The sequence below is a fragment of the Chenopodium album genome, chromosome 5 (assembly GCF_948465745.1).
Source record: "Chenopodium album chromosome 5, dcCheAlbu1.1, whole genome shotgun sequence".
NCBI lineage: Eukaryota > Viridiplantae > Streptophyta > Magnoliopsida > Caryophyllales > Amaranthaceae > Chenopodium > Chenopodium album.
The window spans coordinates 25487562-25559650 of NC_137838.1; the positions used below are offsets into that span (position 1 = coordinate 25487562).

A 72089-nucleotide genomic window follows, 5' to 3' on the forward strand; every position below is an offset into this window, starting at 1 on the left:
AGAGGTTTGGCAAGCTTATTCATCACCCCGCTACTGATCTGAAGGTAATCCACAGCCTAGTCCCGTTTGCTAAATGGGGCATGAACATTCTAGGTCCTTATACGCCTGCACCAGGCGGTAAACACTATATTCTGGTGGCTGTAGATTACTTCACCAAGTTGGTGGAGGCAGAGGCGGTCAAGAACATCAAGACAAAGGATGTCATCTCTTTTATATGGAAGAACATCATCACCCGGTTTGGGGTACCTATGTCTATGGTGTTTGATAATGGCCCTCGGTTTGAAACGCCTCACCTTAAGAACTGGTTTGGAGATCAAGGGAACTCACACTGTTTTGCATCAGTCGGTCGACCCCAAGCAAACGGCCAAGTTGAGGCCTTCAACAAACTCATCTCAGACGGCATCAAAAAGAAAATTGAAAGAGTCGGTGGTTTATGGGTAGAAGAATTAATTCATGTCCTATGGGCCATCCGGACAACTGCTAAAGGGGCAACCGGTGAAACCCTATTTCTCATGGTATACGGTGCTAAAGCCGTCTTGCCCATCGAACATTACGAGCCGACTCTCAGAGGCATGCTTTTACGATGAAGAGGCCATGCGGTTGGCATTGGACTCCCTTCCAAAATGAAGGGGCAATGCTGCCTTGCATCATGAGATATGCCGTCTGAGAATGACGAGAGCCTACAACAAAAAAGTGCACAAGCGCCCTTTGAAAGTTGGCGACTTCGTGTTATGAAAAATGGAGGCAACCAGTAAGGCCAATGAGCTTGGAAAGCTGACTCCTAATTAGGAAGGCCCCTACCGGATCTATGAGGAAGTTAGGGATGGAACCTACCGCCTGGAATCCCCAGACGGCAAACGCCTGCCCAGGACTTGGAATGTAGATAACTTAAAAAGTACTACTTCTAATAATTGTGATTTTTTTGTAAACAAGAAGTCTATTAATGAAAAATTGCTTTTTATTTTCAGTTATGTTATTCTTTTTATAATTTCTATTCCATCTGGGTAATACTCAGATGGATCATTTGCTAAACCGGCTAAGTTTGAAACTTAGTAGCAAAATTCAACGTCCAAGCGACATGCGGCCCACGCTAGATAAAAAACTAGGCACAAAAAGGCTTAGTAGCTATACCGGTCTCAACCAAGACGAGAGGCCAATGGCCGGATGGTTGTTTATTTTACAAAATTGCCAGTCCCAATATGGACAATGGCGTCTGGCGACACCCCTCCAGGTGCAATCATCGCAGAGAGCAGCCTATCTGTTTGCTCTACATACCCATGCAGACGGCAAAGATTGAACGACCAAATTGGTCAACTCATAGCCGTCTGACCAGAACAGTCTAAAGAACGACCAAGTTTTCGAAACACTGGATGTCCCAAGACATCAGCCGGTGATCGACCGAATTTCTTACTTAGGCTTTTTATTCCAAAGTTACATAGAATCTCCCATTAGGCCAAAAGTTGCGTGATGGCTATGCAATTTTCTCACCCAGTTATTTACCGTCTAGGTAAATGGTTGGAACGCCTGTTATTTGGACGGCTGTGCACTTGGTTTGGGGCAATCACTACTGTGATTGATTGGCTTACAAATATATCATCCTCTTTAAAGCATCAGACATTTCAAGCCAATCAATCAATTTAAGTTAAAACCAACCACACAACCGCCTAGGGGCAAGAACAGCCGGATTTATCATTTGTCGCATGCTTTCAATAAGTTAGGCGAAAATATCAAGTATACATGCAAAACCAAAAATTTAAAAATTAAACGCAAATATAAAAACCGACTAAGTCGGAATACTTCATCAAATTAAAATTGGCATGAAGGGCAAACAAGATTGTTAACCGAAAACACATCCGGTGCAGAGAGAGAAGAAAAGTAATGTTACCCGACTCCATAATCGGTAAAGTACAAAAATACTCGGCCTACAAGCCGGAAAAGAAAGTAAATGGCATACTGCCGCAGAAGTTGGAATGGCTAACTCAAGGTTGCTGAAGTAGCTGCTGCTCCGGCTGGTCCCGACCGGCAGGGAGGGCTCATGATTGATCTTCAGCTGCCTGAGGCTGGCTGTCTTGGTTTTCCTGGCCCTCAGCCGACTCCTCCTTATCATCTGAGACCTCATATCCCAGCTCAGTAGCCCAAGCTTTAAAGCGAGGTGGAGCTGCCTCTCCTAGAACTTGGGCATCATACACCGCAGTGGCGTAATCATACTGAAGTTTGTAGACTTTAAAGTCTATGTCTGGATAGAGCAGCCCCCAGGCTATCTTTAGGCGGGCCGCATTGTCCCGCTCATTCTCCTCCACCAGCCGGCCTTGCTCCTTAGTAATCTCATCCTGCTGCTGGTTCCTTAGGTTGACCAGCTCCACGCCCAACTGGGAAACATCCGCCCGGAGCTTTGAGTTCTCCTTATTAGCATCCTCCAATGCCTTGAGATCAGATTGAGCATTCTTCAGTTGTTGCTCAAGGTCATTGGCCCGGTTGTTGGCACCGTCGTTAGCAGCCGTCAGATTCCGAATCTCCTTCTGTTGCAACTATACTGCTTCAATATTTAATTCAGACATATAATTAGCATATTCAGCAGAGTTGAGGTTTTGAGTGGCCCTCCATTTGGCGTCATTTACCTCTTCTTGTTTCCGCCTGAAGGAGCCCCGGATCCCATCCACTCTCAGCATAACCTAGAAAGAGACAGCCGGAAAATGAAATACTTAATAAAAGCAGAAGAAAAAATATCAGTGATGAGTTGAGAACAACATACCTCCGCCAACTGGCCCATTATCCGGTCGAAATCCACCACCTGCAGATCAGACACTGAATTCTTCTTGGACCGGGTGAGAGTCCTCACTATCCTCTTGGCAAATGTCGCGAGGTCCGGTGGCCCGGAGGTAGCATTTGCACCAAAAGAAGTACTTGGTGAGAGAGATGCAGCATAGTTGGCATTCATCCGTTGCCGGCTGCTTACTGCACCTCCAGAAGGGTCTACCATAGTCTTGACTCGCATGAAGTCAAGTGGCCAAGGAATTTCAATTCGGGCCTTACCTTGAGTTTGGGTCAGTAGGGTTTCCCCCTCCCCAGTTGCTGCAGCACCGCCTGTAGCATTGAGTGGCTCGCCACTCTTCGATGCCTCAGAAGCATCCGGCGCTTTCTTCCCCGAGTGCTTTGAGCTTTCACTCAAAGCCTTCATAATAGAGGGTGACTTGCCGCCGGTCGTGGGGCGATCGGGATTGGCAGAGGAAGTTAACTGAGAAGGGTTCTTCTTTGCGGCCTTGGCAGCCAGAGTTTTATTCAGCTCATCTCCCAGTCTTTTGATAAGTTTGGAGATGGAACGAGGAATTCTTTTGCTCGCGCCCTGCAAAGGAAAGATCAAAAATTTACCAGCCGACAAAAACCCTTAGAAGAAATTGAAAGAAAATAAGACAGGTCAGGCAGTCTTACCCCGCCTTTTTTTGCCTCTTTAGCCTCAACGGCTGCTTTTTTGGCAAGCAGCTGCTTCTTGCGCAGTTGCGCAGCGAATTTGGCCGGGGTCTTCTCCGGGTCTACCATTCTCAAGGCGTTGGCTGCGAGGGGAAAACGGGAAGTTAGTCAAAACAATAAAAAGTTGAAGTACAAAAACAAAGACGACAAAATTGCCGGATGCAAAGTGGATCTACCCTTGGGAAACATGGTTCTTAATCCGTAGGCGGACAGGAATCTTTCATCCTTGAAAAAGTCCGGATGGGGGATCCAGTTCTTTGGCACAATAATCTGAGTCCCATCCCCTAAGGGCTCAGTTGTGGTCTCGAAAAAACCCAGGTCCATTATTTGCTCCCGGGCTCTAGAAGAGAGTTCAGGAAGGGCGCATTTTCTGCCTAGGAGAGCCAGTTCTTTATTATACCCGCGCAGAGTCTTGTTGTGTTTCAGTGTGGGGAAGGAAATCAAATAAAACTTCTCCTTCCACCCAGTCCATTTGAACACCTTGTCCAAGGTCATCTGGTATTGGGGCAGGGTGGTAAGAGTATACCATGCCCCATGACCGCCTGGGGCTTTGCTCAAGTAATGCATATGAGCGAAGGAAGAAAAGCTGGGGTCTATATTCTGGAACTCGCAGGCGGCAATATAACTCAATATATTCACCCACGAGTTTGGAGTGAGCTGCCAGACGCCCAGATCGTACCCATTGAGGATTCTCCTTATTCTTGTATGGAGGGGGAACCGGAGACCAGCTTCTATTACTTCCTCGAAGCAAAAAAAGTAGTTGTCTGCACTTTCAATGTCATCCCCCCAGGCCATAACAGCATCCCCAGGCAGAACAATAATATCCTACCCCTTCCCAAAGGGGTGTTTTTCCTTGAAGGCTTTGAAGCCGCTCTTCAACAAAGCTATATCACTCGGAAGCATCCTTATCTTCTTCGGGTCAGGGTAAGCAGAGGTCTTAGCCGGCTGCTGGTAGTCAGCCGCGAAATTATCTTGTTCAGAGACAGAAGCCTCTGACCCTGATCTCTCGGCGACCTCCTCGTCGCCTGAATCCTCTTCCGCCTCTTGAGAGGAGACGGCTTCCTCACCGTCTGTCTCCCTCACGTTACTTTGGGAAGAAGGGGCACCATCTGAAGAACCATCCTGCTCATTCGGACCATCGTAGTCCTCGTCACGAATAACCTCATCAACGGGCACTTCCCTAGCGCGCTGTTGTCTGGGCTTAATAGCCATTTGTTTCACTCTGGCCATTGTGTCCTGCACAGACACAGAGAGGGAGGAATTCGGGGATGAGCAAAGAAGTTCCGACTAGTCAGAAAAGACACCCCCGATTCTAGATTAAGCCGTACCAGGAGACCGGCTGAATGCCCTAGGCAGTGCCGAGTGTGTGGATGGAGAGTCCATTTTTATTTTCGAAGAAGGTATACAAACGGAAAAGAGAATGTATACAAACGGAAATGAAGAAAAAGCAGAAAGAGGGTACAGGCGATTACCTTACTTTAAGCTCTGAAAATCTGAATACTTTTACAAGCGAGTGACCGGGTGCTGTCAAGTACGCACACGGGAGTCTTGAAAAATCTGACGCAGACGGAATTAGAGTATCTCTCTCTAAGAATCTCTCTTTCTCTCTCTAGAAAGTCAAAATGATTGAAATAGTGAGAGGAGGAAGGGGCGTAAAACCTTATTTATAGAGGGGTGAAACGGGGGCATCCCCGTCACACCCCGGATTTATTACTGGCCGTATTTACTGTTCACCTCTCACGGGGGAACACATGTCACAAGCGCCACGTGGCCTGCCACGTGACCCCTGTGAGGGGCAAATGTTTAGGGTAAAAATACCCTAGACACATGGAACAATGAGAGAGCTCCACGTGTCAAGGGCTAGTAGGTCATCAAGGATCACTCACTAGCTGACACGTGGATATCTCATATATTCATCAGAATTGCGGCCTTCAAGAGCCCAATTCCCAAGACTCTGCACTTTGCGGCGCAACCCATCAGACCTAGGTTAGAGTGACCTAGGGAGGGTTACATTTCCCAACGACCCTATAAATTGGGAAACATTCCCTCATTTTGGGGACATCTACAATCATTTATTACACCCATATTCTCTCTCATCAGAGAACACTTGATCTCGAAATCCGAGAAGATACTCACCTAATTTTTCGCCCTTTTATTCCTTTTCAAGTTACTAACTTGACCGTCGGAGGGCGGAGCTCCAACAACCGGAGTCTCCGTTGCTTTTGCAGGTGCAGCTCAAGTCGGACCAATCTTTGTGACGTAACTCTCCTGAGGGACAAAAACACCCAAAACAGGTGTCATAAATGATTGGATGTCCCCAAAAATGGGGGATATCTCTCTATTTATAGGGTCATTGGGAGAAGTGTCCTCTCTTAGGTCATTTGACCTAGGTTTGGTGGACTGCGCCGTTTTTGCGGCGTTTCTTGGGAATTGGGCCCTGAAGGCCGCAATTCTAGGAGGAATCTAAGGCTGACACGTGTTAGTTGGCTATTGGCCCAAATGGACCTGCCTCGGCTGGACATGTGGCCCTCTCTGATTGGTCCACATGAATAGGGTATTTTAACCCAAAACAAGAATTATACCAATACCCTACACATTTAACAAAACAAAGCATACAACAAATTAAATCGAAATAAATACATACCTGACTTAGGATTGCACCTCAAATGGTATAATTCTCCCAAAGATCGAACCTTGCTGACAATTGCATCCTCTTCGAATCAAATTCGTCTGCAAATTTACCCAACTTACTCGTCAACAGTATAACCCATATTTCCCTCAATATGTCGCAAACCTCCCAATAAACCCTAGATTAGTTGCGACTAAAAAATCCTTGATAATTACCTAAATTTTCAAGATTTTGGACCCAATAATTTTAGGGATATTGGATTTTGCAATGAGAGTGAAGAGTTCGAATGAAGATGATTAAGTTCAAAGGGTTTAATCAGCCACTTTGACAAGACATAGTTAGTTGGCTAAAATAAATGTGGGTATTTCAGTCAATTCATCTTTTCCCTCCCTTTTAAACATAAACCATGGTTAGTCTTCCCTAAAATGCTTAACTCAAGTTACCATTGAATTGGTTAGTGTTTAACATTGAGAAAAGAAGGAAGCTCAAGTGTACCATTGAGAATTTTAAATAATGAAAAAAAAAAGTCTAACATCTCCGTTATTCTGGAACGGAGAGAGTAATATGTGTAACATTTTATTTAAGTGTTGTTTGTATAAAACATATATACCATTGTACTTGTTTTTAACTAGTCCTAGTAAGCTTGAAGTGATTTTTATTTTATTTTTGTAAGCGCATGCCACTGTCCTCTGTTTTGAAGACAGTGCAAGCCACTATTCTAAATTCCTTAGAGCAAGTTTAGCCCCAAGTCTTAAGACTTGAATGTGACATCATTTTTTGTGATCCCCATTGAAAATAATGTCATCAAACTCTTGTTATGACTCACTATGACTTACACAAATTTATCACTTTAGCCCTAAGATTTAAATATTTGACATATTATATGTAGAAAAGTGTAAAAAAATATAAAAAAAAAAATATATAGATAATAAAAATAAAAGTGAAGTGGGTGAAGTGAGTCCCAATCTCAAGTCTTAATTTAAATCTTGAAATTTCAAGACTTAACTTGAAACTTGCTTGAGATTTTTGAAGAAAAATGGGAAAAATCTTAAGTATAAATCTTAAGACTTAAAATGATAATGTCACCCCAAGTCTTAAGACTTGGGGCTAAACTTGCTCTTAGTAGCAGTTATACTTAATAAAACTGCTTTTTACAGTAGTGGTTGGCTATCTCAAGTAGCACATTCGCCTTGCAAAATTTACAAAAAAACAATTTGAATATCTTTTCTTTCCTTGTACCACGTAAGAATTTGTCGTCCAATTGTAAAGGTACGTAACACTGGAATGCTCTTTTTTTTTCTCCCTTGTAATCTAGTACGGAGTATAAATCATAACTTTGTGCAGGAATCCAATAGAAACAGATCCTTTAGTTATCATTTCCAATTTGAAATTAAGTGCTGAATTGCAAATGAATATATATATTGAATCAAATATGAATTCATGATTCATATACAACCTTTAATTACGATAAATTGACAACATTCAAAGGGGCTTTGGCTTAGACATCAGCAACCACCCCAAAGATTTATAAATTTACATCTACAGATTATAAATTTACACCAGATACACAGCTTGAAGTAGATTTATTCTATGTAGGAACAAGTGCCAGTATCTGGCTCCGAATGATTCCCATACATTTCTGTATCTCTGCATATATTGGGATGTTCTGTGAACAGCATGGCTGTAAGGTTGTGACGGCCAGGTCTAAGATTTGGGCAACCTCAGCTGGCGGGAATTGACGCTCAGTACATTTCTGCAATTCACAATTGAAATCTTTAAATAATGTTTCACAACTAAATTGTGCAATCATAAATATACAAAAGCAGAGAAGTATCACTGCAAAAATGCTACTGACATAGTGACATGAACTAATTTAAGAAAGGCAGATGAAGATCATACTATTTTTGTTATGAAAAAGAATTTAACATATTTTGCTGGAATAGGTGTAAAGGCAAGACAAAATCCTTAATCATTGGAACAACTCCTTATTGTTATCCTTTTTTTTTGGTGTTTAGAGAGCCACAAGGGCGGGGGTGAGATTCGATCTTGGGTTCTCCTGGGACCGGGTGGAAAGCTCTAACCACTTGAGTTATCCGTGACTCTCTTATTGTTATCAGATATTGTAACGAATGCTCTGTATAATTACACAAGGAGGGGAAAATAAAGAGATTTCCAATGACGAACTGTTCTGGATTGGCAAATTGTTTCCCGATTTAATATCTTTTTTTGAAAGAACCCGATTTAATATCTGATTTAGTTTATATTACGCAAATCAGGAGAAAAAAAATATATATATATACATGTACTTGGATTGCTTATTCTCTATGTGCAGTGAAAATTTGCTTGATAACTAGCAGCTATATATCCCCTAACCAAGTCCCCATACAACCAGCAACAGCTGTTTCTTAGGATCAACCAAACTCAAATTTGACAGCTCAGTTAAAAGCAAAGCAACAGCTGCAATGCTGCATGATCTTGCGTGACTTCAAAGGGACAACATCTTAGCATTTACCAACTAAGCATTTAAGCATCCACAAACATTTTAAAAAATAAATGGTACATAAACATAGTACACCTATTAGTAAATTTGTCCTTAAATGATCAAAAGTTACCCTAAAATAAATAAAAACTACCTCAATATAAAGAAAAGTTACCATGATATATAGTACTATAGTAGTATAAAAGTTATCATCCTTTATTGAGAAAGTTACTCTTTTTAATGAGAAAATCAATTCTCATTGAATGAAAGAAATTATATTAGCCTTCTAAAATTTATCTCGTATGCCTATTTAAAATTCAGGTCGAGTTTAAAGTTACACAAAAAAATGAAAAACGTTAGAAGTTATCTCAAATTGGTAAAAGTTATACAAAAACTATTCTATGTTACACTATAATCATTGTAAACTGAGTGTACACAAAAGCTTTTGTTATACATCACTCGTGGCATAAGCAATGGCTTTCCACTTAGTTAATATTGTTTTAGGCAAGGACATCAAACAACTTCACTTTAGGAGGCAACTAACTAGCCAATGACGCTCCTACTTGAAAATAGCAACCCCAACTTTGAAGATTGGAATCTTTGTCACAATATTCAAAACATTACCAAGCAGCAAATGCGCATCAAATATTCCTCTCGCAAGTACTTTCCAGTGAAGTTTCTCATTTAATTGAAAAAATGGGCAAGTGATTTTTGTGAAGGCTGGTCCATTGAGTGTTGGATTCAAATGAATCTTGAAGTAAGACCAAAATAAGGTTGTATTCGCTTCACTTAGATAGGCTAATAGGGTGATCTGATTTAAATTTAGTTTCACTTCAACTAATATAAGGGGAAATTCTATAACGCTGCCATAAGACTCTTGTTGCTTTATGGTATAGAAAAGTTGGGCTTCTAAGAAGAAGCACATTAGAAAAAATGGAGGTTATGAAATGTACATGTTAGGAGGGATTTGCGGGAACACTCTAAGAGATAGAATTAAATAAATTTATTAGCAAGAAAGTGGGTGTTACATGCATTAAACTAAGGGAAAATCGCTTGCGTTGATTCGAGCATATAAGACAGAAACCTGAATTTTGATCAATAGGCTCGACCTTAGAATTTCTAAATTTTAATCTACCCTTTGAGGTTGAATGTGATGCTAGTGGAGTTGGAGTTCAGGCTACACTTGTTTAAGGAGGGAGGTCAGTTGCTTATTTTAGTGAGAAACTTAGTGGAACAAAAATGAAATACAGTACCTATGACAAGTAGTTTTATGCAATTGTGAGGGCTCTTGATCATTGGTCACATTACTTGAAGCTTAAACATTTTTTGTTACATTCTGATCATATATCTCTCAAGTACATCATAGTTCTCATAAGATCAATGTAAGGCATGCCAAATGGGTTAAGTTTCTCCAATCCTTTGCTTTCTCTTCTAAATACAACAAAGGAAAGAACAATGTTGTAGCCGATGCTCTTTCTAGGAGGCATTGTTTGATCACAATTCTTGAAGCGAAGTTTTGGGGTTTGACTTGCTCAAAGAATTGTAAGATGATGATGAGGATTTTGGTGAGTTGGTGAAGAAGTGTGAGGATGGGATCAATGGTTCCTTTATGAAGCAAGAATATTTCGTTTTCAAGGGAAACAATCTTTGTGAAACAATCTTTGTGTTTCCAAATGTTCTCATTGAAAGTTACTTGCGAAAGAAGCTCATTAAGGGACACTTCGGAGTTGCCAAATCGTATGATAACCTTCATGAACATTTTTATTGACCTAAAATGTTTGGTGATGTGCAAGATGTAACAGTTCGTTGTGGGGCTTGTCATCCGGCATAAAGTTAATTCCGCGAGGGACTCAACTCTCCTCTTTCGGTTACTACCCACCCATAGGACAATCTTAGTATGGATTTTGTGGTTGCTCTCCCTTGTACTCCAAGGCAAAATGATTCCGTGTTTGTTGTGGTGAATCGTTTTAGCAAGATGGCTATATCATTCACTGTCACAAAACCAATGATGTTTCTCATGTAAAGCTCCATTGGTATTCCAAAGAGCATTATGTTAGATCGTGATCCTAAGTTTTTCAGCTAGTTTTGGAAGACTTTGTGGAAGTTGGTGGGGACCAAGCTCTTATTAGCACTTCTAATAACCCTCCAATTGACTAATCATACCATGTCCACCATTCTCCAGGCTATCATTATCAAGCACATGTCAACCGTTCTCCGGAATTTGATGAGCAAAAAATAACCCTTGGGCCACCTAGCTCTATGTGCACCCAAGTACATATAAAAAGTTCTCATTTACCTAAGAGATTGTTGGTTTGTTTTGGTCAACTAGATAGCTTCATATTAGCTGGACTACTCTCATACTTTCAGCAGGGATGTATATGCATTTAATGAAAATACATGACATTATAGGGCCAAATGAAACCAATGGAAAAACAACTCTTAAGGCTTACTTGAATCATCAGCAGTGTGGCAACACAGTTTGCAATGAGCTCTGACGGAATATGTGCCTCACGTGGAGCAACTGCTCCATTTGACCTGGAATCATGTGCTTGCTCAGAAGCCGCCACGTTTAAATTGCATGAACTTAGCTGATTCTGACGGGATAACCTTCCAGTGAGCTGAGAGGCCTGTACCGACATGCCAGAATCGTCAACCATAAGCTGATTATTGACAAAGTCTACTACCTCTTCAATCTTTTGAATGGTATCCACTGCTACATTAAGTGATGAAACGGCCTGAAACAGATGTGGTAAAGGGCTACAATCAAAAATCAGCAAAAACGTGCACAGTTCAAGTGGGGGGAGCTGCCAAAGAGTCGGAGGCATTTAGGAACCCTGCAATAGGGCCGTTTGACACCAATAATTGATCACATGCACATTGCAATGCAGCTAATCAGTCTAGTTATTTAATTTGCATCAATCTCCACTACAACTATGGGGCTTCTAAGGTAAACAAATAACTTACAGTTCTGTTTATACTTGTAGTAACTTCTCTGATTAACATCAACAGTGAACAAAATTTAGACGAATGTGTTCTACATGATTAAAGTAAGTGGACCTATCTCACAAAAAAATTTGTACAAAAGGAGGAAATTAAAAGAAGAATAATGCTGTAGAAACACTGGATGTCTAACAAAAACGAGTCCATGGAAAATCAGACAAGGTAAGGGCAACTACGGAGCAGGGAAACTATTCACAAAACCTAGCCAGGAAGCCATTCCAAACAACCCTGTCACTACTTTCCTCTCAGTTCATGTTGTCAAACACACCAACAACCAAAGATACCAGTAATCTCGCTTCTAAAGCTAATAGCAAACCTGTAAGATGTTGAAATGGAAGGAGGACACAAACCTACTTCATATCTACCAACTCAAATAAATCAAACTACAGGAAGGTAGCTATACTGAGTTACCTACACTACAATGTACCCAAGAACCTGCCATTTTTACCTTGAGTGCTGCATCTACCATTTTTCGGGCTTTGATTCTTGAAGTATCAACTATTTCACATACATGTGAGCCTGTCCTTTGAGAATCACATGGCAAGCAATTTAACGAACTTACAACGCTACCATGATCATCCAAATTTGACTTTGTCTTCTGCCAAGGAACCAGAGAGTTCCCTTGGTAAGTATTTCTTTGTCTCAAGCATGTCAAAGCTGAGGAAACCTACACATAAACAGACCAATGAGAAATGCTCATATAATAAATAATGAGATATTATTTTAATCATTATAAAATTCCTATATTTTATTATTAAAGGTGCACAATATTAAATATAAGCTCACTCAAATATATTATAAAATTGAAGCACAAGACTCAGTCACAACTCACAAATAGCGCTCTACCTAATAAAAAGAAAGAAATACCTGATCTAACACTTCATTTAACTGCACCAGCACAGCTGCATATTGCTTCTTGAAAGGCTCCAAATCTTTGAGGGAATGATCTTCATAAACATCATCATTCATTCGTTTTAGTTCAGTTACCAAGGCATTCTGCAAGAAAATTATTGCATTGCAAATCAAATTCATTGTACTTGGTGAATTATACAGGATTTTTAACATTATACAATCATAAGATAAACATCCAAAAATTCATCAACAAATGAAATTAAGAAAAAGAAAACAATATAATCAACTAGAGGATTAAAACCTAAATTTAAATATGTCTTACTTAGACTCTACATTTGAATTAAAATATCCAAGTACCAATATTGCCAAGGGAATTGGATTATGGCAATTAGACACTTCTGATTAGAAAGCTTGTTATCTATATTTATCTCGCACTGTTAACTATGTCGATCAAAACACAGAGAATTGACAAACTGAAGTCAAATTAATTGCGGGAAAAAGCTGTCCATTTACCATAGTAAGATATTTTTGTATAGATAGTCACAATCAATAACACATAGTTTAGACTAATGGCTACCAAATGAAGACGGCACAATATCCACAAATTGATTAACACATCTTTATAATGGTGTATAGAGAATAAGAATACAATTGACAGTGCAACCAAAAGAGGGCAAAGTTAGACCGACACCAATTGTCAGAGGAAGTTCTTTTAAAAAATCAAAGAATAAGAACCTCTTCATATATTTACTGTCATCGTAACTTATCGGTTTTCGGGGTATACAAGAGTATTGCAAAGCAATCTAAAAGATTCAATTGGCATAGGGGTGTCAATCGGGTTTTCGGGTCAGTTTTGGGTTCTGTTTATCGGTTTCCGGTTTGAACGGGTCGTTTTTAACAGGTTGGAATTATTAACAGGTCAGTTCGGGTCGGTTTTAAATAATTTCGGGTTGGTTCGGTTTGATTTATTTTTATTACAGTTTCTTTTCGGGTCGGATTCTACTCGGGTCGGGTTATAATTGGTTCGGGTCATAATCAGTTCCGGTTAAATTCGGTCGGTTTAAAAACGGGGTTTGTCAGTTTAAAGCGGGTTTTGGGTCAACACATATCGTGTCCTAATCGGGTCAGGTTGTAGTCGGTTCGGGTTATAATCGGTTCGAGTTGAACTCAGTCGATTTGACAACTAGTTTTGCTATTTTTAAACGGGTTTCGTTAACGTATATCGTCTAGTATATCCTCAATATTCTTTAATTAGTTATTCCAGTAGATCATACGGAGTATTAATTGGTTGTCTAACTTCATGTCCTTTTTTGTATAATGATTTTAAGGATCAAATAATAATAACAAATCTAGAGTTAGCTTTTGATTTATATTTTTAATTTTTTTAATACAATAGTGTTCCATAAGCCATTACTCGTTAGAGGACGATAATAGTGTAGGCTTGTAGCATAAGAGCTTCAATGACATCAAAATTCCAAACCTTTTCAATATAAATACTTTATAATTCAAATTAAACCCTTTTGTTTTACTATTGATAAAATATACCCAAAAAAAAGAAAAAAAAAGATTCTACGGTCATAATGGGTTACGGACTTACGGATTATAAACAGTTCGATTATAACCGATTACGGGTTGTAAACGATTCGATCATAACTTATTACAAGTTATAAACAGTTCAATCCTAACCAGTTACAGGTTGTTAACAATTTGGGTTTATCGGGTTTTTGTCGGGTTTAAACGGTTTCGGTTTACAATGGGTCGGGTTGATATCGGGTTCAAAAGTACTCGATTCGGGTTGTTCTCGGTTTCGGGTTGTATCAGTTCGGCTTGATATCGGGTACGGTTCATTAACGGTTCACAAACATTCGGATCGGTTCAGTTTCAGGTTTTAAAAAATCGGGTTGGGTCGGTTTACGGTTTTAAAATAACAGGTTTTTAACGGTTCGGTTCCTTTTCGGAACAGTTCAAAACGGTTCAGATTCACCGGTTCGGGTCGGTTTTTGACAGCTCTAAATTGGCACAATCCGTAATGCGCCAAACATGTTCTTCACTGAATAAGATCCTCAAGATAACATATATAACTTGACATCAAAACACATCATCTACTCAGCAATGTTATGCATTAAATAGTCCAGCACTATACCAATATGGAAATTAATTTAATGTGAAATAAAATTGTTGTACATCCACCAAAAACAAGTCCCTAAATACCCGGATAGATACCAAATGAAATAGTAAAAATAAAAAAGTAAAATATCAACTTTTAGAGCATTTTTTATTATTTTTTTTTCTTTATTCAGGAGAGGATACTTTAAAGTACTTATGGAGAGATTAAATGGGTAAACAAATGATTAGGTGTATAACCTTTTTATCGAGAGCTCGGGATAGCTCTGCCAAAGCACGGATATCAGCCTCCTTTGCTTGCACATGGGATAGAACAGACTGTTGAGTCATCACTTGTTGAGGGCTCACAACATCAATTTGACCAGTCTTTTCATGCGAACTTGGAGTTCCAAAAACATCCTAACAGGGATAACTGGATAAGAGAAGCTTACAAAAAATAAAACATATGCTATAAAAGAAAAAACTAAACAAACAACTCAATTCAAGACAAGGCACTCAAGGATTCTTCATTATGAATCGAATGTCAAAACTGAACAATGACAAATAGATCTCATTTCTAGAATGAAAGGACCAACCTTTGCCTGTTTTGATGAATTACTTATTAGATAAAAAGGAGCAATATTTGAGGTGCCATCAGCATTTTCCATTTTTTGACTTGGTGTCAATTTTATTATTTCTTCCTTCATCCTATCTTCAGATCTCTCGTTTGCTTTGAACTGCTTCAATGCCTCATAGAACTTATCAATAGCACCATCGTGTCGCTTAAGAGATGAAGGCATATTTTCCACCGGATTTAACGGCATGCAGTCGATATCCTGTGGAAAGACTTGTAAGATGATAGGAAATTTCATATATATGATAAAAAAAAACTCGAACAAAATATTTATGCCCATTTAATAATGACACAAACTAGAAATTGATGTTAGACAATATTTGTGAACAACTCAATAAAGTTTGTAATCTTGTTCATGTCCAAATACAGCTAGTTTTAGGCTTAGTTAAACTGGAAAAATTTTATCAGCAGTTTAGCTTAAGATTATTGTATAGCTTACAAAAGGAATTCGAAATTTTCACAATAAAACTTATTTCATCCAATGTACGGTTAAAAAATTGGCCACCACTTTTTAATGGGAATTTTGACAAATACTTGAAGTAATTCAAAGAACACATAAGGTCTATAAATAGATGTTGATTCAAAAGAGACAATGAAAACATAGTTTATTATTAAATCTAATGATTTACGCGTTTGGTCTTGAAATGATAATGAGCACGCAAGCTAAGCTCAAGCAAGATACTCAACAACCCAAGCTCATCAAAAACTTTAATATTCATGGGTAGCCAATTAAAAAGTTTGAATATTTATAATCCTTGTCAAGTTTCCTTAGTTGAAATCACCTAAAACTCAATTCAAGTTGGCTTTTTTGCATCCACGTAAACAATTAATAAAGTTGCAAAACAGAGACACTACCTCCGATTCTTTGTAGTTGACACGTATTCCTTTTTATTAAGTTTTTTTTTTAGTTGACACGTTTCCTGTTGGGGTAAATTTTTTACCTTGCATTTACAAGCTACCCCACTTGCTTTTTCATTCTCTCTCACTCTCTCTCCCCTCCTTAATATATGTGCCTAAATCAAACGCGTCAACTAAATAGAAACGGAGGAAGTATTGTATAACTAAAATGTGTATGTATATCTCTAGATCTCTCATTGTGTGCATGCATGCTAGGATAAATCATCTATCAGTTGGATTCAGCATCCTTTTAGCTGCTTTCTATCCAGAGTTCTTAGAACTTCTCTTTCCAAGAGCAGATTTAAGTGCCTGGCTGCAATGTCTCACGATTTTGAAGATCTGAATAATCTGATTATAAGAGATGGTTTGAATCCTTTTGAGTATTTGGAAGAGTTTGATGGGCTAAAGAAAAGCAACCCATCCAGAATGTTGTAACACAGTAATTATGTCCATAGTGTATTACTATTGATGTGTAAGAAAAGTAACCCAGAAAAAACAAGAGCTAACCGCCAGGGCAACAATAGGACAATTTAATTTTTTTTTTCTACCACCTAATTATATTATATATATTAAGTCATGGCCTTGAAAGAAGGTTCCTAGGGTTGGTTGCTTCCTTATCTAAAACATAAAAACAAGAAAATTCAGGCATCAATTCATAAGCATGTTGAAAGAAAAATACAGATCAAACATACCTTAACAAATTCAACTCCTAGTTCAGGCCTGTCAAACTGAATCCGGCATACATTATGATCAACTGTAAGCACATTTCCATTATGAACTTCTCTTGACCGCGGGTGAATGGCAATAACACGCTGACCTACTGTTAAGGGGCGAGCTAAATCAGTTGGAAGTCCTTCTCTTTTTCCCATGCGCAATTCAGAATAGTGGCTCCTAACTGATTCACGATAGTAATTCAGTTTCTCCTTTTCTTCCTTCAGAAATTGTTGTGAAAATCTTCGTGGTTTTCCCAGTGAACTGCATCAAACAATACACAGAATGAACTTAAAACTTCCTGCACTCAATGCAAAATAAGCATCAAAAGGCTTAACAATCTAAAGCAAACTTGAGGAAGCTTCTCAAGTTCCAATTGAAATACACTTTGTTGGATAGTAAGACAGGACAAAAGGTATGGAAAGAGAAGAAGGGGGTGGTGAAAGATGAAAGGTGGAGTTTCATTTTCCCTCCAAATTTCTTCAATTTAGAAGAAATGGTGTTTTATACAAATAAGGAAGGGAAAATGGATCACTTCCTTTTCCCTAATCTCTTATTTAAACAAAGGGAACTCGTCTTTCACCCCCCCCCCCGGCCCTTCTTTTCCTTCCCTCCATTTATCCCCATATCATCGTAGCCAACCAAAGTGTTACTTCAATTATACACCTAGCTGTGTAAAATATATTCTGAAACCCCAATGTAAGATATGTTTAAAAAGTGCAATAACAAAGAAATCAGATGTGAAAGAAGAATCATGAAATTGTCAATAAGAAATGTTTCATTTCACCTAATATTATACATTTATACTAGGAAATTGTCTCAAAATAATTAATAAATACACCCTCAGCCCCTAAAAAGAAGTAAAGAACACGACTTAATTTTCCCTCAATCCCAAAATTTTACAAAAAAAAAATGAATAAATAAATAAATAATTAAAAACAAAAAAAAATAATAATAAAAATAAAAAATAAAAAATAAAAAATAAAAAAAATAAAAAAAAAAAATAATAATAATAATAATGATGATGATTATAATGACGACGACTTAATTTTCCTTCAATCCCAAAATTTTACAAAAAAAACAATAACAATAACAATAATAATAAATAGTCACTTTTTACATTTATTATTTGCACATATAAATTCCCATATAACCCTTTATAATATCCTTATAAGCATTTGTTAGAAACATTCTTCAAAAAGACTGAATTTGTAAGATGGGGATAATTTAATTTAACAAAGTGTAATAACTACCTTGTAAAACTTTTAATTCAAAAAAAGTTACCATGAAATGAGTTTATTTACATCCTCATTTTCTCACGGTAATCAAAGCCCTGGAATGATTTTTGCTATACAAAATAAGAAATGGATAAATATAAAAACACAAAAAAGCTAACAAACACATGCATGCTTTTATATCCCCGAATGGTTTACTTACAAAGAATAAAACATAATGATGTAAAAAGGAAAAAGGTTTTCATCACCAAAGAAAGATTAAATGTCTGCAACTCATGCTAAAAGAATAGGTACTCTTAAAAGCTCTTGAACAAGTTATCATCCTAAACACTGTTATTAAAATATGTATACCAAGTAGAAATGATAAGCTCTTTTATGACTTAGTCCCATACTCCATTTCAATCATATGTCCTTCATTCTCTACTATATTTTAAACTTAAAAAGTTATGGGAAAACATTGATGCTTCTCTACCAGCCACTACCACTAGCAATCCAATGATTCCAATCATCTATAAAAGAACTTCCATTGGGTTTGCCTTTCTTTCATGGTCAATGAAACCAGCTTTTCAACCTTTTTTTCCATTAACTTATGTGTCAAATTGTAGATCTATGTTTTTAATGGATGTAGAAATACATTCAATGAATGTGAACAAGGAAATGGAACATAGAGAACTTCCCAATTCAAAACTGCTGCCCCCTTTGATTTCTATTTCAACACACTTCGTAACTGCTTATAAAGTCTAAGGCATTTCAAATTGTATTTCAATTTCCAAGACTTTTGGGAAATGAAACACTAAGTTTCCATGATGGTATACATAAGGCAGAAATAATGAAAAGCAAAAAACAAACTAAAAAACCGCTATACATAATATAATAGTTGACATTTTTTTTTCTATTTCTTATTTGTCATATGCAATAGTAAAAACTTTTAACTTATGTGAAAATAAAGTTTAATTTGTGGCAAAATTGTTCCGATATAAATGCTACACATTGTTGAACCCTGGATTAACAAAGATTACCAAGAAGACATACAAATAATTAGAGATGGAAGTTGAAGGAAGTAATTAGTACCTTCTAATGACACCCCATTCAACACGAGTCAGTCTAGGTACATGGCCCAAACCCACATGATACAAATACTCCACAAACTCACTTTTAGCAAACCAAGGGTAGTCAATTGCACTGTAAAACCACTCATTCACACACCATCTCCTGACACGGTGGCTAGACAAGCAATTACAAAGCCTTTCCTGTAATCATACAACGGAAGTCAGCAACTATGAAAGTCCAAATTATAGGCTATCTGCTAGTAGTTTTAAGGTCGATTCCTACACCTTGAGGTAAACTGTCTTATCATGGTATGACTGCCCAGATGTGTTAGATTGCTCATTAACAAAGATATCCGACCTTTGGATTTGTGCTTTGTCCACTTTACGCCTGCTTCTAGATTTGGTATGCACATTGACCTTGCTAGTTTCAGGAGCCTGTACAGATGACACTGCTGAGTCATCTCCGTCTCTTCTTATATCAGTACTTGAAGATGAATGTTCTGAAATTTTGACCAAATGAACAAGCTGCTGTTGGGAAGCATTGTTTGAAAATTGTCGAATTTTATTAACAGACTTCAAACCTTGATCTGGAACCTATCAGCAAGAGCACAAGTACAGCAGCATAATAAGTAATTATTCACAAAGAAAACAAGAATTAACAACTAGGGAGAGTGGTAATAGAAGTAATAAAGAACAAGCACAATAATTAAAAGTAAATTGAAATGCCTGAAAATATAATACGGGGTACATCATAGCAATAATAACAGTAGTGGTAATACTCCGTACCATTAAATAAGAATGCTGCCTCTATAGGCTTTATTTCAAAAGATTGCTTTTTCACAAATTTCAATGCACATCTTTGACCATCAATGTCTATTAAAAACTATGCAAACTTAGTATTTGAAACTTGAGATCAAGACAATTCTAAAAAGACCCTATAAGAGTACTTTATTCTAATATATCGGTAAATTTTCATGATCAAAGCTGAAGCTCTTTGACTACAACAACTTTAGCTTCAAATTTTCTTTCAACCTACTCCGCTTGCCATTTTGAGAATGAGGCCATACATCTATACTGGCACCTGGTTATTAACTTCTTTTGATGTTTCTATAGAGATGTAGAACTAATATGATATTATTGCCAAGGAAGAAGATATCATCAGGATTTCTACAACCTTGGGCGGATACACCATGCATTGAGGATATGCATGTGCATAGCCTAGATAGAGAAATAATTTAAATCTCATAGTTCATTATTTCAACTTGGCGGTTAAATCACAACTTACATTAAGCAAAGTGACATGTTCGACTTGCGCAATTGCTATATTTACTTACATTATCAATTTTGTTTCATTGATGCAGTTGGCACCTAGTGGGTTGTTGGAGCATCTCATATTAATGGATTATAAATTATCATAGTGCTTTTTTAAATAAAAATTATAATAGTGCTCATTGCTGTTTTCTTTCTTTTTATAAAATATACTTGTAAATTCTTAAAACCTTAATTTAAATTGAAATTTTTGAATTTTTGATATTAATTAAGTAAAAAAAAATAATTAGAGTGATTTAATCTTATATCTTTTTTTGCAAGATCATGTCAAAAACTCAAAAATATACTTCATACAAAAAAATCTTATATCTATGTCGTAAATTAATTTATAAATAATTGTTTTTCAAAAAAAAATAATAAATAATAGAGAAAGAAAATATAGCTCATCTACCAGATACGTATATCAGTTTTTTAGGTCTGTTATTGACTTATAGTGCATACCGTGTATAGGAATCATGGACACGCCAGTACAACTAGCTTCCTAGACAACAAACAATTGAATAGCACTAAACTAAGAATACAAAAATAATCCCAAGTAGAATTATTTACGAGAAACCAGCAAGTGGACCAACTGAACAAATCCGTTCACACTATATGTAACAGAAAAACCTCAATTAACAGGAACTGTCAACCAAACAAGTTAAATCAAGGATGCAGAAGCTGTTCAGGATAAAAAAGAAGAGCCATATGAAGTAGTCTACATGGATGTACAATCTAAAGAAATATAAATAACACCTCTGTCTGATAAAAACGTGTTAGCAAACAAGAGATAGAATCAGATAAGTATTGCTTTATCTCTTTAGGAAGGTTACAAAACAAGGACTAATAATAGGAAATTAGTACGTTGAACTCTTATAAAATCATGTTGCACCTCTAGCATTTCCCAATCATCAATAATATGCTCCAAAAGTTTGTAAGACTTAAAATTAGGTATCAAATTGTTCAGTCACATTACAAGAAGAATACTAGAAACGAGAGAAGTTCACACCTTTTCCTGAACAGCATTCACACCCGCATTCATTTGAACCTCTGAGGCAGCATTCTGCTAATAATAAGACATCAAAGATAATCATTGTCATGCATCTATTTATGAAACAAATTAGAGCTACAACCAAATTAATTAAGAAAAAAAAAATACTGTAACATTTAGTGGAGCTATCAACTGATCTTACATTAAAAGCAGAAGACTTAGGTTTTCTTTTTCGCATGCCTAAATCTTTAATTTCAGCTACAGGACTTGAATCAAGGGCAGACACTTTCGCTAGTTTAGATTTTTTGGACTCAGAAACTAGAGAGTTCAGCATTGAATGATCTCCCTTCTTCTTAGATGGTGAAAATTTTGGCTTTACCCGCTGACTTGTAGGCATTGTGTCCTGTGGCCTGAATGTGTTAATATCACTTTCTTTATCTTCCTTATGTGGCACAGTTGATTCTGAGAATACATGGAAACCAAAATTTAATTACTGCTCAATAATTTGCTGAGCATTGCCTGGCATCTAAATTCTCAAGTAAAAACCAAAATAGAATGTGAGGAATCTATAAAGATCAATTTAATATTCAGTCAATCATTCTCTAATAATATGATAGATAAAGCTGTTGAAACAATAATTATGAGTTTATGCATGTGTCTGTGAAAAAGCATGAAACAAATTCAACTTCTCTTTTATAAAAAGGAAAAGAAATATCTCATATCATGATCACCATACCTGCCTCTGCTGTGGAAGATGGCATCATGAATGACAAATCAGCTAAAGCTTGCAGGGCATCTAAGGCTACACCTTCATCTACACAGAAGAATATAATAATAAGGTTTATCTTCTTCTATCCTTTCTCCCTTTTTGTTTCATTTGCAATGCAATAGAATACAAATTACGAGACTCAGAAAAGCAAAAGGTGGCAAGAAAACAGACATGCAATCAAAAGAACATGGAGCTAGAAACCCATAGAACTATAGAAGAGGGGGGAGGGGAGGTGGGGGGGAGATAAATTTATTGAAAAGGTACTAATTGAAATTCAACAGACTTCAAGCCACCATACAGAAGATTAAGAACACATGATGTGTACATCCTATGTAATAAAAAAAACGGGTCTGAAAATAACACGCTCTCAGCCTCACCCTCATAACAAAAAGAAAGCTTCCTTCTCAACAACCCTCATTAATAAAGGCAAGAAAATATTAAAGCCATGACACTAATACAATAATACTAGAAGACAACTTCAGAGTATTAAGATAAAAGTTGTTATCCACATTGTGGAAACAATGATTAAATAAAAAAAAATTACAAAAAAAAAAAAAAAAAAAAAAAAAAAAAAAAAAAAAAAAAAAAAACCGTAATAGAACAGGAAGATGAAGTTGTCAGTAATCTTCTTCAAGAATATTATAATCCAGACATACCTCCCCCAAATAGGACCTTTTTACTCCTCTTTTTAGAGGCCTGGCCTGACGGTCGAATAAAAGTTGCATCTCTTGCTTCGGGTCCAAGTTTTAATTCAAAACTGCTAAACCTTTGTCCTCCTTCAGTACCACTGCAGGCTTCCTTTATATCATCCCCAAGATGTTCAGTATCTTCAGCTTCTACTTTTTTTCCATAAGACTTCTTTGCTTTTTGTTGAGCAGGTCTACCAGCACCTTTCCTGCCACCAGATTGAGGTTTCTCCCTGGAAAAATTATTATCGCCTTCTGTGCTTCCCAAACTTCCTTCACACCCAAAATCATCCATTTCATTTCCAACATTTTTGGCGCTGGTCATTTCTGACTCTGAACACTGTAAAAAAAACAAAATTTATTAAATCCTCAGATAATATTTTGATAGACTATAGCATAGTGGTGTAAGCAGGATTATGTTACCACTCCTTCACCCAAACCCCTTGGTGATTTTGAAACAGTTTCCCTTCTTTTATTTGGTGTCTGCGAAACCTGAGGGGACCCACCCCTGTGGGATGCCTCAGCCAATGTCAACGCCACTTCATGAGCAACATCATCGTCATCAGCATCTAACTTTGACTTCGGCCCCTGCCGAGCTGGAGATATATACCTTCCTATGCTATCTTTATCATATGTATATCTCACAGGTATGCGAGGCGTCCTTTTTCCAACTGCTCTAGGTTGGTTTCCTGAAATGTCTCAAGAAATCAATCAAGCAAATCATAGAAATATTACTCATTAACAATATGGAAATTAAAAGCATATTTCTCACAAATAATGTATATCACAGCCTACGTTGGATCACTAAGCAACTATTAAATATTGGATGCATCACGGCATTGTGCCCACATTGTATAAGCTAAGTTTCAATGCAACTGCATTTTAGCTGCAAACCCTTCGCATTGCCCGCAAAAGCAGTTCAGCAACAATTATTGAGATTGTGAGTACATCTGTGTTTAAAACAATATTACAAGTGCTGGAAAAGTGAGAGAGAGAGAGAACAATCTGAGTTTAAACCAATATTACAAGTGCAGAGAGAGAGAGAGAGAGAGAGAAGGATCCTTGAAGAATATTTTTTTAAAATATAACTTACCACCAGAGCGTTTTTTCTTTAACAATGACAAACAACCATAACTTGAAGCATCTGCTTGAGAATGTGGTACATCTGAAAAATTCCTAGTTGTGTTGGGATGTCCTTTGCCACGGGTACGCTTATGAGATTTTCGGGGCATTCCAACACCATCATTGCTTTCTTGTTCACTATCACTTCCCTCCTGAGACCATAACAAAATTCAGAGCCTCAAGCATCAAACAAGGTAATTTTTATCAATATGGGCGCAAACAGCCTAATATCTAGATTCATTAAAACAAAGATTTGACAAACTAACAATGACAGCATAGCATACCACCCCAGATCATCAGTCTAAATTGCCAGGGATAGAACCTTTTGCAGCCGACAAATTTTGCATGCCTTTCATCTTCAGTAGATGCCAATTTTAGTACAACCTTTGTTCAAGCAACTTCTAGTTGAACAGATTCTTCGTCTTAACTCCTTATTTCTACTTTTTTATCATTTTTTTCAAGCAATGTTTCAAATTGACATGTCTTGGATTTTACAAAATGAATCGTACATCACTAAGATATATTTGCTTTCCACCAACATGGCAACAGATAAAACAATCTTGTTTATAAAACCTCCAAATGAACATCAATATAAACAACAATTCAACTATTCTTTAACTGTATGAATTTGTTTTCAAAATTGATCATTTCATTCAAAACTTAGTTACAAAAACATAACATGTATATAACAACAAATTTTACATGTGACTGACACTAATGCAAACTAAAACCTCATGAAGAGAGAGGGAGAGAGAGAGAGAGAGAGAGAGAGAGAGAGAGAGAGAGAGATTTACCTCCTCCACAAAGCATCAAGAATACAAAGATAAGTAACAGAAAATCAGTAATAATAAAAGATATATAAATACATTAGTATTGGTCAGCTAGCATTTGTCGCTTACCAAGACAGAATAATGATCAGTCATCATTGCTATTAATCCAACAACAGAAGCTGTTCCCTCTGGAAGAGACAAGTAAGCCTAGAAAGAGAGATAAATTGAATTTAGTCAGTCGCAAAATGTAAATAGAATTAATGCAAATTACTTTCAATTCAGCACATACAAGAAAAGAATTGCAATAAATACAAAGGATTACAAACTGCTTATTTAAGTTCACAAGTTACAGCTCACTTACAGAAATAAAACTACTTTTAAGTACAGATACACATGTAAATATGGAGGACAAGGGCAAATTAAAATTTTCAACATATTTGTTGTAGCAAAGTCTACCTCTGTGCGGATATGGATCATCAAAACAGATAAACTACAATATGAAAGCCTACTCATAAATGAACATGTTGATTGAGATAATTCACTTGCAGAAGAAGACAAATTTGCATCTTCACTATCTTAGTGAATTCAATACACAACTAAGACAACATCGAGTATCATGGAAAAGAAAAGCTTCAAAAAAAAAATAAAAAATAAAAAAAGAGAGAGAGAGAGAGAGAGAGAGAGAGCTAATCATGGCAACATATCTAAGCACTTCGTTAACGAAACCTTGAGGGTCAAATTCATCAAAGGCGTGGATCATTAATATGAATGCAGGCATGTATAATTTATATCATATTCTATATTTGTAAATCTTTAATATACTACTGTAGTAACTATACGTAAAAGTGTTCCTAAGAATGTTTACGTGTTGCGTCAAGTTATTTGATTTCATGTCATCTGATGACATTTTAAAAATTCAATGATATATGTCATATACTTCCTCCGTTTTTTATTATTGCACTATAGAGGTTGGGCACAAGTTTATTCGTAATGGTAAAAAGTATGAGAGAGAAAAGTAAAAATACAAAATTGACCATATGATTGTACACATAAACTAAACAATCAAGTTATGAAAAATAAGGATGTATTAAGTATTGGCAGTGTGAATATAGATATTTTGTTCCTAAAATGAATATGGTGCAACATTTACGAAACTTCCTTAAGAGCCAAGTGGTGCAAGTGCAATATTAAAAAAAAAAAAACGAAGGAAGTATATAGGTTTAGTTATAAGAATTCGATCATAATATCATACATTAAAATATATTAACTAATTGTTATCCATGTTAACCCGTGGCATCGCCATTGCCCAAACTCAAATTTTATTTTAATGTATAAAATGTTAGATAAAATTTTAAGGTGAACAAAAGCACCACGTGATATGGTGCAAGCAACTTTTCATGAGCACTTTCAAAAAAGTATATATTAAATGCATGCATATCAAGATATACATACACACACACACTCTAGATTACGAAATTACAATAAATGTTCTGTACAAGTGATATACAACAGTACACAGAAACTTAAATCCAAACTTAGAATGTGGATGATAACAAATTAAGCTATGCAACCAAACCAATTCTCAATTTCTCACCCTGTTCATAGTATATAGAGCCTCAACCATTTCCACAGACCGGTTACGTACAGCTGCAGCCACCTACACCAATGTCAACAGACCGTAAATAAAACTTATAAATCTTGAAACACACATTCATGGAGAAGCAATAATAATGTCGGGTTGTAACTGCACTTTCTATTAAGCACATAATAACAAAATGAAAAAATAAACCATACATGTTGTGCTAACCTTCTTCCAGTCTTTCCCATACTTGCGATATGCCTCATAAAAACGTTGAAGCTCTTCTTTGCTCCACTGAGCCCCTAGCATATCAGACACCTTCCGCTTCTAAACAATACAACAGCGACATTTAAAACCAAGTGGCTCCAAATAAACACAGACAAAAAACAGCAAGTAGCACAAATAGTGAGACTCACAAGAAGTGAGTAGTGAACTATGCATCTAATATAACCATCCTTTTAAAGACAACCCTGTCCTTAAACAAAATTGTAATTTGTAAAATCTCTACGATATCAAACACCCAGCATAATGCATGGTTGCATTTATAATTGCTATGATATAGTTTGGTTTTCAAAGGCATAGGAGAAGGAATATTAGCTTACCCGTTTGTTACTTTTATTAGCAGTATCTCCATCTTTAGCAGGAGAGATCTCATTAGGATAAGAAAATCGCTTATTTACACTCCTCGACTTCCTCGTGGGAGCCATTGATTGTATAGCTGCGAATTACCGGATCTAACAGATAATAGAGCTAATAATTATTTCCAAACTAAGACAAAAACACATCCAGACATATTTAAAGAACAGAAAAAGGATAAATTATGCAAAGGACATATATCCAACCCCAAAAAACGGTTGATTACAATACGGGGCCTGATCAAAGCTACTCAAATTCAAACTCAGTAAAGCGCAATTTGACATATATTCCTTTGCTCAAACCCAAATCTACAATTCCCACTTGCCAAAACAGGAGATAATGCCAATCACTCAAACTGAAACACTCAACATAGACCTTGTCGATCTTCAAAGAAAAGGGTATATCCTATAGAAATTTATTTTGAGATTTTTCAACAGACCCTAATTCAAATTAGTAGAGAAAATTCGAAACAAAGCTAAATCCATGCAATATAACAATCAAAGCAAGAGGAGAATTGAGGATTCAAAGAAAAAGCAGAAAATTAAACTGAAACAATTAGTGGCTTAATACATTGGTAAAAAAAAACCAAGAATAAAACAGAAATGCAAACTAACAAAGCAGAATACTTAAAGCATATTCGGTACTGTAATCAATATAAACCAGAAATTTGAACAATTTCAAAAAACCTAATCGAAGCAGAACAAAAATTGAATAGAAAAATGAACTTACCTAACCGATCAAACGCAGCAACAAGTAGAAAAAATTAAACGATCAAACAACAAAAGGAAGATTAACAGGAGAAGCTGCTGATGAAATTGGAAGATGAACAAAGAATTTGAGAGAGATTGAAGAAATTGGCAAATGATTGAAAGAATTTGAGAGTGTGAAAATGAAGATGAAGAAGAAGAAAGGATGTGAAAAATGAGGGTATGACCGCGAAAACTTAAAAACAATGGCCAGCCAATTTGTGCTTTATCTCTCTCTCGTTTCCTCTCTAGTCTTTTCTTCCCCCTTCTTCCTGTTACCTGTGACTTTCGTATGTTTTTAAATTAACAAGTGTATTTAAATTTTAAAATTAGGGGTGAAAGTAATTCGGATTAAAATCGAACCGAATCGAAAACCAAACTGTATTAGTAATTCGGTTTGGATTTTTTTTTAATTCGGATTGGAAAAATTAAAAAATATGGATTACGGATTGGATTCGGTTTGGGGTTTAAAAAAAACCGAAAACCCCGAATTACAAACCGAATTTTGACCTAATACTTTAAACCCATTTTCTTTTTCAAAGTATCCAACCACTTTCTCCTTTCATATATAAACTTAAAAAAAAAAAAAAAAAAAAAAAGCCTAATTCTCATTTCTCCATTCTCAATATCTTACTCTCTCACAAAGAATGTAGTTAATAAGAAATGATTGTAGGAATTTTCAGGGTGAAGTTCGAGTTTCGGGTTTGAATGTTGCAAAAGAAGGGAACAAATTTCGGTTTGGGTTGGATTCTAATTTGAAAAACCGAATTAATTCAGTTTGGATTGGATTGAATCAAATCTTAATTTGGTTTGGATTCGGATTGAGAATTCTGAAACCGAATTAATTTGGATTGAATTTGGTTTAGGCTATAATCCAAACCGCAAACCAAACTTTCACCCCTATTTAAAATTTTGGTGAAGGGACTAATTGGATTTTGGGATGTGTTTTTTTTTTTTTTTTTTGGCCTAATAGATTTGCTACGCTTTACTCACAAGAGTAGCAAAAAAAAAAAAAAAACACACACACACACACAGTCACTCATAAATCATTATCAAAAGAGGAGGAAGTATAAATGCATAATTGTGATACATGGGAAAATGTGCTTAAGATGTAATTGACGGGGAAAGGGAAAAATTGGGAAAACGAGAGGGAAAAACAAAGCGGTATAATAAATTTTGTAACAATTAATTGCTCACCTGGAATCCATGTCAATGGTGACTAGGCAACTTCACTTTACCAAATTATTTACAATCTTAGAGAGAGAAAGAAGCAAATTAGACTAGCGACACCATTGTTACATGTTCCACAGAAAGTTTCACCATTTTCTCAAATTCATTACAAGTTACATGATAGTTGCTTTTCTCTTTTTCTTTCTTAGCAACTTTAGGAGGTAAAAGCAATAATCTAACTTTTCTACCATCTCTAGTAGTTACAATATAATATACACATTAGATCTACCTTTATGCTTTGAATTATGATCAAATTGCCATGAAATTCCAAGCAACAAATGACATGCATCCATTGGTAGTATATCGCACCACCTCTCGTCTTCAAAGCCGCCAATGGAATAGGTCACCAAAGCTTGCTTCTTCACTCTAATTCACGTGTCATCATTCAACCAATTCAACTTGTAAGGCTCATCATGATCTCTAGTAGTAAGTTTCAACTTACTTACGGTTTCGGAAGAAATAACATCGATTTGTGAACAAGTTGTTTCGTTGCCTTTCATCGATTTCATGTTCACTAAAAAAAAATCTTTTGAGCCACCATCATATTCATTTCACTCTCCGAAGGTATATTCTCATTATACTTATGATCAAACTCTTCATTTTCCTATTGTGTAACAAAATTATAGAATTTTCCTTCTTCGTCAAATATTGCACATTGTAAGGCAGTCAACACATTATTGCTTGGACACTCGGAAGCTATATGTCCTCTACCATGACATTTGAAACACTTTCTCCTAGTAGCAATTTCACTAAGTGAGATCACGGCCTTTTCTTTCCCCTTATTAAACTTAGAATTAGCAGAGGAAGACTTATTTTGAAAGGAACCACCTATTTTATTTTGTAATGTACTCCCCTTTGAGTAAGTAGGAGTAAAATTCATAGGAGTTTTGAAAGAATGAGGATTTGGACTTCTCTTCTTTTAGTTAAGTTTCGTAACACGAAACGCCTTCTGCAAACATCACTAAAGGTGGTGTTTTTTTGGGGTTTTTTGTGTCCCTAGGGAGAGTTACAGCCCACAGACCGGATCCAATCCGCCTGTACTTGCAAAACAACGAAACTTCGGATGTTCGGAGGTCCTCCTCCAAAGGTTAAGTTAGTACGGATTCGAAGTAAAAAACGTGCGGAAAGTATATATCTTCTCGGATTTCGAGATCTGGTATTTTCACTGTCTTCAAGAATAGTAAAATGATGTAATAATTGTAAGGTCCCCCAATAAATGGGGGGAATATCCTATTTATAGGGTCCTAGAAATGGGCACCATATCCTAGGGTTTGATGACCTAGGATTTAGGGCTGCGCCGCTTTGTGGATACCTTGAGAATTGGGCCTTGAAGGCCGCCAATTCCTGAGGGCATATTTGCTTGACATGTGTCGGCCCCTGGAAGATCCATTTGGGGACCTTCTCATGTGACACGTGTCGCACTCTCAATGGGCCATGTGGCGGGGTAGAAATACCCTAATGATTTGCCCCTCACAGGGATGAGGTGGCATGCCACGTGACGCCAGCTAGGCACTAGTCCGGCTTATTACTGTTTACCATGGGTAAAACTTAGGGTTTTTACCCTAAAATTTTCACCCTTTCTATAAATAGAGGTTGACCCCTCTTTTGTGTTCACACGTTTACATGAATCTTAGAAAGAGCATCTTTGAATATTTGACTTTGAGAACTTTTGCCCCCATCTATGAAAGCATCCCACGCTCGGCACCTAGTCCGTCTATAAGCAGACATCCCAAATCTTCCAAGTAGCTCTCATACCTTCACTCGTAAGGTAGCTGTCTATTTTTCCTTTTATTTTATTTTTGTCTTCTTTTTGGAAAAATGGTTTCCTAAACACTTGCGGCATGGCCTAGGTTAGCGATCAGCCGGTCACCGGGGACGGTTGAATCTAGAACTTGGAGTGCCAAATTCTCATTCTTGGACTCCCTTTTGCAAACTTCTCCGAATTCGGACACCATTGCTAGAACAAAGCAAACAAGTGGGATGTATAGAACGGATGGTTCCTAGTACCATTCGAAGAGTTCTACCGTCTATTTAGAGGTCTCCATTAGAGCGCATGTGGATGAGATTTCTAACCACCTGGCCCAGTCCTCCTAATACCCCAGGCTCTTCGATTTTGGAGGAGTCTGGGGATGAAAATGCAAAGAATAGTCTCCTAGCTGATTGATCTGACTTCGGATGAGGAGAAGGAGGAGGACACTGTTGACCCTAGCCACCAGGCCCCCGGCTCGGACTCGGAGTCCGAGAGCTCTGACGACGACTTTAAGTTGTCCAATTCTAATAGCGTCTCCATAGATTTGGAGGAGGCGCACTCTATGCTAAATGCCGCAAGGGAGTCCCTGTCAATTGAAAGAGGCGAAGGCTGCGCTGAGCCGTCTACTTTGTGCCGACTGGAGTTTGCTGCCTACTATCAGCATGTTCCCCAACTAAGGTAGATGGACGGAAATGAAAGATATATAAACTTGGGCAGTTTATCTCTAACCATGTCATGGGACATGGCTTTCTTCTCATTGTCCCGGACACTATTGATACGGTAGTGTGGCTAGAAGGGTCCAACTACCATGACGAACGTTTTAGCTGCTATGTGGCAACCATCCAAGCAGGTCTCAGATTCCCTCTCCATTCGGCCGTGGAGAGGATTTTAGATGGATACTAGTTGGGTGTCTAGCAAATTGTCTCAAACTCTTGGGTAAATAACTTAGGGTATGTTGCCGCCTGCGAGATGCTTGAGGTAGAGCCAAGCTTTGAGGCGTTCACCCATATGCACTACCTCAGTCGGACACCAAAATCAAGCGGGTCTAGATGGTTCACCTTAACCAGTTACAAGAGCTTTATGATGACCGTCGGGAAAGAGTCCAAATGGAAGGACTGGAGGAGGAAGTTTTACATAATATCTTCCCCCGACCGTTTGAAAAATAAAAGATATAAAAGGTGGAACAAGAACCCTCCCCTCCTAGCTGGTAAGGAGGCTTTGCCGCTTGTCCCCAAGAAGGCAAAGGAATAAATATTGGATCGAGGCCTTTTTACTATGGCCGTTCAAACCAATAAGAGAACGGGGGAGAAGGAGGTCACCCCCCAAAGTTATATTCCCCATCATGAGTTGCTATCAGACGGGTTATATTTGGCCACTTACGGTCTTAGCACTCATAGGTCGAGAGGTAGCTGGGCGATTGTTTATTTATTTCTTGTTGAGTCTTGATTTTTTTGTTGGTTTCTAACACTTGTTTCCTTGTGTAGACAAAGCTATGGAAAAGCTCTCAGCCACAAAGAAGTTGGCTGCTATCTTAGTAGTGCACTACCGTTCGTCTTTTTTGGGAAAATAGAGGAATGAGGAGTCTGAAGAGGACATAACTCCTAAGGTAAAAGATTTTACAACTTAGAATTGAATTGAAGTGCTTAACGCGCCCGCTTTTTAGCATGCTTGTTTGGAGCAGGGCGGCTCGTCCAAAGCTTCCCCTTCTACTCAGCCGGACCCCAGGCTTTAAAAGAAGTCTAGGGGTGATGTGTCTAGCAAGGCTAGAAAATACATTGCTCACAAGCATGGGAAGAAGGCTGGAGATGACTCCTACCCTACAAATGGTAGGACCCACACAAGGCCGGATGCACAAGGGGTATCGAAGAGTGGCAAGCCACTCCACACTGCTGTCGCCCCAGCAAGAGGTGGGAGCAAAGCTCCCCTTGAGTAGGAGACGGAAGGTATAACTGCTTTTGAACCTTTACCCTATCCTTATAGGATAAAGTTCAATGAACAGTCATCAAGCACCTCCGAAGACACTCGATCATTCAGCCAAATATACAACATCTACTTACAAAATGTTGAATGTGCAGATGTCCCTCCTCCGAGGCCGAATGTCCAACAGTGGCCAAGAACATGCTGAGAGCGCTTGATCTTGAAGAAAAAGCATTCGTTAGGGGGGTCGGCTCCCTCAACCTCAGTGCCATTGAGGCGCTTCTTAGCGAGGTATAATACTTGTAAAAAATTTATAATTTTTATGTCTTGCATAATGTGTGTGGACGTTTGGTACAAACTGTTCCTATTTTGGCCAAATGCAGGCTATGCTACGCATAAACAATCTCAAAAGGTCGTTTTACCAGAAGTCCAAAGAGATAAAGGTTGCAAAAGCTTAGGCCAACTCCTCATTAGATACTGCAAATTTTGAGAATGCTCAAAATGAGCTTCTGACAATTGATTCTGCAGGTCAAACAGGATTTGGATGGGGCAAGGAGGTGGATAACCAAGCTTGAGGCGGAGGTCAAGGGCCTTAAGGCCAAGCTCGAGCCCCTCGAGGAGGCAGACAAGGAGGCTGAAAAGAAGGCAGGCAAACTGCAGGGGCAGGTGGATAAACTCAAGGGTCGGCTGCAAACCTAGGAGACCCAGCTCAGGGAAAAATAAAAGTCCTGGGTTGAGGAGGAGAAGGAGGCCCTAGTCAAACAAATGATGGAGGATTACAACGCTAACATGCGGATGACCTAGGAGGCAGTCCATCTAAGTTCTGACTTCAAAACTTGGAAGACCAAGTTTGATGAAGCCAATGACGAGTTCAACGCCCAGCTTCTGAAGCAGGCTGAGGAAAAAGCGGCAACCAATGCTGAGGTGTCCGTCTTCACTAAGGTGTCCTCCTCCACAGAGGAATCGACCTCTGGGGATGACGATGATTAGGAGGATAAGGAAACTGATTAACAACCACCTAAGGGTAACAAGGAGGATGCAACTGCCAATACTGAAAACCCCACTCCCAATACTTAAGATTTTCATGTTTTTTTGTGGCCGAATGGCCATTTGCAATTACTTTCGGCCTACGTGCCGTGTAACACTAGTAGAAAATATCAAAAAGGCACCCCCTAATTGGCACCGGTTCAGTCCAAACCGGTGCCAAAAATGGCCTACAAAATTGGTGGGAAACTGAACCAAAGTAAAAGGCACCGGTTCACTTCAAACCGGTGCCAAAAACAAATAGGCCACCGGTTTGAACCGGTGCCTTTTGAATCGGATCCATTAAAAAAAAAAAACAAAAACAAAAATAAAACACGGTCCTTTTAAACCCACCCCAACCCTAAAATCTTTCTCTCTCCTATCATCCTCTTTCTCTTTCTCTCTCCTCTCATCTCCTCCTCCTCAAACTGATCTCCTTCTCCTCAAACTGATTTTTCTCTTTAATTTTTCGATCTTCTTCTTCTCCTTCTAATTCTCTTTAATTTTTCGATCTTCTTCTCCCTCACAATCACGAAGAACACATGCAACATCTCGATTTTCTGGGTTTTTGAAGACCACATGCAACATCTCGATTTTCTGGGTTTTTGAAGACCACATGCAACACCGATTTGTGAGGGAATTTATGGGTTTTGTTTTAATTTTCTGGGTTTTTGTTTTAATTTATTTTTTAATCGATTTTTTTAAAATTTTAATCGATTTAAATTCTTTTTTTTTTCTGGGTTGTTGTTAGATCGATTTCAATCAAATTTCTGGGTTATTGTTTTGATTTTAATCGAATTTTTGGGTTTTTTTTTTTAAATTTTAATCGATTTTAATTTGAATCGAATTTTTAATCTTTTTTTTTAATCAATTTCGATTTTGATTTTTTTTTTCAGATTTAAATCGGATTTATTTTCGATTTCAATTATTTTTTGTTTCTGGGTTTTTCGAATACCGATTTTAATTTTTTTCGAATTCTAATTTTTTTGCATTGGTTTTTTTTATTTTAATTTTTTCCAATTTCTGGGTTTATTCGATTTTAATTTTTTTGCATTGGTTGTTTTTTATTTTAATTTTTTCCAATTTCTGGGTTTATTCTAATTTTAATTTTTGCATTGGTTTTTTTTATTTTAATTTTTTTTTCTGGGTAACACCGATTTCAATTTTTTTTCGTTTTCTGGGTTTCTGGGTTTGAATTCTTTTTCAATTTTTGGGATTAAATTTCTGGGCTTTTTCTTTCGAAGTTTAATTATATTAATCGATTTTTTTTTGTTTTAATTGGTGCAGGTATGTTGTTTAGATCTGAAATCGAAGAAGCAAGATACAAGCAAGAATGAATGAGTTTTTTTTTTTTTTTTTTGAATTTATATTGTAATTTTTTTTTAAATTTATATTGTAATTTTTTTTAATATGCTGTAATCAAAGTTTTTTTTTGTTGTAATTTTTTTTTATCATATATTGTAAATTTTCGATTCTTGTTGATATGTTGCAATTTTCGATTCTTGTTGATATATTCCAAATTTTCGATTCTTGTTGATATTTCGCAAATTGGCTGGAAAAAACAAAAAATAAAAAAAAAATATTTTTGGGCATTTTTGGCACCGGTTAACCGGTGCCAAAAACAACAAAATAATTTTTGTTGGCCATTTTTGGCACTGGTTAACCGGTGCCATTTCCAATTTTTGGCACCGGTTTGAACCGGTGCCTTATTAAACCACTTTTGGCACCCCTCACATAGGCAGCGGTTCAAACCGGTGCCTTAGACCGGGTTTGAACCGCTGCCAAATGCCTTTTTTCACCTAGTGTAAACTTGTATTTTTACTGACCAAGGGTCAGGTAAATCAATAATTTCTGTCGGTTGTACCGATTAACTTTTACAATTTATTAATGAATCATCCGGTCATATAAAAAGTTTTTATCATATTGTTTTCGTTTTTGCCTTAAAATTTTTTAAAGCTTTCAGTTTTGTTTGATATGCATAAATTTAAGCGCAAGTATTAACTTGCCTGTATACTATGCAATTGTATGCAATACCAGTGAAGAGGGAGATAACTAGGTCGTTGACTAATCCTCCCTAAGTCAAACTAAATTTATAAACACTTAACAAACCTAAATACAAGTATAAAGGTAAGTAAAGGGTTGAATCCAAAGGAACAGTAATGTTCAAGCGCTCTCAATTATGCGCCTAAGCTAGGTCGAAGCTAAAGATAAAGAGGGAACACTAACAACTAACAAACAAACAACCAAACAAATAAACACTAGGAATGGGGATCAACAAGTAATCAAGACAATTGCAACAACTTGGGAAGTACATGCCAATCAATGGTTGTGAAGACTAATGATAAGAGCAATCAATTGGAATCAAAGAGTTATCTCCTAATCGTTAAGCTAGATGCCTCTACAACAAGAAACTAAGAGAATCGCAATCCAAACCAATCGATAATTGCAATTCCTAAAAATTGGTCGTGTCATTAGCAATTACAATGCAATCTAACATAATTTTCAAGGCCTAATCAAATTACACACATGCAAACTTCCATTAATCACTTTAATCTCTACAATCAATCAACACAATTCCCAAATTAATCATAATCAATCAATCATACAAGTTTCACCTAATTCCTAGCCAAACAACTACTCAAGAATCATCATCTATCAACAATCAACTAAAGAAATCAAGAATCAATATAATATATCAAGAACAATTACACTAATCAAGAATCAAACATCAAAATCAAACCAAACAAACATGAAATCAAAGAAAGCAATAAAATGAGATAGAGTTAGAAATCCTCATTGATTGATTATGGAGATCTTCAGTATAATTGTCACCTTGAATCTTCAATCTCTCAAATCCCCAATGAAATTCCTCACTTTCTCTCTCTAAAATCTACTCCTAAAACCAACCCTAAATTTAGAGAGAGAAGCTCTCAACTAAGTTAAAAATATCATCAAAACAATGTCTATATAAACTTCTCTAAAAAATCGGGTTAAGAAAGGTATTTATAAGAGGCGTGGAAAAGGAATTGAGCGAAGGCGAAAAACATGGAGGAGCGCCTGCACACGAGGCATGCGCGCCCGTGTGGCTGGGCTGCGCGCCCGCTCTTTTCTGGGTTTCTTCCGTCTTCTTGCCGCTTCGTGCGTTTGCAATTAGGGTCTTCGAGTGCACGAGGTATGATGATGATCAACACTAAAAATGGCAGATTCAAATAGACTCTTTGGTGGGTTCAAACACCACCTTTCATGTGGGCACGACTAGAGAGCGCAAGAGCTAAACTTGGATCACCCACTTCCTTGCATCTGGAGCTTTCCCAATGTTAAAAGCTTACTCCAAAAGCATCTTCCAACGTAGAAAACCATCAATATCAAGACCCGAACCTCGTACAATACCTAAAACCATGAAAAGAAGAGAAATACAGGAGAAAACACAAGAAAAACCAAAAAGACACAAAACAAGAGAGAAAAGGGAAATAAAGAGAAAATGCATGAAATTAAGCATTTATTAAGAAGGAAGGCTATGAAAAGAAGGTAAAAACAATCTAAATACTCATCAAATGAGTGCCAAAAATTGCACTCATCAACTGGATGTCTTGCCTCTGGTCGGATGTTCGCTTGGTTTACAAGGTGGATTGATTGACTTAGAAATTATCGATACTTAAAAGAGTATGATTGGTTTTTAAGTTAATCAATCACTATGGTGATTACCCCAAACCAAGTGGACATTTGGCCATCTTGAGAAGACGGGTAAGTGCTTGAAATATCCGGCCATAGGCCTTCAATGAATTGCTTATAGCGACTCTAAGTTGTTAAGTCATTGTACTTAATTTATAGTCGATAAATAGAATCTGTCCGCCTGCATTGCCCCAGGGTAATAATAGGCGGTAACACATGAGTATTAAAGCCTCTAAAATGAAATAGTAGCCGCTTCCCGCCTATATTATAACAGTTAAGAAACTCAAGCTTTTTATGTTTCAAATTAGATTAAATCAAACAAATGCGAGCGTTATCTTAATCCAAATAGTCGGTAGGTCGTTTGTTTTCTGGTTTATAAAGTAATGTACCACCTGTTTAGGGTAATTTTACCCCGCCACGTGGTCCAATCAGAGGATGACACGTGTCAGCCTTAGGATGGCCCAAAGTGGACCAATCCCTGCTTGACACGTGTCACTCCAGAAATTAAGGGAAAAAGGCGGCCTTCAGGCCCAAATCCCGAGAAAGCCGCAAAACGGCACGGCCCACCAATGATTAGGGTTCAGTGACCTAATCGGGGGCACAATTCCCAAAGACCCTATAAATAGGGAGATGTCCCTCTTTTTGAGGGCACGTTTTACCATTTGTTACACTTGCATTCTCTCACATCAGAGAAACACCTGAGCTTGGAATCCGAGTAGATACCCACCTAAATTTCCGTTCTCTTTATTCCTTCTCAAGTTACTAACTTGACCGTCGGAGGCGGAGCTCGAACCACCCGGAGTCTCCGTTATTTTGCAGGTACAGCTCAACCGGATCAGACTTCATGTTGTAACTCTCCCGAGGGACAAAAACACCCAAAACATTTGGCGCCGTCTGTGGGGAGAGTACCTCGAAGATGGTTCAAGAGTCTGTACCACCCCTTAACCGTTCTGGCGATGACCCAGAAGTCTTTACAGACCATGAAGATGAGGATCTTCAGGTCGAAACCTTTACAACCAATGATGGCTCTCTCATAACCAAGCGCATCCGGCCCAGAGACACTCTGGAGCGGGGTGCCTCCCAGGCGGGTACAAACCGACCCTTTGGGCAGCCGGAAGGGGAAACCCAAACGGCCGCAGGATCAGCCCCTGTCACCCGGGACGAACTCATGAGGTTCATGACAAGTTTCAAGGGTGAAATTAAAGAGCTGATCACCCAAAGCCGGGCTGGCCCGAGTAAAGGTCAGTCGGCGAAGAAGACTCCTCTAGAGAAGGGGAAGTCAGTCAGAGACCGGCAGCCAACTCCTCATCCAAAGGAGAAGGCAGCCGGGACCATTGATTGGTCAAAGATTCTCCTTCCTAAGAGGAACAACAACAACACCCGCCGGACTCAACAGCCGGCGGGAAACAAAAAATCAACTCTTGATGCCCGGGAGATCATCAACCGGAAGAGAAACCAATCGCTGTCTGAGTCGGCTTCAACGTCGAACTTTCCAGACAGTTTCAATAACATTTCTGCAGGGAGTGCACCCTCCTTGCATGAGAGCCAGACAGGCAAAAATACCGTCCATTCTGGCCCTCACATGATTGGAGCTGTACCGTATGTGCCTACTCAGGCTTACGGACAGTATCCCCCTCACTTCATGCAGCCGACCTTCTTTGGAGGTCAGGCGGCATATCCAAATGTCCAGCCATTGGACTGGCAACTTCGTCTGCTGCGCCTGGGTGAACAGCCTTCTGCGTTCACCCGGGAGATAATCGAGGCGGCCCAGCCGACCAAGGTTAAGAATGTATTGGTTGGTACCTATGATGGTACCACCAATCCGGAAGACCACCTCATGGCATACACCAACCTCATGTATCTGCAGGGGTTGGATGATGCCACTTGGTGTCGGTGCTTCCCGGCTACATTGAAGGGCATTGCCCAACAATGGTTTGGTAATCTGCCAGCCGGGTCCATCGATAGTTTCAGGAAGCTCGCCTTCCTGTTTGCTTCCAACTTCTCAATGAACATCCCTGCTAAGAAAACAAGCCTTGATTTGAGCACTGTTAAGCAGGGAGAGAGAGAAGGGCTGCGCTCATATGTCAGGCGGTTCAATCTGATCAGAATTCAGATTCAGGGACTGTCTGATGAGGTAGCTTTTACAGACTTTTTCAAGGGTCTGAGAGACGGGTCGACCTTTAAGTTCGACCTAGTCAGAAAAGGAGCTTTCACCCTACAGGCGGCCCTGAGGGAGGCGGAAAGCTACATTCAAGCTACCGACCTCTGCTCGTCTGGTAACCAGTCGGACTCCAAAAAGTCCGACAAACAGAAAGACAGCCGGTCTGCTCAGCCGACCAAAAATAAAGAAGAGAGCAAGAAAAGAAAAGAAATATGGGCGGTTAATGACTCTGATCAGCCGCCCCAGAAGAAAAAGAAAGAGTTTAAACCGTACGTCCCCAAGTACGAGTTTAATAAAGACTGCAACTCCATCCTCATGGAGGTAAAGGACCGGCTGTCCATTGAGAAGCCGAATCCTATGAAGAGTTCTGTCCAATCACGGAACAAAAATAAATTCTGTCAGTTCCATGAGGAGGTCGGCCATGATACCAACGACTGCTTTAGTCTTCAGTGGGCGTTGGACCGTCTGACTGACAAAGGGCTGTTGAAGTCCTACATTTCTAAGTCCCCAGCCGGGGCAAAAAAGAAAAACAAGGGTCAGTCCTCCAAGACTACCCCCCAGCCTGCTAGTAGCTCGGATACCGACAAGGAGCCGGTCTACACAATAGCAGGTGGGTTCTCATGTGGTGGCCCTACCATCCGGGGCACCAAGAGCCATCTTCGAAAGATGGACAAGGATGAGGATGAGCAGGCGTCTGCAAGCACCTCCTTCCCAGACGTCTTGATTACTGAGAAGGACAGGGGCAGTGTCCGCCGTCCGCATGATGACCCGGTCGTCATTGAATGTAAGGTTGCCAACCAGCTGGTTGGAAGAATCCTTATTGACACCGGCAGCTCATCAGACATCATCAGCCTCCGGTGCCTGCAAAAGCTGAAATACAATGTCAGCAGCATGCATCCGGTCACCCACCCCTTGGTTGGTTTTGGGGGTGGGATGGTCTACCCAGCCGGAAGAATTGACTTACCCATCCGGCTGGGGGAGAAAGGCCAGGGACGACATATTGTCGTTAGATTCTTGGTCGTTGAGGAGTTGACCGCCTACAACATTATCCTTGGCCGGCCAACCCTCAACGTAGCCAAGGCAGTAATCATCCCGTCTCTAATGCTCATCAAATATGAGAGGGATGACGGCTCTGTTGGTTCCCTGAACGGGGATCAGAAGACGACCCGAGAGTGCTATCTCTCAGCCGTCCGAGATACCGCGGCCCCAGGCGGTCAGGAACCAATTGACCTTGACAATGTCAAGGATGCCGATCCAGCACCTGCCCCTCCAGCAGCCGGAAAGAAAAGAAAGGCACCTCTGCTGGCGGAGGTGAAGAAAGAGAAAAAATAGCAATCACTGACCGGTGAACGGTCAGATGAGCTCCGTCCCCAACCGGCTGGTGAAAGCATTGATCTCGTTCTGGATGATAGCCGTCCGGAACGTACTGTAAATGTTGGGACGGTTGCTCATGCTACTTTGGGTGCAGACTTGCACCTTCTGCTGAAGGAATTCAAAGACATTTTTGCCTTTGAAGTGGAAGAGATGACAGGCGTCAGCCCGGATCTCGCTGTCAACAAACTTGCCGTGGACCCCAAAAAGAAGCCCATCCGGCAAAAGAAAAGAAACCACGGCGAGGAAAGAATTCAGGCGGCAGCTGCCAAAGTCAAAAAGCTGCTAGACGCCAGGTTCATCCGGCCTTGTAATTTTCCCGACTGGGTGGCCAATGTGGTCCTTGTTAAGAAACCGAATGGGACCTGGCGCATGTGTGTTGATTACACAGACCTCAACAAGGCGTGTCCAAAGGACAGTTACCCGCTTCCAAAGATCGACAGTCTGGTCGATTCTACAGCCGGTCACGCCTTGATGAGCTTTATGGATGCCTACTCCAGCTTTCATCAGATACCTCTGTGGAAAAAGGATCAAGAGAAGACGGCCTTCGTCACTGATCAGGGGTTATTCTGTTATAAAGTGATGCCGTTTGGCTTGAAAAATGCGCCTGCCACTTTCCAACGGATGATTAATACGGTCTTCATTAATCAGATTGGGAGGAATGTGGAGGCGTACATTGATGATATGATAGTCAAATCCAAGCTCCAGACGGATCACCTTGCTGATCTCCGAGAAACATTCACCACCCTCAGGCGGCATAAGGTCATGTTAAATCCAAAGAAATGCGTCTTTGTTGTTGAGTCTGGGAAGTTTCTCGGATTCCTGATTGATCAAAGGGGGATAGAGGCTAACCCTGAAAAGATACAGGCGGTGATAGACATGAAGTCACCCCGTTCTGTCAAGGAAGTGCAGAGACTCACCGGCTGTCTGGCCGCCTTGGGGAGGTTCCTCAGCCGGTCAGGCGACAAGTGCCTCTACTTTTTCCAAGCAATCAGGAAGAAGACCAGGTTTGAATGGGGGGATGATGTTGAGGCGGCATTCCAGAAGTTGAAAAAGCATTTACATTCTTTACCTTGGTTGGTCAGTCCTTTACCTAGGGAGACGTTGTACATGTACTTAGTCGTCTCAGATCATGCCCTCAGTGCCGTTCTCCTTGCTGAGCGAGACGGCGTGCAGCTCTCGGTTTACTTCATTAGCCATGTTCTTAAAAATGCTGAACTCCGGTATCCTATGGTTGAAAAATTTGGCTTTGCTTTGTATATGGCTTTCCAAAAATTGAAGCCCTACTTTCTGGCACATCCGGTGGTGATTTACACCGACCAGCCACTCAAGCGGCCAATGTCTACCTTGGACTCATCCGGGAGAATGTTGAAATGGGCTATTGAAATGCAAAGTCTTGAAATCACTTACGAACCAAGAAAAGCAGTGAAAGGTCAGGCGTTTGCCGACTTCATTGTTGAAATGATCTGTCCGGTGGCTCCGGATAATCTTGATCAGGTTTGGAAAGTGTACGTAGACGGGAGCTCTACAAAAAACGGCTGTGGTGCAGGCGTAATTTACGAGTCTCCTGAAGGGGACAGATTTGAGTATGCACTACGCTTCAAATTTCAAGCCTCTAACAATGAGGCGGAATATGAAGCCCTGCTAGCCGGCATTCGCATGTGTAAGGCGGCAGGGGCCATGAAAATTGACGCCTACTCTGATTCTCAATTGGTTGTTAGCCAGTATGAGGGAAGCTACGAGGCTACCCATCCGGCTATGATCAAATATCTTCAGGCAGTCAAAGAAGAGACCAAGGCACTTGAGGAATTCCGGCTGAATCAGGTGCCTAGGTCGGAAAACAATCAGGCGGATGCATTGTCAAAACTGGCGTCTTCCGCCTGCCATGATACGCCTCGGTCAGTCTTTTGGGAAGTTCTTGAAAAGAGAAGCATCTATGAGGATCCCATTGGAATTCTGGACTGAAGCTCTACCTGGATGGATGGCATCCGGGCCTATCTCTCAGACGGTACACTTCCTGATTCGCCACAGGAAGCAGCCGTCCTAAAAAAGCGAGCTGCAAGCTTCGAGTTGAAAAATGGAGAACTCTTCAAGGTGGGGTTTCTGAAGCCTTTGTTGAAGTGTGTCACCCCAGAAAAGGGGAAAGAAGTCCTCGAAGACTTGCACTCGGGATTTTGCGCCTCCCATATAGGCAGCAGATCCCTAGCCGTCAGAGCCAGACGACATTATTTTTGGCCCACTCTTAAGGCAGACGCCAAGGACTTGGTAAAGAAATGTGACAAGTGCCAAAAATTTGGCAAACTCATTCACCGTCCGGCTACTGATCTGACGGCCATCCACAACCCAATCCCGTTTGCAAAATGGGGAATGGACATTCTAGGTCCTTACACGCCTGCTCCAGGCGGAAAGCGCTACATCTTGGCGGCTGTGGATTATTTTACCAAGTGGGTAGAAGCTGAGGCAGTTAAAAACATCAAAACCTCAGACGTGATTTCCTTCATATGGAAAAACATTATCACCCGGTATGGGGTACCTATGTCTATGGTGTTTGATAATGGTCCTTAGTTTGAGACGCCTCAGCTAAAAACTTGGTTGGGAGATCAGGGGATTTCAAGCTATTTTGCATCTATTGGCCGGCCCCAAGCAAACGGCCAAGTTGAAGCCTTCAATAAACTCATCTCAGACGACATTAAGAAGAAAATAGAAAGATCCGGTGGCTTATGGGCAGAAGAGTTAATCCATGTCCTATGGCCCATCCGGACAACAACAAAGGGGGCAACCGGTGAAACCCCATTTCTCATGGTTTACGGTGCTGAAGCCGTCTTGCCCATCGAACATTACGAGCCGACTCTCAGAGTCATGCTATATGATGAAGAGGCAAACTGGGAAGCAATGCGCCTGGCATTAGACTCACTCCCGGAGCGTAGGGGCAATGCCGCCTTACGTCATGAGATTTACCGTCTGAGAATGACGAGAGCCTACAACAAAAAAGTACACAAGCGTCCTTTGAAAGTTGACGACTTAGTGTTACGAAAAATGGAGGCAACCGGTAGGGCCAATGAGATGGGGAAGCTAACCCCAAATTGGGAAGGTCCCTACCGGATCTATGAAGAAGTAAGGGATGGCACTTACCGCCTGGAAACTCTAGACGGCAGGCGTCTGCCTAGAACTTGGAATGTAGACAATCTAAAAAAGTACTACTTCTAAGAATGTAAATTTTTTGTAAACAGTGAGTCAATTAATGAAGATTCAGACTTTGTTTGCAAAATTGATTTACTGTTTGATTATCCATCCAGGTAATATCCAGACGGATTCTTCTAAGAATGTAAATTTTTTGTAAACAGTGAGTCAATTAATGAAGATTCAGACTTTGTTTGCAAAATTGATTTACTGTTTGATTATCCATCCGGGTAATATCCAGACGGATTCTTCATTTACCTAACTAAGTTCGATACTTAGTAAAGGTTACATTTGTTTGACCGCCTAGGTAATACTCGGATCTCTTGTTTATTCAAGTTTGATACTTTGTTATTTAACTAAGTTTGATTATCCGCCTGGGTAATACTCAGACGGATTTTTCATTTACCTAACTAAGTTTGATACTTGGTAAGATTAAATAATTGCCTGTCCGTCTGGGTAATACCCAGACAGACTCGTTTTTTTAAACAACTAAGTTCGATACTTAGTGTAAATTCAATACTCCGACTAAAAACTAAGCACAAAAACGTTTAGTGGCTATACAACCGGTCTCAAACAAGACCAGAGGCTAAAATGGCCGGATGGTTGCTCATTTTATAAAATCGCCTGTCCCAACATGGACAAAGGCGTCCGGCGACACCCCTCCGGGTGCAATCGTCGCAGAGAACAGACTATTTGTCGGTTCTACGTACCTATGCAGACAACAAAGATTGAACGACCTAATTGGTCAACTCATAGCCGTCTGACCAAAATGACCTGTGAAGAATGATCAAGTTGCCGAATACCGGATGCCCTGGGGCATCAGTCGGTCACCGGCTGAAGGTCTCACTTAGGTTATTTATTCCAAAATTGCAATTCCTACCTCAATTGGGGCAAAGGAGTCGTTCAATGGCTATGAAATCTCTACCAAGACGGATAAACACCGTCTGGGTAGTGACTGGAACGCCTGTTGGTGTACGGCTGTGCACTTGGTTTGGGTCAATAACTATTGTGATTGATTGACTTGCAAACATATCATGCTCTTTACAGCATTAGACGTTTTCAAGTCAATCAACCAACTCCTTTTGAAACCAATCACACAGCCGTCCAGGGGCAAGGACAGCCAGACTATTGATTAGTTAGGCAAAAATCGCCGCATGCTTTTGATAAGTTAGGCAAAAATTAAAATTAAAATTTGCGAAATTAAAATTCAAACGCAAAATGATCAAAACCGACTCAGTTGGTGCATTTCATAAAGTCCACCCAACCAAACGGTTGAAGTGGATTAAAATGTTAACCGGACTCTGTCCGGGAGAAAGAGATTGTTAATTAACCCGGCTCCTTAGCCGGTAAATACAAATATACTCGGCACGCAGGCTGGAAAAACAAGTTTTGGCATACTGCCGCAGAACTAAAGAAAAAATAAAAAAAAGAGGGATTGGCATACTGCCGCTGAAAAATCACTTCTGGCCTGTAGGCGGCTCCTCCTGGTCCTCATCCTCATCATCTGAGGGTATCTCCTGCGCTTCACCCGGACCAGGTAGCTGAGGTACAAGGGGCTCATTTTTGGCATTAACCCAGGCGTCGAAGGACTCAGGCTCTGGATCACCCTTCTCTCTCAGGTACACCACGTCCTCGGTGTACCTGTGAGCTAGTGCCCAGACGCCATAGTCCGCGTCCGGGTACAAGGCAGCCCAGGCAATCTTCATTCGGGCGTCATTATCAGCGTCACTCTCAGCAACAAGGCGGTTTTGCTCCGCCTCCAGGGTTGCTGCAAAGTTCTTCTGAGCCTGAGCAGCCTCCTTCTCCAGTTTTTGAACCTTGGCCTTCAGGTTGGTGTTCTCTTCAGAGACACCCTGAAGGTTGCCAAGGTCCGTCTGGGCCTTCTTGAGCGCCTCATCATCCTTTTTGGCGCTCTCATCCGCCTTCTTCCTGGCCTCCTCTGCCTTCTTCTGGGCCGTCTCAGCATCACCCGCCCGCTGTTTGGCCGTCTCCAGATCCGCCTCCAGCTGCTGGATTCTAGACGCCTGTGTCATAATGATTGCTTTAGTTTCAAGTTCATTTACGATAGTCGAGTGTAAAGCAATATTGTCAGCGTCTATGGCGGACTTCTTGGCCCTTTTTACCTCTTCCCATTTGCGGGAATAAGGACGTTTGAGCCCGTCCACCCGCAGTATAACCTGCAAAAAGCAAGCGGTGTGAGTATTACAGGCGGGATAAAACACTTGGAAAAAATAAATATAATTGACAAGTTTCTTACCTCAGCCAGAAGGGATAGAATGCGTTCCAGATTGAACGTCTCTATCCCAGGGATACTGTCTTTATCCCTCTTCCGGACGGCTTCCAGCATGGCCTTGGCATGCTTCTGGACGTCTGACCAGCGGGGAGATTGATCTGCACCACAATCAATACGTGATGAGTGCGAAACTAAGGCAGCACCTATTTGTTGCCGACCGTCTGAAGATGACGTCTGTTGAGAGTGGGATTTCACCCGCAAAGGCCACCCCAGCTCAAGCGGGGATTCAAAAGGGTTCTTACCTTCAGAGCCAGCCAAGCGGGAACCGCTTGCAGGCGTGGAGAACCCCCCGGTCGCGGTTACTGGGTTAACGAGGTTGAGGCCCAGGCTGCCGCCTACCTTCTCGTTTCGCCCCGCTATCCGCATCTGCTGATGCCCGGCTGAGGCGCCAGGAGTTGACGCGGAGGTGGATTTTTTGATTTTGTTGAGAACGGAGGGGGTCTCCTCCCTAGCCCGTTTGAGTTGTTTCTCAAACGTCTTTCCAACCTCTCCCCCCCTGCGAAAATAACCAAGTCAAAGTTAGCATCCGGGAAAAATAGTTTTAAGGATCAATTTAAGAAAGGGTCAGGCGCTTATTACCTTGGCCTTGACCTCAGCCGCAGCTTTTTCCGCAAGCTGCTTGCGGATGAGTGCAGAGGACCGCTTGGGAGTTTTCTTTGTCTGCAACATGTTTAATGCTTCCTCTGCAAAAAGAAAGAAATTGGTCAATGTCATAAATCAATTTCGATAGGAAAATACTACAGACGGATTTAAACTCAGGCGCATACGTTTGGTGAACATGTGCCCTAGTCCGCAGGCGGCTAGGAAGCACTCGTCCCTGAACCAGTTGCTCTTGGGGATCCAGTTCTTGGGAACTTTTATTGTTTCCCCGGTTGACAAGGTCGCGTCTATGAGGCCGAAAAAGTTTGCCTCAATGATCTTGTCAAAATCTTCCTCTGGGATCAGGGGAAGAGCGCACTTCCGGCCCATCAAGTCGGGCTTCTTATTGTACAGACGGAATTCGTAATTCTCCCGTCTGGTTGGAGCTGACATCAGGTAGAACCTGTGTTTCCAGCCGTCGAGTTTTGAGACCTTGTCCAAGGTCATCATGTATTGGGGTTGCGTGGTTAGGGTATACCACGCCCTCCAGCCGCCTAGGCTTCTGCTAAGATAATGCATACTAGCAAAAGCCTCCCAACCGGGGTTAGGTTAAGCCCCTGGAACTCGCAGGCGGCAACATACCCCAGAATGTTTGTCTAAGAGTTAGGGGTAAGTTGCCAGACTCCGAAGCCGTAGCCTCTCAAAATTGCCTTCACCGCCTGGTGAAGGGGAAAGCGGAGACCAGCCTTGAACGCCGCCTCATAACAGCCAAAATAGCTGTTGGCGTTCTCTTGATCGTCCTCCCAGGCGACGGTGCCATTCTCAGGTGGCACCCGGATCCTATACCCGTCTCCTAGCGTGTGCATTTTAGTAAAATTCTTTAAGTTTTCCTCCATTTGGATCCGGTCCTTGGAGGAGATGTGGATGTTAAAGGGATCATCCTTCTCGTTCCACTTTTTCCTTTCTTCCTCCTCGCTATCCGGAAGCGGGGGTAAATCGTCACTGCTCTCAGAGGTAGAGGCGGAGCCGTCGCTCTCCGTCTCCCCCTCACTTTGACTCAAGGGGGCAGAGACGGCCTCGTCGCCGCCTTGGTCGCATTCTTCCAAGAAGGAATCAGCAGGAGTTGAAGGGGCGCGCGGAGGGGATTTCTCCAGAGCCGTCTAGTCTCCCTGACCAGACGTTTCTCCCTCAGGCGTTTGGCCGCCTGAGCCTTCGCTCTTGTAATTTGGATAAGTTGCCGTCTGCATTGTCCGAGCCATGGTGTCCTGCACAGTCACATAACTGGTCGGAATCCAAGGCAAAGGGTGGTCCCAACACCCCGAGACGACACTCCCAGTCCTAGACTCAGCCGTCCCTGGTGACCGGCTAGACTCTAACCTAGGCTGTGCCGTGTGTGTTGGTGATGCATCCATTTATTGCAGGAAATATATACAAGCGGTAAAAAAAAGAAAAAGAGCTGAGAGAGGCAGAGACGGTACCTTTCGAAGTGAAATCTGAAACTAGGCGGATCCGGCTAGGTTGGTGGAAAACGAGCTCTCTTGCTTGCCCCTGACTCAGACGGATGACTTCTGCTCTCTCAAAGTTTTTCTCTCTAGAAAATTTTTGTAAACGTACAAAATTATGAGGGTAAAACGACTATATATAGAGGGTAAATACGGGGGCATTTCCGTAATTTACTCGGAAGGTGAACGGTTACTCTTTAATGGTAAAATTACCGCCAACCGGAGCGTGACATGTGTCACAGATGCCACGTGGCGTGCCACGTCACATCTGTGAGGGGCAAATGTTTAGGGTAATTTTACCCCGCCACGTGGCCCAATCAGAGGATGACACGTGTCAGCCTCAGGATGGCCCAAAGTGGACCAATCCCTGCTTGACACGTGTCACTCCAGAAATTAAGGGAAAAAGGCGGCCTTCAGGCCCAAATCCCGAGAAAGCCGCAAAACGGCGCGACCCACCAATGATTAGGGTTTCAGTGACCTAATCGGGGGCACAATTCCCAAAGACCCTATAAATAGGGAGATGTCCCTCTTTTTGAGGGCACGTTTTACCATTTATTACACTTGCATTCTCTTACATAAGAGAAACACCTGAGCTTGGAATCCGAGCAGATACCCACCTAAATTTTCGTTCTCTTTATTCCTTCTCAAGTTACTAACTTGACCGTCGGAGGCGGAGCTCCAACCACCCGGAGTCTCCGTTATTTTGCAGGTACAACTCAGCCGGATCACACTTCGTGTTGTAACTCTCCCAAGGGACAAAAACACCCAAAACACCACCCAAATGGGAGATTCTCTCTTCAACGAATTCACCCAAATGGGCGTCGCCGGTTGTCGTACTCATCTTAGAGCATACGGTCTTACTCATGTTGGAGCAGACAATATATTGTTTTAAGATTATATCTGGCCATTGGCCTCATTAACTTGTTTTTAGAACGAGGGGCCGCTGAGTTTTTTTAACTCAGCTTATATCAGTTAAGTGAATGCAGGCCGTCTTCACATTGTGTAGGCGGTACCTTTATAAAGCAATAGACAAACAAGATTGAAAATAAAAAGTAACTTTTCATTGATTGAGCTTTTCGTTCAAAATTTACAAAATTCCAAAAGTAGTACTTTTTCAAGTTATCTACATTCCAAGTTCTTGTTGGCTGCCTACCGTCTGGTGTTTTCAAATGGTAGGTGCCACCTCTTACTTCTTCATAGATTCAATAGGGCCCTTCCCAATTAGGGGTTAGCTTCCCTTGTTCATTCGCCATACCAATTGCCTCCATTTTCCGTAACACAAAGTCCCTAACCTTAAAGGGCCGGTTGTGTACTCTTTTTATGTAAGCTCTAGTCATTCTCAAACGGTACATCTCATGATGCAAGGCGGCTTTGCCTCTGCACTCAGGAAGCGAGTCCAATGCTAGTCGTATGGCCTTCCAATTTGCCTCTTCGTCATATAGCATGATTCAAAGAGTTGGCTTATAGTCTTCATGAGCAAGACGGCCTTGACACTGTTTACCATGAGAAATGGGGTTTCTCTAGTTACCTCTTTTGCTGTTGTCTTGATGGGCCAAAGGACGTGAGGTAACTAATTAGCCCGTAGGCTGCCAGCTCTTTTAATTCTCTTTTTTATGCTGTCTGAGATTAACTTGTTGAAAGCTTCAACCTGATCATTTGCTTGGGGTCGGGCGAGTGATGCAAAATAGTGGGAGATCCCTTGATCTCACAACCAAGTCTTGAGATGAGGTGTCTCAAACTGAGGACCATTGTAAAAAACCATAGACATTGATCTGTGCCATTTATGGCACCTTTAGGCTATGTTTTCTTTATATTTCTATGCTCGTTTTTAGTCGTTTATGTCGTGTTTTTAGAGAATAATGCTCGATTTTGCGTTTTTTTATGTTAGTTTAGAGAAATGCGTGCTTTTAATGGTTTTCTTATCATTTTATTCATTTCTCGGCTATTTCTCTCGCTTCTCCGTTTCTTTGTCTTGTTTTGTAGGTACGTCGAGTTCCCTCGGATTTAATAATCAAGGAGGGAGCTCAAGTGCATTCAAGGAATTTAACAGAGCCAAGTTAGGGAAGCCAAGCACGCAAGTCAAGCTAATCCAAGCAAGCTCCGCAAACTCGAGTTCTGAGGTGGCGATCTCGAGCGTCAAGGAAGCGAGCTCGAGCTCCTAGAAGCGCAGCAGCATAGCCGCGGGCTATATGCATGGGAATTGAAAATAGAATCCACTGGGATCAATATGTACTTTTCAGAATTGAATTTGAGTTAGAAACAAAGGAAAATGAAGGCTTGCAAAGTATCAAAAAGGACCTTTGTGCATTGTTTCAGCTATATCTCGAGTTTTACAGATCGGATTGAGGTGATTCAAGTTGGGTTGGAATCTAGACTTGAAGAGATTTTCAATGATAGGTTGCACGTTTTCATAAAATTCCTAGATTGTGAGTTATAGCCTTCCGAAGTTGGTCTAGCAAATCTGCCACGGGCGCGGGGCTGTTGTAGCCTCTTAGCAACCATTTTCGACTAGGAACTTGGAGAGGGCAGGCCGCGGGAACCCCGCGGGCGTGGGTTTGGGGGTTTTCTCCTCCGCGGGCGCGACCGATTTCTCCGCGGGCGCGGGTTTCTGGGTTTTACTTGCAATTTAATTTATTTTCTCCTTTTGTATATATATTGTACGACCTTCTTTATTCTTTATACATGAAATTATTTAGATTAGAATAGTTTCTCTCTCCTCTAAGGAGGATAAGGTTAGTTTAGGAGTTCCTCTCTCTAGATTAGGAGTAGTTTTAGAGAGAGAAAGTGAAGGATTTCAATGGTGATTGAGAGATTGAAGATACAAGGGTGACAATTGTGTTGAAGATCTTTTCTATAATCAATGAGAATTCTTATCTCTATCTCACCTTATTGTTTTGTTTAATTTCATGTTTGTTTGGTTTAATTTTGATGTTTGATGCTTAATTAGTGTAATTGTTCTTGATATATTGGTGATTCTTGATTTCCATAGTTGTTAGTTGATAAATGATGATATTTGAGTAGTTGTTTGCTAGGAATTAGGCGAAACTTGTATCATTGATTAATTGTGATTAATTTGGGAATGGTGTTGATTGGTTATTGAGATTAAAGTGATTAGTGAAGGTTTTCATGTGTGTAATTCGATTAGGCCTTGAGAATTATGCTAGATTGCATTGTAATTGCTAATGACACGAACAATTGATTTAGGAATTGCAATTATCGATTGGTTTTTGATTTGGGTATTTTATACCCTGCCAAGTGGCCCAATCAGAGCATGACACGTGTCACTGGAAGGGGCACTTACTTGGACCTTCCAGATGGTGACACATGTCGAGCAGATATTGCCCCCTGGGAATGGCGACTTTCAAGGCCCAAATCCCAAGGGGCCCTTAAAAAACGACGTGCCCTAATCCCTAGGTCACCAGATCCTAGGGAGGGCACACTTTCCAAAAGGACCCTATAAATAGGGACATTCTTACATTTATGACAGGACATAGAATATACACGCAATACGAGACAACACGTCACTTATTACAGAGCTGTCGTTTTCAAGGAACATACAGCACTTTACCTGAGCTTGGAATCCGAGCAGATAATTTTATTTCCGCACGTTTTATTACCGAACGCTTACTAACTTAATCTTCGGAGGCGGACCACCGACCATCCGGCGGTCCGTTTTCTTTGCAGGTACAGGCGTCCTTTGTTGAATCCAGTCTCAGTGTTGTAACTCTCCCAAGGGACAAAAACCCCCGAAACATTTGGCGCCGTCTGTGGGGAGAGTACCTCTGAAATGGCTTCACAAGTACATGTACCGAACCCAGAGGCCAATCGGCCTTCAGAAGACGTAGTGGTCCAAACGGATCATGACTCAGGTGACGACGCTGATGTCGAAACCTATGTGGATCCAAATGGATCCCTCATCTCTAAACGCATCCGCAGTAAGGAGAGGCGGGAGCGTCACCATGACCAGGCAGGGCCAAGCAAAACTGCTGGTCAGCCAAAGAAGCCCTCGGGGCGGCCGGTTGATCCTTCCCAGGCGGTAGGATCAACTCCCGTCACTCGAGATGAACTAATGACGCTCCTGAGCAGCCTCAGGGGTGAAATCAAACAACTCGCCTCAAAGAAGTCGCCTGCTCCTAGAAAGGAGCAGTCGGCCAAGAAGCCAGCCCAAGCTGGCAAACAGAAGTCGGTCAGGGACCGTCAACCAACTCCTCATCTTGCCCCTAAGGAGAAGGCCCGGCCCCAATTTGACCTTACTCGGCTCCGTTTCCCAGAAACGAGCACAAGAAAACCCATCCGGCACATACAGCCGGATGGTAGCAAAAAACATTCTCTGACGCTTGGCAATACATTGAGGAGAAGAGAACCCAACTATCAGAGTCGGCTTCAACGTCGACTTATCATGATAGCTTTCGAAATACCTCTGTGAGGTGTTCCCAGTCTGTACATGAGACTCCAGCAAGCAGCCCGCGGGTTCAATCTGGTCCTCATATGATCCAGTCGGCCCAGTACATGGCACAACCATTGTACCAGGCGCCAGTTTTACCTTACATGCAACCTGCCCTCTTTGGAGGACAGGCGGCATACGGCTATCAGCCGATGGACTGGCAGCTTAGGCTGCAACACCTTGGAGATCAACCCTCTGCTTTCTCCAGGGAAATAACTGAAGCCGTACAGCCGGCTAAAGTTAAAAATGTTCTGGTTGGAGCTTATGACGGGACCTCCAACCCAGAAGACCACCTGCTAGCATACACCCACCTCATGTATCTACAGGGGTTGGATGATGCCGCATGGTTTCGGTGCTTTCCAGCCACCCTGAAGAGCATAGCCCAGCAGTGGTTTGGCAATCTGCCGGCTGGTTGCATAAATAGCTTCAAGACGCTTGCGTTCTTGTTTGCTTCAAACTTCTCTATGAACATCCCTGCCAAAAAGACAAGTCTTGACTTGGGAAATGTACAACAGGGAGATAGAGAAGGCTTGCGTTCCTACGTCAGGCGGTTCAATCTGGTCCGAATCCAGAATTATGGGCTGTCTGATGAAGTCGCTTTCACAGACTTCTTTAAGGGTCTGAAGGACGGGTCTACTTTTAAGTACGAACTCGTCCGTAAACAAATCTTTACTCTGCAAGGAGCCTTGCGAGAGGCGGAAGCCTATACACAGGCGACCAAACTCTGCTCCTCCAATAAGCAGTCGGACCATAAGAAGTCCGACCGGCAGAAAGAGAGTCGGCCTGCTCAGCCGGCTCCTAAGCCAGAAGAGAGCAAAAAGAAAAAGCAAGTCTGGACCATTGATAACTCTGATCAACCGGCCCAGAAGAAGAAAAAAGAGTGGAAACCGTACGTCCCAAGGTACGAATTCCACAAGGACTGCTGCTCCATCCTCTTGGAAATTAAGGATCGGCTGACTCTTGAAAAGCCGACTCCTATGAAAGGTTCCGCTGAAAATCGGAACAAAAACAAGCATTGCCATTTCCATGAGGATGTTGGCCATGACACGAACGACTGCTTTAGTCTCAAGCGGGAGCTCGACCGTCTGGCCAACAAAGGACAGCTGAAGTCCTATGTGAAGTCCAAAGTGACTTCAAAGGCAAATCCGGGGCAGTCAAAGAAAAAGACTCCCCAGCCTGCTGTGAGTGCCGAAACTGATGAAGATCCGGTATACACCATAGCAGGCGGATTTGCCGGTGGTGGCCCGACCATTCGGGGCACCAAGGACCATCTGAGAAAGATGGTCAACTTTGTTGAGTAAGGGGATGCGGCAGGCACATCCACCTTCCCTAAAGTTGTCATCACCGAGCAGGACAGAGGCAAAGTCCGTCGGCCGCATGATGACCCTGTTGTCATTGAATGCAAGGTCTCCAACCAGCTGGTTGGCCGAATTCTGATTGACACAGGAAGCTCCTCTGACCTCATCAGCCTCAAATGCTTATCCAATCTCAAGTACAAATCGGATAGCATGATGGAGGTCTCCCACACCCTTGTTGGGTTTGGGGGAGGACTTGTGCACCCGATCGGACGAATTGACTTACCTGTCCGCCTGGGAAGCAGGGGAGACGGTCGGCACATGACCATCCGTTTCCTAGTGGTTGAAGAGCTCACAGCTTACAACCTCATCTTTGGCCGTCCCACTCTTAATGAGTGTAAGGCCGTCATCATCCTTGCACTCATGCTACTTAAGTATGAGAAGGATGATGGAACAGTCGGTTCCCTTAATGGGGACCAAAAGACGGCTCGAGAGTGTTACCTCTCGGACGTCAAGCCCGCGGCCGTAGCATCCGGTCGGGGCAAGCAAACAATCAACCTCGACGATGTCGAGGAAGAACAGTCGGCCCCACCAGCCGGAAAGAAAAGAAAAACTGATCAGCTGGTGGTGGTCAAAAAAGAAAAACAATAGCAATCACTGACCGGGGAACGGTCAGATGATCTCCGTCCCCAGCCTGCTGGTGAACACATCGATATCCCTTTGGACGACAGTCGTCCAGAACGGACGGTTAAGGTGGGGACGATTGCATTTGCAAAGCTGGGTGAAAGCCTTCACCAGCTACTCAGAGAATTCAAAGACATCTTTGCCTTTGAAGTGGAGGAGATGCCAGGCATCAGCCTGGATCTCGCTGTCCACAAACTCGCCGTGGATCCTAAAAAGAAGCCCATCCGGCAAAAGAAAAGAAACCACGGCGAAGAAAGAAGTCAGACGGCAGCTGCCGAAGTAAAAAAGCTGCTGGATGCCAAGTTCATTCGGCCGTGCAATTTCCCTGAGTGGGTAGATAACGTTGTGTTAGTAAAAAAGCCGAATGGAACTTGGCGGATGTGTGTTGACTACACAGACCTCAACAAGGCATGTCCAAAGGATAATTATCTATTGCCTAAGATCGACAGTCTGGTTGACTCAACAGCCGGACATGCCTTGATGAGTTTTATGGACGCCTATTCAGGTTTCCATCAGATCCCCCTGTGGAAAAAAGATCAAGAAAAGACGACATTCGTCACTGATCAGGGGTTGTTCTATTATACGGTGATGCCGTTTGGTTTGAAGAATGCGCCTGCTACTTTCCAACGAATGATTAATACGGTCTTCATTAATCAAATCGGAAGGAATGTAGAGGCGTACATTGATGACATGATAGTCAAATCCAAACGCCAGGCGGATCATCTTGCTGATCTCCGAGAAACATTTGCCACACTCAGGCGGCACAAAGTCATGCTAAACCCAAAAAAGTGTGTCTTTGGTGTTGAGTCTGGGAAGTTTCTCGGATTTTTGATTGACCAAAGGGGAATAGAGGCCAACCTTGAGAAAATACAAGCGGTAATCGACATGCAGTCGCCCCGTACTGTGAAGGAAGTGCAAAAACTAACAGGTTGTCTAACGGCCTTGGGGAGATTCCTCAGTCGGTCAGGCGACAAGTGCCTCTACTTTTTCCAGGCAATAAAAAAGAAGACAAACTTTGAATGGGGGGATGATGCAGAGGCGGCCTTTCAAAAGCTGAAAACTCATCTGCACTCTTTGCCGAGGCTTGTCAGCCCTTTGCCCAAAGAGAAGCTCTTCATGTACTTAGCCGTCTCTGATCATGCCCTTAGTGCCGTTCTCTTAGCTAAAAGAGACGGCATTCAGCTCCCGGTGTATTTCATTAGCCATGTTCTGAGAAACGCGGAGCTTCGGTACCCCATGGTTGAGAAATTCGGCCTTACCCTTTACATGGCCATCAAGAAGCTAAAACCCTACTTCTTGGCGCATGCGGTAGAAGTCTATACTGACCAACCGATCAAACGGCCACTCACAACCCTAGAGTCTTCTGGACGAATGCTTAAATGGGCTATTGAAATGCAAGGATTAGAAATCACTTACGAACCAAGGAAGGCAATAAAGGGGCAAGCATTCGCTGACTTTATTGTCGAAATGACAAGGCCGGTTGTACCGGACAATACAGACCAGGTTTGGAAAGTGTATGTGGATGGGAGCTCCACTGTGAACGGCTGTAGTGCAGGGATTATCTGTTAGTCTCCTGAGGGAGATAAGTACGAATACGCACTACGGTTCAAGTTCCAGGCCTCTAACAATGAGGCCAAGTATGAGGCCCTGCTGGCCGACATTCGGTACTGCAAGGCGGCAGGGGCAAAAAAGATAGCCGCCTGCTCTGATTCTCAACTGGTCGTACTCCAGGTTAATGGAACGTACGAGGCCACTCATCCGGCCATGATAAAATATTTGCAAGCGGTCAAGAGTGAAGTCGGGACACTTGAAGAATTCCATCTAACTCAAGTGCCCAGGTCTTCAAATAATCAGGCGGATGCTCTGTCAAAACTAGCATCATCCGCCTCTTGTGAAACGCCTCGGTCGGTCTTCTGGGAGGTCATGGAAAAAAGAAGTATATCTAATGAAGACCCCATTGGAATTCTCGACCGAAGCTCTACCTGGATGGACAGCATCCGGGCTTATCTTGCAGACGGCACGCTACCTGATTCACACCAGGAGGCGGCTGCTCTAAAAAATAAAGCGGCAAACTTCGAGCTGAGACAAAGAGAACTCTTCAAAGCAGGTTTTTTGAAACCCCTATTGAAGTGTGTTACCCCAGAAAAAGGTAGAGAAGTCCTCGAAGATTTGCATGCGGGTTTCTGCGCCTCCCATATAGGCGGCAAGTCTTTAGCTGCCAAGGCCAGACGACTTTATTTCTGGCCAACTCTAGAGTCGGACGCTATGGAAATGGTAAAAAAATGTGACAAGTGTCAAAAGTTTGGCAAGCTCATCCATCGTCCGGCCATAGACCTGACGGCCATCCACAGCCCAATTCCCTGATGTGAATTATTGATCCGAAAATCAACAAAACACAAGGGATATGTTTAAGTCTAATTCTATACAGGAAATCCACCAAGAATTAAACAAAAACTAAGATTAATCAATTAAGAATCCACCTAATTAATCAATCCAAACGAATGTTTTAACTAAAACAAGCAAAACAGCAATTGATCTCAATCAACCAAAACTCAAGTATGCAACTTAAGAAATAAATCTGAATATTAATCTATGTATATTTATTTGTGTGTTTACAGCCCTATTTATAAGACTTAGTTTACCTAGGAAGATTAGGACAAGTCCCTAATTCAATCCTAATTAAACTAGAATTCTAACTTGCTTGAAGAGCAAGCACCTTGGCGCACAAGCATACACCAAACTGATTTATTTTGCTAACTAACTGATTTTTAAAGCAACTAAATAAATAAATAAAAATTAAAGAATTAAATAAAGATTAAAGATCCTAATGCTTGAACCAAGAAAAACCCTTTCAAGTGAAAGGTAAAAACTTGTAAGCAAAATCTAAGTAAAGAAAATTCAAGAAAGTTCAAGAAAGTGAACTAGACTCCAAGAAAAGCCACTAAGCAAACCGTGGCTTTGCTTTGATATCCAAGAAAGTGTCCATGCAATGCTTGGCTTGAATCAATGTTTAGGGACAAGTTATCTTGATGCATGATAAGCAAATCTTCGAAGTTCTCCATGCTTAGACTTGCATCATCCTCCTCTTCTTCGAAAGAATTTGTCCTCAAATCTCGAAGTTCTTCATCAGGAATATACTTAGCCAAATCGCCAACATTGAATGTAGCACTAACTCCATATTCTCCCGGAAGTTCTAACTTATAAGCATTGTCATTGATCTTCTCAATAATCTTGAAAGGACCTTCACTTCTAGGCATCAACTTATTCTTGACAAATCTTCTATAGAATGAAGCTAGACCATGAAAAGACCTTACTTCACTCATATTAGTAGGAATAGGCCAATTTTTAATAGCCTCTACTTTTGAATGATCAACTGAAACTCCATCCTTTGATACAACATAACCAAGAAAAGTAACACTAGGCACTAAGAAGTAGCATTTTTCAAGCTTAGCATAGAGTTTCTTCTCTCTTAACACTTCAAACACACTTGTTAGATGATTTAGATGATCATGCAAATTTTTAGAGTATATCAGAATATCATCTAAATAAACAACAACAAACTTGCCAAGGAAAGGTTTAAGTACCTCATGCATCAACCTCATGAAAGTGCTAGGTGCATTAGTGAGTCCAAACGGCATCACCAACCATTCATACAACCCTAACTTAGTCTTGAATGCTGTTTTCCACTCATCTCCTTCTCTCATTCGAATTTGATGATAACCACTCATAAGATCAATCTTAGAAAACAACTTTGAACCATGTAGTTCATCAAGTAGATCATCTAATCTTGGAATAGGAAATCGGTATTTGATAGTGATGTTATTCACACTCCTACTATCAATACACATGCGCCAACTCCCATCTTTCTTTGGGACAAGTAAAGTAGGCACGGCACAAGGGCTCATACTTTCCCTCACGTATCCTCTAGTCATAAGCTCTTCAATTTGCCTTTGCATCTCCTTTGTTTCTTCCGGATTACTTCTATAGGCTGCCTTATTAGGTAATGGTGCTCCCGGAATCAAGTCAATTTGATGCTCTATCCCACGAATAGGAGGTAGTCCCGGAGGTAATTCCTTAGGAAAGACATCCTCGAATTCTTCTAAAACAGATTCCAATTCATACGGCCTCTTTGCTTGTTTATCTTGATCAATTCGAATCTCATTAGAAACAAGTATATATACCACATTGTTGCTGCAAATCTCTTTTTCTAATTCCCTCTCACTAATCAAATAAGAATTCTTCGAATTAGAGGTAACATTAGAAGACTTGTTGCATATTAAAGGTTTTAAAGCAACCGGTCTCTCTTTTTCTCCTTTTCTCACAACATACACATTAGTCCTTCCATCAAACTTCACAAATCTATCATATTGCCAAGGACGGCCTAATAGTATATGACAAGCATCCATAGGACAAACATCACACAAAACTTTATCATGAAATTTACCAATTGAAAAGGAGATTAAGGCTTGTTTAGTTACCTTAACATCACTCGAATTATTAAGCCAATGAAGCTTATAAGGGCTTGGATGTTCAGTAGTTGGCCACTTCAATTTGTCTACCAAAGTAGTAGATACCACATTAGTGCAACTCCCCGTGTCTATGATCATGTCACACAACCTATCTTCTACCTTGCACCTTGTAAGAAAGATTTTCTCCCTTTGATTGTTTTCCATAGGTACGGTTTTAGAGTGTAGCGCCCTTCTTAGAACCAAACTTTGACCATGAGTCTCGGGATCAATTTCGTCAATATGCCCCTCCTCTTCTTCAAAGTTTTCCTCTTCGTTCTTTTCTTCATAGTCACTACCCTGCTCACACTTAGCTTGTTCTTGTTCCCACTCTTGAGCAGTCATTACTCTTTTTGATGGACAATTAGTTGCAATGTGACCAACACTACCACACTTGAAGCACTTCCTATCTTCAACAAGCTTTTTAGGAGCTTCAAATTTTGATTTAGTCTCCTTGTAGTTCGAACTAGAACCACTTTTCTCCAAGCTGTTCTTCTCAAAATGTTTAGTGAAACCTTTTACAAAGGGCTTAGTGTACGTCCCTTTCTTCCCCTTTATCTGTTTTTCAACTTTCAAAGCTACCTTGCAAACATCCTCAAAGGACCAATATTGTTGCAATTCAACTTTTTCAGCAATATTATCATTCAACCCCGAAATAAATCTAGCAATCTTATGCTCAACAATCTCTTCTAAGCCACATAGCATGCATAACTTTTCAAATTCACCAATATAATTCTCAACAGTCATAGAATTTTGTTTAAAAAGTTGCATCTTAAGATAAACATCTTGAATATAATCACTAGGTACGAACCTTTTTTTCATGTGCTTCTTGAGTTGTTCCCAAGTTGAGATTCTTGCACGCCCCTCCTTATGCCTCTTCTTCTTTAGATTATCATACCAAAGACTAGCATAACCGGTCAGTTTTAATTCAGCCAATTTGCATCTTTTCCTTTCATCATACTCCTTGTAATCAAATAGTGTCTCGGCCCTTCTAATCCACTCAAGGTATTTTTCAGGTTCATTCATACTCCCATTGAATTCGGGAAGATCTAATCTAAGGTTCCTATCATCATCCTTTGGTCGATCTCTCCTCCTAGGCCTTGGTGATTCATCACTTGAAGAATAATTATTTCGTGGCCTCCTTGGGTTCCTCCTTGGTTGTTCTTCCTCACTGGAACCAGAATTAGGGTTAGAATTCCCTTTCCTTGAAGAATCTCCAGCAAGAGTATCAAGCCTTTTTAATATCTCATCCATCCTTGCTGCCAACTCGTCAATTCGCCTATCTCTTCTAAGATTTTGAGCTTGTTCTAAGGTTAATCCCCTTGGAACTTGTGGAACCTCCTCGTCACTCATGATTCCTACACAAACCAAGTCAGTTTATGCAAAAATCTTGATTAAAAGATCGAATCTTGAAGGAAAACTAGGCAACACAAAAACCGGACTCCCATCCGCAAATCAGTGAACAAACACCAAAAGTTTGAGGCTGTGTAGAACGCGTTACTCAACTAAAAATTATGAAATTTTATATGGTGATAGCTGGACGTTTTTAGAGTTCAATGCAAAAAGAATCACGTAAAAATTCCCAGCCAATTGTTCCCAGTTTAATTTTTTCCGAAGTTGCGCAAACCTGCTCTGATACCAAAGATGATGTGAATTATTGATCCGAAAATCAACAAAACACAAGGGATATGTTTAAGTCTAATTCTATACAGGAAATCCACCAAGAATTAAACAAAAACTAAGATTAATCAATTAAGAATCCACCTAATTAATCAATCCAAACGAATGTTTTAACTAAAACAAGCAAAACAGCAATTGATCTCAATCAACCAAAACTCAAGTATGCAACTTAAGAAATAAATCTGAATATTAATCTATGTATATTTATTTGTGTGTTTACAGCCCTATTTATAAGACTTAGTTTACCTAGGAAGATTAGGACAAGTCCCTAATTCAATCCTAATTAAACTAGAATTCTAACTTGCTTGAAGAGCAAGCACCTTGGCGCACAAGCATACACCAAACTGATTTATTTTGCTAACTAACTGATTTTTAAAGCAACTAAATAAATAAATAAAAATTAAAGAATTAAATAAAGATTAAAGATCCTAATGCTTGAACCAAGAAAAACCCTTTCAAGTGAAAGGTAAAAACTTGTAAGCAAAATCTAAGTAAAGAAAATTCAAGAAAGTTCAAGAAAGTGAACTAGACTCCAAGAAAAGCCACTAAGCAAACCGTGGCTTTGCTTTGATATCCAAGAAAGTGTCCATGCAATGCTTGGCTTGAATCAATGTTTAGGGACAAGTTATCTTGATGCATGATAAGCAAATCTTCGAAGTTCTCCATGCTTAGACTTGCATCATTCCCTTTGCCAAATGGGGCATGGACATACTTGGGCCTTACACCGCGGCTCCAGGCGGCAAGCGCTACATATTGGTAGCTGTGGATTACTTTACCAAGTGGGTAGAAGCGGAGGCGGTCAAAAACATCAAGACAAAAGACGTTATTTCCTTCATCTGGAGGAACATTATCACTCGCTTTGGGGTGCCCATGTCTATGGTTTTTGACAATGGTCCTCAATTTGAGATGCCTCAACTCAAGACTTGGCTAGGAGAGCAAGGGGTCTCAAGCTTCTTTGCATCAGTCGGCCGGCCTCAAGCAAACGGCCAGGTCGAAGCCTTCAACAAGTTAATCTCATACAGGATTAAAAAGAAAATTGAACGGGTTGGTGGTCTTTGGGCGAATGAATTACCACACGTCCTCTGGTCCATCAGAACGACTGCTAAAGGGGCAACTGGAGAAACCCCGTTCCTCATGGTGTATGGTGCAGAAGCTGTCCTGCCCATTGAACACTATGAGCCGACTCTTCGAGTCATGTTATATGACGAGGAAGCTACCATGGAGGCCATGCGGCTGGCATTGGGCTCACTTCCAGAGCGTAGGGGCAATGCTGCCTTACGCCATGAGATTTACCGTTTGAGAATGACACGAGCTTACAACAAGAGAGTACACAAGCGTCCTCTCAAAGTGGGGGACTTTGTGCTACGGAAAATGGAGGCAGTCGGTAGGGCGAATGAGCAGGGAAAGTTAACCCCAAATTGGGAAGGCCCTTACCGAATATATGAGGAAGTAAGAGACGGCACCTACCGCCTGGAAGAACCAGACGGCAGGAAGCTGCCTAGGACTTGGAATGTAGATAACTTGAAAAAGTACTACTTCTAAGTACGAATGTTAATACCTCAAATTATGTCATTTAAAAGTTTTGTTTAATGAGAATATGCCTTCATTTCCAGCTTGTCTTTTCTTATTATAAGTGGCGACTGTACAAAATACAGACGACCAATGCATTTGGATGGCGTCTGTCCCAACAGCAGACGCCCCAATCCCTCTGAAGAAGCCGACTGCTTTAAAACAGTCGTTTCTACGAAATTCTTTAAAATTACGCCAACACTTAGCTAATATTTTCTTAATTCTTTATAAGGCCTAAGGCCAGATAAGATCATTTTGAGGCCAATAGCCGGATATTAGGAAAAACATAGTCACAATAAAGGCCGAATGGTCACAGTCTGCTCCAACATGAGTATGACCGTCTGCTCCAACATGAGTCAGATAACCGACGACGTCCATTCGGGCGAATTCGTCGAGGAGAAGCATCTCCCATTTGGGTGGCACATTGCTCTACAAATACACTAAGCGGCCCTACCGAATGCTAAGGCAGCATTCACAGTCGTTTGGTTTAATCGAAAGTGAAATCTAAAGGGCCAGAAATTTTCTAACTGTTCTAGCATAGTCGGAAAAGGGTCACTGTTTCATAAGTAGAGGCTATTGAGGCATTAGGCCGGATGCGCCTGTTTTTTTTCTAATGCAAGACTGGCAGAAAGTTTTTACCGATTTACAAAACTAATAAGGCCCTTGGCCAGATACGCCTGTTTTTGCCCAAACGCAGGACAGGCGGACTACTACTTATCAAGAAAACGAGCTAACATACTTAGCAGATTAAAGAGACTTGTGGGTCGAATGCGCCTGTTCTTTGCTCTTGGGGCAAGATAGGCGGATTATTCTAAAGTAAAATTAAGACTAAGTTAAAACTTAGCACCATTTCTCGTCAAAGTCTAAGGCCGAATGCGCCTGCTTTAAGTACTTGGAACAAAACAGGCGAGGGATTTCTTTTTAGGAAAATTTGCTAAGTCAAAATGTTGTATCTTGCTTGAGCCAATGGCTGAATGAAAATAATTATTCATTCGCTCCTGATGGCCGTCTGTCGTGTGGTTTGAGGCAATCACCATAGTGATTGATTGACTTAGAAACCATGTATACTCTTCTAAGTATCAATAATTTCTAAGTCAATCAATCCACTCAACCGAAACCACTCGACATCCATCTAGGGGCAAGAACATTCGCATGCTATACATGTTATAATACTTAGCCAAAAACATGCAATGAATTTAGAGAACAACAATATGAATAACTTCAGCCAAATGGCCGAATGATTTCAAATTAAAAGCCCAATCGCCACCAGACGACTGGGTAAGACTGTTTGCTGGAAAAGCCAGAGAAATTGTTAATTTACCCGACCCCTCGGTCGGTAAAAATACAAAGATACACGGCACGCAGGCGGAAGATGAAATGAATGGCCATTCGGCCGCAGATATAATTACTAAAAGCTTTAAGGGGTAGAGGGATTCTCAGCATTGGCAGCCGCATCATCAGTTGCCGGCTGCTCTTCCTTGTCATCACCATCCTCTTCCCCGTCTTTGTCCCCAGAGGAGCCTGAAGAGGAGTCGGCCTCTTCATCATCCGCATCCTCCTCTTCAGCCTGGCGAAGGAGTTCAGCATTGTAATCCTCGTTTGCCTTATCAAACTTGGATTTCCAGATGCCAAAATCAGCACCCGGCTGTACCGCCTCCCATGTCGCCCGCATGATGGATTCACAGTCTTCCATCATTTTTTTGACAAGGGCCTGCTTCTCCTCCTCAGCCCGAGACTGGAACTTGGCATTTAGCTGCTCCTGCTGGTTCGCCAAACGCCCCTCCAGGCGGCTAACCCGCTCCTTGGCCCTCTTGGCCTCTTCCTTGGCCTCTTGAAGAGGCTCAAGTTTTTCCTTAAGGCTTTTAACCTCGGCCTTAAGGTCATTGATTCTGGAGCGGGCCGAATCCAGGTCCTTCTTCACCTGCAGGTTTGCGTCCGCCTGAGAATACATCATATCAAGGGTCAGAAGCTCATTCTGAGCAATTTCAAATTGAGCTCGGTCTAAGGCGGACTCGGCTTGAGCTTTAGCGGCTGTTACCTCTTTGGATTTCTCCTGGATTGGCCGTCTGAGCCCTTGGACGCGCAGCATGGCCTGGAAAAAAGAAAGGACCGAATGGTCAAAACCAGTCGGATATATATTAAAAGTGAAGGAAAAATTAGCTAACTCTTTTACCTCGCAGAGGTTCCCCAAGATGGCATCCAAGTTGAGGGTGACGACTCCCCTGACGGACGCCTTGTCCTCAGGATCAAGCGACCGCAGCATCTCCTTGGCCATCTGGATGACGATCGACCTTTGTGGGGGGGCTGCAAAATTTTGATTTAGTCAAGTTCCAAGAAGCCAAATTAAGCATTGAAGTTTCATAAAGATGCGGTCCATACCGTTCGGCTGGGCCTCCTCCTCCTTCTCCTTCCCCTGACGTCTCTTCTCCCCTGCTGAGCCGACAGCAGTGTTGGGTTGCTTAAAGCCACCCTTTGATGCCTGAGTGGCATCCGGTTTGCTGACCTCCCTGTCAGCTTCGAGATTAGAGCCGTCCCCTCTTTTAGGCTTGTGAGCGATGTGTTTCCGGTTCTTACCGGATGCACTCACATCACCCGCCCCTATTTTTTGGATTTTGGGTTGGGGTTGTTTGGAGGGAGAAGGCTTGGTAGAAACGCTCTGCATGAGTTAAAGGAAAAGCGTCAGAAAAGTAGGCGGGCAAAATGTAACCTCTATTGAAAAAATATACCAAGTATCATAAAAATTACTACCTTGGGGGTACCGGCTGCCTTTTGCTCGTCACTCGCCCTGTTGAGGACGTTGGTGCGGTACTTAGCTGCAGAGACAGCAGCCGACTTCTTTGTTGCCGAGAGCTTTTCCATTGCTTTGTCTGCACCAAAAAGAGGAAGTTAGGCTTTATAAGCATACACTGAAAACAATTTTAAGTTTACTTAAAAACAGACGACCGACTACCTCTCGGCATCTCAGAACTTAGACCACAAGCGGCCAAGAATACCCCATCTTCTAGCCACTTGTAAAGGGGAATGTAGCTCTGGGGGACGACTATTTTCTCCCCATGCTCGTTTGTCCGAACGGACACTGTAAACAGCCCCTGGTCAAAAATTTCCTCCTGGGCCTGCCTAGGGAGAGGGGGCAAGGCACTCTTGCCAGCCAGGAGGGGCGGATCCTTGTTCCACCGATTGTATTTCTAGTTCAGTCGGCCTTCAGGTGAATGGACAATGTAGACCTTAGTTCTCCAGTCCTTCCATTTGTTCTCTTTGCCGACTGCCATCATGTACCCCTTGCAGGTGGTCAAGGTGTACTAGCCTTCGCCGCCCTTGGCAGGCGCTCGGCTGAGATAGTGCATGTGGGCGAATGCCTCAAAGCTGGGATCCACCTCCAGCATTTTGCATGCGGCAACGTAGCCGATTATATTTATCCATGAATTCGGGACGAGTTGCTAGATACCCAGTTGGTATCCATCCAGTATCCTCTCCACGGCCGGATGGAGAGGGAAGCGTAAGCCAGCCTGAAGGACCGCCTCGTAACAGCCGAAGGATTTGTCCTTATAGCTGGCCAAGGAGGGCCAGGTTATAGTATCCTCCTTGTTGGGGACGGCCAAAGAGAAGCCATACCCCATTACAACCTTGCGCCTGTAATTGGCAAGGCCGGATGTCATGGAGGCCCGCTTACTCTGCGGGAAATGGTGAAAATAGGGGGCGCGCTCCAAGCGCCTGGAAGCACTCGGCTCCGCCCAGCCTTCCCCCTTTTCTACTGACAAGGACTCCCTTGTAGTATCTATTTTTGCTCGGACCTCCTCTAACTCAATAGAGGCGCTGTCAGAAGATGACGAGGCCGAATCGTCATCAGAGCTTTCCCCAGAGCTAAGGGACTTCCGGCTAGGGCCAGCAGGGTCCTCCCCTAGACTCTCCTCAGGCGCTTGTCCTGAAGACTCGGCCTGGTACTGACTGTCGGCTTCCCTCAGTATAGTATCACTTGGGGTGCCTGACAAGGGAATAAACGCGTCGTCAATTGTCTATCCCTAGATCAAATACAATTTATACAACCTAAACAAACCTAATACGAGTATAAGGCAAGCATAGGGGTCGAACCACAGAGAACGGTAAACACCACCAAATGTTATCGACAATTAAGCTAGTCCGGAATAGGGGATAAATAAACTAAAGTCTAAAAATACTAAAACAAGAAATAAAACATTAAGGCACCAAGGGAAATGGGTAGGTGAAGTTGACGCTTGACCATACAATAACAAAGTAGCATATCAATGGTAAACTAAACATACATGAATATCGAAGTAAAGGGTCCAATCTAGCCGCCTTCCGGGGTCAATTGGCTTCTCCTAACATAGCCTCTATGTTTCCACATTAGAACCATATACTAGGAGGTACTATTAAATAACAATCGATAGTAATGAATCTCAACTAAGTCAACTTCCGTTACTTGTTAGTAAAGACTCATCTTTGATCAACTAACAATGTGCACTTGCAAGAAAGACCAAAGAATATCAAGCATGCAAAGACTTTAATCACCACTAACATAACCCCAACATTAAAAGCATGAACAATTAGCAACTACACCATCCCCACACCCTTGGCTAGATGACTACTCACAAATCATGTTGAAAACAATATCAATCATCAAATCAATAAGCATCAACATGATTAATAAGCAAAAAAGAAAAATAAAAGCAAATAAACAAAATCAAGAACAAAGGTAAAGAAAGAGAGTAAGAAATTGCTCATTAATTGAAGATGAAGGTCTACAAAGGATTGAACAAGCTCCTTCTTCAAAATCCAAGTTCATTAATGAAGAAAACCTCACTTTCTCTCTCTACCAATGAAGACTAACCCTAACCTAACCTAAAACTAAAACTAATTAGAGAGAGGAATAGATAGTTATTGAATGTTCTCCATTACCCCAAAAAAAAATGGGTATTTATACTAACTTAATAAAACTAGGAAAAATAGAAAAAGAAAATAAAATAAAATAAATTAAAAGGAAAAGTAAAAATAGAAAACTAAAATAAGAATAAAAAAATAAAAGAAAGAAAATAAGAAAAAGAGAAAAGAAAAAAGAAAATAAAAATAAAAGAAAAAGAAAATAAAATCGAATAAACCCACAAATCCCCACCAAACCATCAGCTACCCCATTCCCCTTTCTTCTTCGAAATTGGCTGCTTCAATAATGGGTTTTAATCCCATGCTTTGCATCTCACCAAAGCAAACTAACAACCATCATCATCAAATCACAACCGCTCATCATCATTGAAAATCGGCATCAAGCAAACACCACCGTTCGATCCTCATTAAAAGCCATGTGCATAGCTCGTGAAGCGGTTCGGTCGAACCATGGGTTGGTGCAGCTAAACTACGGGGTTGGTTCGGTCGAACCATGGGTATGTTCGACCACTCCTCTTCGAATAACAAAACCCCCAAAGTCTCTGACTCAAAGTTCGGCCGAACATCTCAATGGGTTTGCTCGAACTTGATTGATTTTCAATTTGTTCTGATTTTTTCTTTAATTGATGCTGGTGGGCGATTTGTTGCTTAATTGGTGGTTGTTTTGTTGTTGTTGTGGCTGGTGGTTTGCGGGGTGAAGCAGGGGCTGTTGCGTGGTGATTGCGTTTAATTGCGGGTTGGTGGTGGTTGATTGGTGGCAGCAGTGGAGTGGTGTTGCGGGGTGCGCGTTGGTGTTGCAATTGCGGGGTGTTGAAGGTTGATTGGTGCGAATTGGAGCAGGGGAGTTCTGATTGGTGGTGTTGGTGTTGTGAGGGTGAGTGGAATTGATGGTTGATGGTGGTTGTTGTTGCTGATTGGTGGTGGGTACGGAGGTGATTGAGGGAGGCAGCAGCTATGAGGGGTGTTGTGGTGCTTGCGGGGTTGCAGGCTAGTTGTGTGTGGTGTTTGGTTGTGGTCGTGTGAGGTGGTGAGAGCAGGGGGTAGCTGCTGTTGTGTGTGGTGGTGTTGCGGGGTTGCAGGCTGTGGTTGGTGCTGGTGTGTATGGTTGTGTGGCTGGTCGAGGGAGCTGCTGTGGTGTTGGTTTGTGTGTGGTGGAGGATAAGGGAGGTGTGCGGTGATGGATAAGGGGCAGCAGCGAGGGTTGATGTTGGTTCAGGGGTGAAATTGGTGGTGTTTGACTTGGACCTTGAACTCGAGCCTACACACAAACAAACCCGAGGATAAAAGTGTGAAACCGAGACAAATAAAATAAAATAAATAAAAAAGGAATAAAATAAAATAGAAAAAGAGAAGTAACACTAAACTAATAAAAATAAATAAAAGCTATACAAGCAAATAAAGTAAAATAAAATACGAAAATAAACTAAAATTAATAAAATAAAGAAAATAAACTAAAACGCTCCAAAACTACCAAATAAACAAGAAACTTTATTAAAGAGAAAACAAGAGAAAGAAAGGGAAAATAAGATAAAATAAACACGAAAATGACTCTAAAACTAATCCCTAAGAGTGACATAAATGTCACTCATCAAATTCCCCCAAGCTAAACCTTTGCTCGTCCTCGAGCAAAGCTAAGGCAAAAGAGAACAAGATGGAATTATTAAAGGCAAAAGAAACAAAATAGAAACAAAGAGAAAGAATGTACACTAACTCACTGTCGTAGGAATCACGGATGCATTTAGCGTATGCATTAAGCCCTTTAAACCCCTATGTCGCCAAAGAGGACGAGTAAGCTCTCGTGAGGGTTTCCTAAGAGGTTTAACCCAAAACTCTTGGCAACACATAACATTCAAGGCAAAGGTGAAATCAAGAAAACTCGAGTTTTGATATTTCAAACTAAACACAAACAATGGGCTAAATGCACAAGAATACAATCCTTTCTAGACATTAAAGGTAGCCAAGCAAAAGAATAGCTAAGGTTGATGCACACATAAAGCATGCAAAGGGTAGAGAACTTAGGGGGACTTACACTCCTCCTTATCTCCGACCAAACTCCCGCATCCTCACTAGTTTTGCATCCACTTTTAAGGTGATATCTCGAGATTCCTCGAAGGAATCGGAACAAAATAAGCAATGAAAAACATTTAGGCTACCCGACATCTTGGCATTGATAGCTCGCTCAATAGGCTTGGCTTGATTACCCTCCATCGGTAGTAACTAAACCTCAATAAGGTCAAAAGGTCTTAAAAGGGTTGAAACATTTAGGCTAGGGTAAAGGGTGTGGAAATGAATTTAGAAATTGGTGGTAAACTTAGAAGTGAAGCAAGGTTGATCATTCCTCAATTCAAACTCAATAAACTACCAACTTTCAAATAAAAAATTCTAGCAACTCCTCCCCCAAGCTTATTCTTTTTCAACCAAACAACAAATATTTTTGTATTTTCTCAATATTTTCTTCTCTTTTTTTTTTTTTTTTTTCATTTCTTTTTATTCTTTGCTCTCGCCTCTTTTAACTTTGAGCGGCTTTTTCTTTCATTTCCTTTATTTTCTTCTCATTTACTCAAACCATTCAACATAACAAATATAATCACAAGTACCAAAATTTGAGTTTTTCACTTCTTTTTCATTCTTTTTCTCACTTTCATTAACCAAAAATACAAATCAAGTCCCAAGAATGCTTCACAAAAACTAAAAAAAGGTGAAAATAAGGCAAAGGTCCACTGGTTTGTAATGTGGTTATGCCAAAGAAGGGAAAATAGCTCAAATTGGGTTACTAAATGAGCAAATGCAAAAGAAAAATAAAAGAATAGAAAATAATAAAACAAAACAAAAATCCTAATTGCCTTCGTCTTCCCTTAGGTTGGTTCGGTCTCGATCTTGGGTAGATTAAGCCAAATTCTCGATATAAGCTAGCAATGCCAAGGATCCAAACGCTACACATGCAAGAAATGTAGAAGGCTAGAACAAAATAGACACATCCTCACAAAAATGACGGTAGTGGAGTAGCAAAAATCACCTTTAAAGCTTCAACTATCTAGAGAGCGACAACCATCTTACCACAAACCAAGTGAGCTAAGGTCTCATAGCCCTTAAGTTCTACTACCTTTGCAATGTTATATGTGTGAACCAACCTCGACATTCAAGTGCACGAAAACCTCTAACAACTAGCAAAGAGGGTATTCTAAGTGCTAAAGCCCAATTATGTCCAAGTTTAAAACAAAACATTTTGAAACTTGCCTTGAATGCCATGGAAAGACACTATACAGACAAATATTCACAAAACCAACAATACTCAAGAATGCATATACAATTGTGCAAGATGAAAGCATGATCAATCAAAACTACATATACCAAAAGTCAACTCAATAAGGTGCTCATGGCCATCCAAACATAGAAAACCAATCTCAATAATAGACTTTGGCAAGTATGAGAGAAATAAATCAAGCAATCATGAGACTATGGATTAAGAAACCACCAAGAGATATAGATAACCCCCCCAAGCTAGCGAATAGCTACTCCCCCAAGCTAGAATGGAGCATTGTCCTCTATGCTCAAAATAAAGGCACAAAGGGTGGGTGGGAGGGGAAGAAAGAAAACACATTCACACAACAATTCATATTCATTCAATCCAAATGCAATTAAGAAAGCAAATCCAAGATGAGGGAAGAAGGAAAGAGTAAACCAAATGTGAGGTGGGTGTTGAAACCCGCAATTGAGCACATTGTCCACAATTTCATCTAATTCCTCGTCTTTGTTGCTTTTCCAAATGCAAGAAATCATTGGTGTGCTTCTTCTCAAGGAGCTCAATCCAAAATCCTCGCACATGAGTATATGCATCGAGTACCTATACACATAGACAAGAGAGTAAACAAAAATGAGAAACACAAAAGAAAGAAAAAGAAAGCAATAAAACACGGGTTACTTCCCGCAAAGGCTTGCTTAACGTCCAAGAATGACCAATCTAGTAAATAACCCGACAAAGAACGCAATAGCTTGTCATATGTACCGGCAAACATATCAAGAAATAGAGCATACGCGATGCTCATATGACAAGCAAACATAAAGTACAAGGAGACTTTATGCTTGAGAGAAGGGAGAAAAGAAAAAGTAAAAGAATCAAAAGAAAAAACAAGAAAATAAGAAGAGAAAGTAGAAGAAGAAAAAGAAAAATCCTCACAAAAATCTTTTTCGTTGGCATTATAACTCTTTTCCTCATCAACAATGAAAGAGTTGGGGGCTTCAGAAGCATGAATAGGAAGAGGATCCCTAAGAGGTTCTTTGAGAAAAGAAGGGAGGAACAAATGATAGTAGGAGATATGGTTAAACCTTTGGGAAAAAGGTGTATGAGAAAGGCAAAAAGGGGTAGCTAATCCCTCATCACAAGATCTCACATCACTAATGAGGGAATGAAAATCAATCACGGAATCCTCAAATGAAGAACCCTCATGTTCTACATCTCCCTCAAGCTCAAAAACTCCAAGGTAATCAACCTTATCCTCCTTTTCACCACAATAAACAACTTTTCCTTCTACTATCTCAAAATCAAGAGTGATTGGGGGCATATTTGTCTCAAACTCATCTCTTTCTAATGAAGCCTTATTAATGAACTCACTCATAAGGTTATGGGCTACCGTTTAAAACTCAATAAATATTTGGGCCATAATCTCAAATGAG

The 72089-nt window shown here is 40.9% G+C and overlaps 1 protein-coding gene across 5 annotated transcripts; it reads right to left on the reverse strand.

The window, feature by feature from the left end:
- Positions 1-7449: 7449 nt before the first annotated feature.
- Positions 7450-28050, reverse strand: LOC145632037 (protein ALWAYS EARLY 3-like). 5 transcript variants are annotated; one of them, XM_081684297.1, is made up of 21 exons: positions 27648-28043; positions 26885-27016; positions 26511-26609; positions 26298-26360; positions 24833-24910; positions 23905-24085; positions 23235-23500; positions 22782-23151; positions 22093-22170; positions 21559-21818; positions 21375-21431; positions 19639-19651; positions 19343-19557; positions 19080-19258; positions 16755-17037; positions 15128-15367; positions 14793-14951; positions 12444-12572; positions 12025-12243; positions 11027-11311; positions 7450-7850 (listed from the first exon to the last, which is right to left on the reverse strand). In XM_081684297.1, the coding sequence occupies exons 2-21, from the start codon at positions 26987-26989 to the stop codon at positions 7686-7688; spliced, it is 3444 nt and encodes a 1147-aa protein (XP_081540423.1). In that variant the 5' UTR covers positions 26990-27016; positions 27648-28043; the 3' UTR covers positions 7450-7685. The 5 variants fall into 5 exon arrangements, with proteins under 5 accessions (XP_081540423.1, XP_081540424.1, XP_081540421.1 ...); XM_081684298.1 differs by having other exon boundaries at positions 11027-11203; positions 19343-19651; positions 27648-28050; XM_081684295.1 differs by having other exon boundaries at positions 19343-19651.
- Positions 28051-72089: the final 44039 nt, after the last annotated feature.

Bases quoted from the DNA above. Each gene is read 5' to 3' on its own strand.
- LOC145632037 (XM_081684295.1), bottom strand. From the start codon at position 26,989: ATGGCTCCCACGAGGAAGTCGAGGAGTGTAAATAAGCGATTTTCTTAT. The intron at 26,610-26,884 runs GTAAGCTAATAT...TGTATTGTTTAG, and splicing joins CTAATAAAAGTAACAAACGG to AAGCGGAAGGTGTCTGATAT. The intron at 19,259-19,342 runs GTGTAGGAATCG...GTATGATTACAG, and splicing joins ATAAGACAGTTTACCTCAAG to GAAAGGCTTTGTAATTGCTT.